This window comes from Pseudochaenichthys georgianus, chromosome 8 (genome assembly GCF_902827115.2).
Source record: "Pseudochaenichthys georgianus chromosome 8, fPseGeo1.2, whole genome shotgun sequence".
NCBI classification, from domain to species: Eukaryota; Metazoa; Chordata; class Actinopteri; order Perciformes; family Channichthyidae; genus Pseudochaenichthys; species Pseudochaenichthys georgianus.
Window position 1 is genome coordinate 19134281 of NC_047510.2, and position 72089 is coordinate 19206369.

At 40.7% G+C, this 72089-nt stretch overlaps 2 protein-coding genes and 1 long non-coding RNA gene across 3 annotated transcripts in view; 1 reads left to right on the plus strand and 2 right to left on the minus strand.

The window, feature by feature from the left end:
* Positions 1-126, minus strand: part of LOC117450578 (uncharacterized) — a 3451-nt gene extending 3325 nt beyond the window's left edge. Inside the window, exon 1 of the long non-coding RNA XR_004552587.2 lies at positions 103-126. This is a non-coding gene — a long non-coding RNA (uncharacterized lncRNA). The remainder of the gene's footprint in view (positions 1-102) is intronic.
* Positions 127-12386: 12260 nt separating this feature from the next.
* On the minus strand, positions 12387-58787 carry col5a3a (collagen, type V, alpha 3a). The gene is made up of 67 exons (XM_034089542.1): positions 58537-58787; positions 50499-50666; positions 49994-50207; positions 49474-49636; positions 44591-44713; positions 42770-43189; positions 41836-41955; positions 41619-41735; positions 41464-41517; positions 41319-41360; positions 40810-40872; positions 39843-39917; positions 39621-39704; positions 39439-39495; positions 39078-39131; positions 38908-38961; positions 38729-38782; positions 38106-38159; positions 37832-37885; positions 37246-37290; positions 36017-36070; positions 35790-35834; positions 35638-35691; positions 33350-33394; positions 32933-32986; positions 31926-31970; positions 31499-31552; positions 30851-30895; positions 30655-30708; positions 30439-30546; positions 29822-29875; positions 29453-29506; positions 29316-29360; positions 29086-29139; positions 28744-28788; positions 28540-28593; positions 28376-28429; positions 28133-28186; positions 27920-28027; positions 27512-27601; positions 26515-26568; positions 26212-26319; positions 25784-25891; positions 25629-25682; positions 25391-25444; positions 24951-25058; positions 24762-24815; positions 22563-22616; positions 20704-20757; positions 20520-20573; positions 20315-20422; positions 20167-20220; positions 20024-20077; positions 19776-19829; positions 19632-19685; positions 19417-19524; positions 18975-19028; positions 18811-18864; positions 18619-18726; positions 18470-18523; positions 17875-17910; positions 17334-17387; positions 16933-17233; positions 16631-16743; positions 16414-16482; positions 15449-15682; positions 12387-14707 (listed from the first exon to the last, which is right to left on the minus strand). Exons 1-67 carry the CDS (start codon positions 58619-58621, stop codon positions 14561-14563), a joined length of 5628 nt encoding a protein of 1875 aa, XP_033945433.1. The 5' UTR covers positions 58622-58787; the 3' UTR covers positions 12387-14560.
* A 9197-nt stretch (positions 58788-67984) lies between these two features.
* rdh8a (retinol dehydrogenase 8a) overlaps positions 67985-72089 on the plus strand; it is a 5534-nt gene continuing 1429 nt past the window's right edge. Inside the window, exons 1-3 of the mRNA XM_034089479.2 lie at positions 67985-68377; positions 70564-70725; positions 71831-72010. Of these exons, the coding sequence (XP_033945370.1) occupies positions 68272-68377; positions 70564-70725; positions 71831-72010 (448 nt within the window). The 5' untranslated portion in view covers positions 67985-68271. The remainder of the gene's footprint in view (positions 68378-70563; positions 70726-71830; positions 72011-72089) is intronic.

The window sequence follows — 72089 nt, forward strand, 5'->3', positions numbered from 1 at the left end:
AGAGGCATGGAAGGGGGCTAACTCTGGAAAAGTGGCCGTGCTGCAGTCTGTAGTGTTTAAATAATTGTGGTCTGGAAGAGACAGAAGTTGAACACAACTTACATTGCCAAATCATACTGGACCCAGCGAGCTGAAAGGCAAGAAAAACAATTGTCAGAAAGTGTAAGCCTCCATCAATAATATTTCATTCAGAATTACTTATACTTACAACTGAATAAAAGTTCAATACCAGTATCCAACCAATATCAGGTTACAAAAACATCACCAACTATGACAATTTTTCATCTATCGTTTTAACAACCTACTTTGGATGAAACTTCCCCAAAATACTTTCAGGGGGGGAGGGGGGAGATGTCACCACCACAGCAAATACTGTTCTAAAATGTAACACTTTAAAATATCTCTGCGAGCGAGCAAACCGCTGCACGCGCTCTCTCTCCCCCTCTCTTAGGTAGTTCTTATTATACATCCATGATTTTAGGTTGCCATCAAGTTTGGCCAGACTATAATACATTTCTAATGTTAAATAAATGAAAAATATTCACAGTTAATACATTTACAGTTTATTATTTATCTAAATTCATAAACTCAAGTACTATACTTACAATTTTGAGATACTTGTACTTTACTTAAGTATGTAAATGTTTTGCTACTTTGTTCTTCTACTCCTCTACAATTCAGAGGTAAAAGGTGTACTTTTCCTCCACGATATGTATTTAATCCCTTTAGTTACTTTACAGATGTGGATGAATGATGTGAAATATAATCAAGTGTTAATTCAGACTTTAGTTCCACCTGGAGTAAATTCACCAGCTACCCTGCAGTCTACAAAGTACTTCAGACTAGCTGCACCTTCACCAGCTTTGAGAACACTTTCATGATCAATCATTATAAACATATCATATATATTATTCTGAAATGGACCAATCTGCACAAGGACTACTTTTACTGTCGCTACTTTCACTATATTTTGATGAGAATACTTTTCTACTTTTACTTGAGGAACATTTTGAATGCAGTACTTTTACTGTAACAGAGTATTCCTACACTCTGGTACTTCTACTTTTACTCAAGCTGCTGAAGTTAGACCCGTGGCGGAGCAGCAGAGTTCACCTTCATCACCAATGTGTATTTTAACTAGTGATAATTAACTTGTATTTCTAAACAACACATCTTACATTCAAGTTGAAATACACAAGGGATACACTTTATGTTTTTAACTATATTTTAACTGTTTTCAACCACTTTTAACAGTTATTCTTAACATGAACATGAACAGATATTGCAGTCAGCATGTAGCAGCACTACAGCTAATGAAACAAATTAAATAACTAAAAGAGAGTGGTTTTAAGTAAAAGAGCAATGCTCTTTTAATATCTATGCGATCAGCTTCTGTTCTATGGAACTAACACGTGGTGTTAGCCATTAGCTTCTGCTAGCGTTTAGCATCAACTCAGTTAGCGCTAGCTAGCATCGCTAGCTCGCGATTAGCATAAGCTAACGATCTTATGGTTGAACAATGATACAATGTGCACCATAGTACATCAAAAACATTAGACATCAGTTTCATAACCCCGATTGGTTTTTAAATGAAATGTATCTCATAATAAACAACAAAAACGGACTGTCATTGTCATATTAGCAGGCTAGCCCTTCAGTGCTAACAAGGAGCTAACAGCCTCAACTCACCGGAGTTTCTACACTTATAAGACGACACAGCCGGCCGTCTAGTTCGGGTTCACACAGGGGTTCTTGCAGGTCAGAGTTTGTCAACTGATATAGTTGAGAGTACAAATAACACTTAAAATACTATTAATATACTAGGAGCTGCTCAACTTGGTGTTCACAGGAGAGAGAGAGAGAGAGAGAGAGAGGCGGAGTGATTCGCGGCACTCATTAGCATGGGTGTACATTCTAGAGTGCTCCGTGCAGAAACAACATGTATTCATACATCTAAATGACATAAAGGGGTCGAGTAGCCCTATATTTCATATGGGTTACATAAGCTACTGCTTAATACATTCTTAAACATCCATTGTATTGGGGAAATGTTAGTATGGTAAATGATGAATTAATGGACAACCAAATGGACAAGCGTTCACTACCGAGCCTGTTTATAACTGACAACGTTATATTCAATTTAACATTACCTGTCTCTGCTCTGCTCCGTCCCGTGTGTGTGGCCTCACGCTCGTTGAAACCGTACAAAGAGGTTGAAACCTGGGTGAAGGAGAGTGTTAACTTTAGCAGCGGGTCTCTTAATTCAGCGGCAGCGAGGAGCACGGAGGGAGCACACACAATCCTCCGCGCCTCGTGGTTTACAGTGTATGAACCATAGACTGGAACGAACACGTTAGCTTGCTAACTGTTAGCAACAAGTTTCGGTTTGAGGAGTGACCGTGTTAAATAGTGACTTTCAGTCCAATGCGTTCGGTGTTGCTCGTAGTAAATCAAGTAAATGGTTGGGTATATTATGACACACATTTGAGTATAAATTGATTAAACTAACATTGAAGGCTTTTATTAGGAAACCTACCCGTTCTGTTAGTGTTTCAACGGCTGCCGTCACGAGCATCCACAACCACAATGCATTTGGCTGAACTTTTTGAATACATAATTAGCTTAGGGGCAATGACATTTTTCATCATGTTTTAATGAACATTTCAACGTACAACAAAAAGTGACAGCCCTACTTTGACACCAACAGTTTCCACAACTACATCTCTTACTACAAGTTAACATTACATTAACTGCAAATAATTAAGGCATTTTTGTGAATCTGCTGACTCAACCTCTGGCTAATGCTAGCTAACATCCATGTATCTGGCTAACATCAACACTCTCTTTCACATGTTTAATCTCAAAATATTTAAAAAAGAGAAGAAATATGAATATTGCACTTACAGTGAGACCAATGATGCTGATTACCACCGGAAAGTGTGGAAATTAAGTGTGAAGATCCACCTTATTGCAGGTATTAGCCGCATGTGCTGCATCCCACTTTCGACGGTTAGTCACATCAGACACACAATAAGCATTAGAAATGAGTACAGTTCAATGTATATGTTTAAGTGATGCTTACTTAATCCGCCAAATAGTTCAAGTTAATCAAAGATTATCAGTTTAGTTAACTCAAAAAGGAAGAACAGTCACAGGAACTGAATCTATTGAAGTTAGTAGAACTTTTTATTTTATTTAAGTTTACACTAATTAATCTATTTAATTATTTTGAACATTCGGGTTTACAGTGTGCTTACGAATTTTCTGTAGGATGGTTCCTTTGAAAATCAATCACCTCTCAGGCTGTGAGTGCACAATGTTCAGACATCAAGACTTTGGAAGATGCATTAGTATTAACATGTATGTTGAGTTGGTTCAGGATGAAAGGCATGGAGGGAGTGGGAAAGTCGGAACGAGGCACAGGTTGACACTTAAAAAAAGGTAAGAGAAAGGGATTTGGCTTGAAACTGGAAGTAGAAGAGAGGGATTTAAGGCTCTGGTTCCACAGAGCATTTCCTGCTCACTACAAGCAGCCTGAAGAACCCTGCACGGACACTTCAAAAATACTCATGATGTATGCCGGTCAGAGCTGTCCATATGTGCCTTGAATATCTGATCAACTCCACTGATGTAGCTCTGCGTCTGCTTGAGGGAAGGATAGAGAGATGGGAGGAAGCACCAAAAGAGACTGATGAAAAATGAGGCATGGAGTGATACAAATAGAAAAGCAAAGGTTGAGATGAAAGAAAGAACAAAGAGACAGAGAGAAAAGAGGGACATTTGGTATATGAACATAGACTGACAATTGAATGGGAATTGCTTTAAAAAAAAAGGCCAACAAATGGGGAGAGAGTGAACGAAGGACAGATAAATGAAGAGTGAGGCTGAGCTGTGTTGGGCCCTGTGGAAGTCACTGACCACTCTAATTATCCTCTATTTTCTTCAAACGAGGCTCAGGCATTGTGAGTCGCTACCCTGGGATACAACCCGCTCCTCATTTTCTCTGAGATTCAATTCCACTCCATCCTCCCCTGTCTTTTACATATAAAACACTTTCTTCAATTATTCCTCTGACGTTCATGTCTGTATTATTTGACGCCTTTGAGTATTCAGAGCGACTGCTCATTTCGCCCCACTCTAGTGTGACTAGAATCAATCCCAGGCTCATTCCAAGATAGGCTGGAAGAGTGTATGTGTGTGTGTGTGTGTGTGTGTGTGTGTGTGTGTGTGTGTGTGTGTGTGTGTGTGTGTGTGTGTGTGTGTGTGTGTGTGTGTGCGCCCTGTGTGGATAGTTGTTTGTTGAGTATGATTGAAGACAAGACACAGAGCGAGATTGGAGAAAAAGACAGACCAGCAGAGGGAGGGCGATATAATTTTAAGGGAGTGTGCAAATGAGTGTGTGTGTGTGTGTGTGTGTGTGTGTGTGTGTGTGTGTGTGTGTGTGTGTGTGTGTGTCAAGCCAAGGAAAGAAGTGTGTAAGTGTGTGTGTTTGGTGTAATGAAGGTGTTTCCAGCTCATGCTTGCCCTGCTCGCTCCCTTGTGTAGGACAGCATGGTTTATTTGAGATCAAATGAGGCTACAATTACACGGTGGATGCTTTTGTCTCTCAATCGATCACAAACAAAAGGAGCATTCCATCAGAGGCTTTTACCTAAAGTTGCTGCTGCATGCATTGCCATCTATTGTGCACTGGCTCATTGTCACTTTGCCTCGAATCCAACAAGAATTGGAAGTTGTCTTAAATAATGGTACAAAAGTGGTTTCCAAATTGATGCCGTCCGCCCAAATAGACGTTTAGCATCAAAGTGAACATTGAGTGATCTGTCTTTATTTGAGACCATTTCTCACCCCAAAAAAAGCATTAACTGGCGGTTGGAAGAGTAGAAGTTTTCAGATTAAATCATGCATTAGCATGCACATGAATATGTTTGCTACATCACCGCTTTCAGAGACAGTACTGTGTATTATTATCACCATCATGAGATGTCTGCGGGTTGAAGCAATTAGAGTTGCTTGGTATTTAATGAACTAGAGCATTTTTGAAAAGTACATCTGTGTTTTGAGGTGTATTTCAGTTGAAGTTAGATAACATAATAATAATAATTCCTTACATTTATTATAGCGCTTTTTCAATTACTCAAAGCGCTTTACATATACACACATTACACATATATCATACATGCAATGGTCAGATACTGTGGACAATACCCACAGGAGCAAGTTCAGGTGAAGTGTCTTGCCCAAGGACACACCGGCTTTACAGACGCAGCAGCGGCGGGTTTCACCCCTTGATCTGATGATCATTGCACAGCGCACTGCGCCACACCGTCCATCTTCACGCCTCGAAGTCATCGAGGCGCTTTTTCAAGTACACATTGGTATCATACATGTACTGTGGACAATACCCACAGGAGCAAATCCGGGTGAAGTGGCTTGCCCAAGGACACAGCGGCCTGACGCAGTGGGGGCGGGAGCGGGTTTCGAACTGGAGTTCCCCAGCACTCCCCCTTGATCTGATGATCGGATGCACAGACCACTGCGCCACCCTGTACATGTACATTATGGAAAATGAACTGTCTGGCCGAGTTAGACTAACTGTAGTTCACAAGTTTTCTTCACGATTATCTGATGTGACACCTGATTGCAGACCCCCAACATGTCTCTGCAGCTTACCTATTATTACATGCTTTCCTGTCTCGTCCCCTCTGGTGTATTTGCTTGAAATGACTCCCTGCTGACTTAAAAAGCCTGTTGATGATTGTTTTAAGTTAACTGCCCAGTAAGCCTTCCTGCCAAGTCCTTTATTAAGGTTTGAGTCCAGTGTGTGTCCAGTTACCAGTCACTGTAAGACATAGGCAACACAACGAAACAGAGCAACATAAGCCTGTGAGATGAAATTCAAGTAGTTAGTGTTATTTGAACCTTTGTTTTTGTTTTTGGATTGAGTTGTTTGTCAGGGGTACTTTACAACGCGGCAATATAATGATTCAATGCATATTCATTTCGACTGTACTTTGGATATGCTTGTTGAGTTACAACTATCTTGGTCAACAAATCCAATAAAGTACGTTTTAATTTAGAGGAAAGCACATTCAAATCAATACATGTCACAACACATTTGTATTCAAAACGGATCCTAATTTAGATGTTGTGCTGCTTTTTGCTATAAGTTATTCAGTAACTAAGTTTGTGTTTAGTCCATTGATGATTGTAATATCAGTGACAGACAACCAACAAGTACAGAACCAGTGCAAATATGCTCCAGCTACATACATACAGTATCTTTTGGACATGCCCCACTCTATGTGCATTTGTTTAGCAATCGTCAACTAATTTAAAAAACATGAGTTTCAAAGAATGATACAGTTGTAGGTGAATGCAGCCCACTGGCTTGCAAACGCTCTGTTACTCTATTTATGCATTTTTAAACTATTCCATTTCGAAGTGACAGAAAAGTTATGAAATCTACACTTCTATTTAAAGTATCTAGGTCACCTTGTGATTTCATTTCGATTTTTACTGTAAAGGTTGTTAAAAGTAAAGCGAGAAAGACAATAGGTGACAGATATTCTTAAAAATAAGTTTGAAACCATTTAAAAAGTGTTCGTGTTTCTTCTTTGGCTTAAGACTTTTTTCCTTTTGCACTTTGGGCCTCATTCAGAATTTACATCTGGCAGGTATTTCCATATTCAGTGAGGGGCTTGGCCCTGTGGGAGTGGTGTGAGCACATAGCTAATAGCCACACACGTCTAATGCTGTCAGGGGGGAAAGCAGGATCGGCCTCAAAGCACAAGGGATCCAGATGAAGGAGATACACTCTGTGTGTGTGTTTGTGTACGTGCGCTGGTCCGTAGCACATCTGCATGGTCTTGTGCATACACTGTGTATGTATTTTCATGCGTGTGTGTGTTTATGTGCAAGTGTGCGTGCACACATAGAGGAAGGGCTGCTGTTCCAGTCTGCTTTGCTGACAGACAGTCTCTTGGTTAATGAGCAGCTGTCGGCCATCACTATTCATGAACCCTGTCACTCACCTCCGCTCGCAAAGCACCAGCACCTGAAACCCCTAGTCTCTCATTAGCACTGCAGCAGCATAGGAGCACACATCAACACAGTATCTGTAACATAAGCATACATTAATTGTACAACATGACTGTAATACTCACTCACATGTCTAAAGATAAGGTAACAAATCGTACAGCTCAGTGAAGCCCACATCTTCAATTCAAATTGTGGTTTAAACAGAATAGATTCTGGTTTGTTCAGGGAGCAAAGCATTTAATCATTACATTGCTGCTCTTTCAACTAATACGAAAAAAAGGCGTGCATATAGGACTTGACAAAAAATGGCTGTTTGATGTGTCCCAGAGGAAATAGATAGAGAACCGGGGTTCAACTAAAGACCCCTGCCTCTGCTGTACTATATGTGACAGTCATAGACAATTACGGTTGCTTTAAGTTAACACTGGCCTGCTTTAAATTCTATACACCCATCTTTATACCCTGAAGAAACCGGTAAGGACCGCATCAAAGTATGGGAATGTTATCATCAAATGGAAGAAGAAACTATTTAATAATCTTCTGTAATTATTTAGAATTTGAATATTAAAATGTTTGAATGTTAAGGCCTTAGAAGATAGCAACCAATCAAATTATTATCTATTAAACTCAAGGTGTTCTGTTGATTGAAAAGCGTTCTTCAAATGCAGTGATGATAACAGTCTTCCCAACTCTCTCTGATTACCTCTGTGCCAGGGAATTCACCCCGGAACTATTCAAAGCCACTATTGTGTGACTTAATGTGAGTTTGTAACGTGTGTGTGTGTGTGTGAGAGTGAGAGATGAAAGAGTTTTTTTGCAAGTACTATATACAGTATGATAAAAGAGAATAACTATTCTGAAGTAGCAAAAAGTTATTGAGAAAGACAGACATAGAAAGTGAGTGACTTCAGGAATAATTCTCGTTTGCAGATTCAAAATATCGCTTCATGTCTCAGGTCTGTTCTGAATTATTGAAGAGCAGCAGAGTCAAGCCCAATTGTAATCATTACGTGAAACATATGAAAGCATAATTCAAACGTTGCCAGTTGCACTGACAAGGGGAAATACAATGCCATTTCCCTTCAGCAGGTGTATTGATTAAGAGGCCTTATCTGTTTTGCTGGCATTAGTACAGAGATAACCCGGCATAGGTGATTTTGAACAAGTGACAGTAAACATATTGCCGCCTCTAACCACGATATGCTTTTCAGCACCCTCGTAGCTCAAACAAGATATTTTCTCCAAATCTCAGTTTACATTAAATAAGGCTTTCCTGCATGGTCTGTCACACAAGGCGTTCTGCTTGCCATGCAGTTCACCTCTGCCTTTGCAATATTTATTGCAAAAGGCCTGGTGTCCATGAAATTCTGCTACATCTGATTCTCCACGATAGAATAAGAACCGCATCGGTGGCACATTGATTATTCACACAGAAAGAGACCAGGAAATGAAGGGACAATAGAGCAAAAGGGTTGGAGGGGTAGATCTTTGTTGCATTCAGGACCTCAGACAACAGAACCAGACTTATTGAGCTGAATGGAAACGATTCGTTTTCTCTGGATTTTCAACTGAGGTCTGAGCAAGTGTGTACTCCCACAGCTGAATAACTCAGTCGCTGTCTCTCTCACACTTTTTCCATCGTTGCCTCGTTTGATTAATGGGATAAAATCATCTCTATTGAGCAATAGGATCATGCTGTCACCTCTCTTTCTCTCTCTCTCTCTCTCTCTCTCTCTCTCTCTCTCTCTCTCTCTCTCTCTCTCTCTCTCTCTCGCTCGCTCGCTCTCTCTCTCTCTCTCTTTCTGTCCGGCTTACTCTCATTCCCTAGCAAATCAGAGAAACACACACACAAAGCCCAACACAGATCCCCTGCGATTATACCTCCTGTTTTCCTGATCAGGGCTAAGTTTCATTAGCACTGTCTTCCTTGGATTTATGAACAGCTGTGCATGTTTAAATTGGCTTAGTGATTCATACAACACAGGCCTGTCAAGCAGACGACTATCGCTCTTTTCCTCTCTCTTCCTGCTCTCTCATTGTCATCATACATCAATTTCCCTCTGTGTCTCTCTCCCACTGTGGTAAATAAGACACCACTGATTACTTTGTCTGTCTTGGGGAGCTTGCAGATAACTCGACCATCCTTTTACTGGGGACTAAGTAAAGTGATGATGGCACAGCTGTAGCGGTTGCTGCTCTGGCAGTGGCCACTGTGAGCTGCGGTAAATTAGGAGAAGAGTGTATGTGTCTTGTGTGTGTTGGAGGCGGCAGGGATGTTCTCAAGCTGTGAGTATGAATATGGGCTCCGTTTCTGCCAATAATCATCTTTCACACTCACAGGGCCCATGGCTTCCGAACCACCACAGAGCTCTTTGTCCACTCACCTAGGGATTTATATCACACCTTCCTCGGCTTCAAGTCATTTTTTCAAACTGATTCACTAATGTTAGCTTTACCGATAAGCGCTTTTGATGGAAGAGGCTTCTGCGGAAAAGATTCCCCCCACCCTTCCAATCCTGAGATAAAGGAGCCGTGGATGGGATCATGGCAGCAGAGGCGCTTGCCTGCACACTAATACGAGTAACCCCTGCTTAGCCGAGTGCTCATGATTTCACATACCCACGCAGTCACATTTACAGATCTACGCATGAAGGAGCATGTTCAGCACACAAGATTAGATGATACAAAGTTATTTCCTGCCACTTGGCTAAACTGAGATAAACTGAGAATACATATACACACACATCAGTGATGTGGAAAATAATGTTTGCATTTATCTACTGTGACACAACATCCGGATTTGGGTGGATGTATTGAAACCAAGGGGTTATCCCTGATCACCCGGAAATCCAGATATTTCCAGTGACTCTCTTCTCTTTTAATGAACTGTCTAATTTGTAGATTTCTCACTGTGACTTTGTGACACATTCAGTTTAGTCATAATCAATGTCACTGGAGGGAAGCCGAGACCATGGGAAACTGCAGGGGAATAAGAAGGGAGACTAGACAGTCCAAAACATCTCTAATATGTTCTACTCCAGAATAATGAGACAGAGATGTGAGAAGAGCAAATGAGAGCGAGGGAGTCAGAGAGAGAGAACAGCAGGGGCATGGAATAAGGGAGGCAATCTTGTTTCCAATATGCAGCAACTGAGGATCCTCCTGAGTGCTGCCTGTGCGTTACACTAATGTACTCCTGGGCCAAAAATAAGCTCCTCAACGCCAACTATAGACCTTAAAGCGCTGCTCAAATGTTACAGAACAGCAATGCAGAGTTGGCCAAGAGCAAGTTCAGTATTCTCAATCAGATAATGTTTGCAGATCAGAGTGCATCTGGTTACTTTGTTAACCTCTAGATTGAGAAGGTGAGACAGAATATATAAAAGTCCTGCATTAAAAGACAGGGGAGTAAGAGCAGTACAGGGGTGGTGTCTTCCAGAAAAAGTGTGCCCAACAAAAGAGTTCAGCAATCCTTTGAATTTCGTTACAATAAATGTTGTTTGAGCTTCACTGACAAAGTAATGAAATGTCAAAGTAACAACTATTATTTTGTTATGTTAGTTGTTGTTAGTTCCTTTGTATGTAGAAACACCTCTTTGGGAAAGATCAGGTTGTGGTATATTAATATGGTACATGTATAAAGAATTACAACTATTCAAAAATACATAGATATATACAGTAAAAGCTTCCTGCTTTCTTCCATATCATCTCCATATATACCATGCATTGTTACATATTGTTGTCATTACGCCTCAGCTCCTGCGACAGATGCTGCAAGCACGTGATGTAACAGGGAGGTTCTCTAAATGTGGCACAACCCTACGGATTGAAGAATAAACTGACTGTATTTTGATGGTCAAGTGTCGGGGTTACTGTGAGTATTTGATACACATGTCTAAGAGGAAAACATTAGAGACCATATTGGACCAGCCACAAAACTGCTGGTAATGATGAGTGTAAACTGCACATTGATTTGTGGTACGAATGATATAACCGAACATAAGACAGTTTAGAAACACCAGAAAGAAATAGTTATTAAAATGATATCATTGTGAGTAAGTGTATGGCGTCATCAGAGATATAACTGAAAGGCTTTTGTACAATTATTTGTTATTGTTGTCTTTCTCAGGCACAGGGATTTAACAGAGATTCTATAACCCTCCACTCACACTTCCCAGCATTGTTGTTTATATGTCGTACGCATTGCAAGCATAAAATAACAATTTTCCTCACAGGATTTCCTGGATTAGCTGAGCTACGGGATCAGCTGGATGAAGAGCTCTTCAGTGCTTTGTACAAGCTGGTTTATATCTGTGCAGTGGAGAGACTCACTGGTTTCCAAATGATTGAGAGTTTATTCTTATAAACACAAGTAGTTACTGCAGCAATGCTATCTAACAAAGGTTCGGCTCTGAGCAGAATACGTGCAAGACTTTGGAGACACTGTCACAGGAAGTGTGGGCACCAGGGGGAGAAATGTGAGGAAGGGAAAAGGGCATAGTGCTGTGGAAGAACCATATTGTCAGTCACACTGCTCATCTGCTTTATCATTATTCTGAGTTAGTGGCAACAGATGACCTTTCCTGGTCAAGAGCTTACTGTGGTTGCAATTCAATTGAGTCGAAGGGAGCAGAAAGGAGAAAGACAATAACCTTTATTCTAACATTGACGCTAACCTTGAACAGTGGGCCCCAAAGGGGATGAGCGACTTTTACTGTAATGTGTGCGATAGAATAGGCTTCTGAGCGTGCATGCATGTATGTATGTGTTTATTGTGTAAGCACAAGAGTCTGTGCAGATGGAGCAAAAAGACATTCTTGCTTGTGTTTGTTGTAGCAGCAGAGATATGAAGTCAGACGTAGAGAGAGAGAGAATGCGTACAAAGAAATTCAGGCACTGCTTAGAAATAAAGCACTCATTGCGACTTTAACCATTTATGCTTGTCTTTTCTTTTATAAATATATACCCATCAAAAACAGCTCCAACTCCACTAAATTGACCAACTCTCGACGACCACATTTCTCATCCTCAGCCATTACTTTACTGACCTCTTCTCTGTTCCTCACCATCCATGTTTACCCCACCTGGGTTTTCTCTCCAGCTTCTCCCTCGAGGACTTAAACAGAACTAATTGAAATAAATTAACTGAGGAGCAAATCATAGTTGATAACATCGGCTGTGTGGATGCTGATTGCAAGCTTGTTGAGGGAATGTTTTAGAACTAGTTGATAATGAAGAGCCTTGTTTGTATATTGCACTCTAACTGGACCGAGCAGACAGCCACATTCTCTCATGGATATTTTTATAACCCAGCTGTAAGGTCTGGAAAGGAAAAAGATAACATCATTATTTCATTTTTGTTTTTATTCGCACATCAATTTTTGACAAATGAATTTGTTTTTCATTTAAGCAGCCGGTTACTGCTCATTAAGAACTCAGAATAACTGTACAGTATACAAAATTAGTACAACAAACACTATTCACAGGAGGAGCAGAGCAGGATCTGACAGAAGGAGAGGAGTTCATTACTGGAATGTTTAAATGCAGTGAAACAAATATAACATTGGGAGTATTTTACTAAATTACACATACTGGGCACACAGTCTACTGTTAAAGACGGAGGAGGTAGACTGAGCATTAACATTTCATTCGCTCAAGGGAAAATCGTTCATAAAATGGGATTCACATTCATATGTTAATGTTGTAAAATTGACAGCTCCATTTGTAAATTTGAAGAAGTCTCTGTTAAGGCTGACATGCTGAGCTAACTGCAGTTAAAGGATAATCTAAAAACAAATCATGGAGTCCGTGAATAAAGGTATAATGGCATGATAATTGCACCCATAGTAATTTAAGAACAAGTTGGTTCTTGACTCTACAATTTTCTGAAAAAAAACAATATATTATTTTGTTTCTTTTGTCATCTTTTTATTTTGTTGTGTACCATACATGAACTAGTCTACAACTGCACTGTGTTGCAGTATGACAATAAATGATTCCTGAACACTTAAAGAAATACAAAATATCTACAATGAATCTCAAGTTCTCGAAATATTCCTTGATGGCACCATTCACTTTAGACTTGATGCTATTAATGCTAGTCTAGGTAGAGAATTGTGGAATGGTGTGATATAAATGTGGTTTAGGATGGATCTTAACTTTTAAAGCTATCAACCACATTGCTCTGAATTGTGCCTAACTGCTTTTCACTGGCCCTGTGAAATTGGCACAATCAGCCAGAAGATGTGCAAAAAACACAGTATACTAGTCCCCGGCCTCTGAGGGTGTTTCCTGCTGAAAGAGCAATAACCCTCTCCCGCTGTAGTTCTATAATCCTGCCCACAAAGACACACAAACACAGTGACACAAAATGAACAGAATCGTCTTTAGCACCAGTGACGAGCAAATCATGTCAAATTAACGGCATCATACTTTGTCAAAATGTCAACATATGAACAAAACTGAGAAACAAAGTGTGGCGTAAAAGCAAAAACAGGTTATGTCAGCAGTTATAAAATGCTTTCAAGAGATGCGTGAAATGTCTTTGTATAAAGAAGTGCAGTTAAGCCGAGAGACAGTTTTAATTAGCATGCTCTTTATTCTTGCATTGAAAAATCCCAAAGCCTAGTTGCTCAGGTATGTAATCACAAGTTTATAGCACAGTAGAAAATATTTGAGTCTGACATACTGTATATAGGACTGTAGTCCTTATAAACACGGATGGCTCAAAAAGCTTATAATTAAGCCTATGGAGGAAACCAGTCAAATAAAGGAAACAACCTTATCCGTTCAAGTAAGTGTTGGGTTCAATAACTAGCTACGCCTATTGAATACTAATCAAGGTAATTCACTGAGCAAACTGCAGTTGAAGGGTAAAAAGGACAATTTATCATTCTTGCACGCAGGTAATTAATTATGCTGCTTGTGTGGAATTAATATGCTAGGCTAGTTCACAACTGCTATGCAATTGTCATTAGAGTGAAATCTAAGCATGCAAATGAGTATGACATCGTCTCTGATTTATGCCGTCGCAGTCTTTGTAAAACATTAGGTAGCAACCAGTTCATCTAAGGTCTGAAAAGTACCACTTAACAGACCCATACACAGAATGACAGACTGTTATTCTCTCGATCGGACACATTTGTTTTGTTAGTTGTCTTGATAAGTGGTCATCGTAAAGTGGTGCGGTCCTCATTATTCTCAAGGATAAATTAAAGCACAACAGTAAGAGAAAAGAAAAGAAAAACACTTAAATATATCAAATTGGAAATATTTCCCTTTGGTAAATGTGCTTTGTTCCCATTGGTACATGTCCTCTTTCTTGCCTTTCTTCTTATTGTTGTTAAGCCATAGAACATATTTCATTGGCCACGGTAGGGTCTTAAATTAATACCACTAACCCAACACATACAGGAGCAGGATATAATAAATATTGCTTGGGGAAGCAGTTCAAGTCCAATTTCTTTGAGTAAAACTTGCTGTGCAGGTCTTTTTGTTGTTGTTTGTGAATGGCAAGATGTTAACCATTGAAGCATACCCGTCCAACTTGGAACCCAAACTTCTGGTTGCCGTTGCCAAAGTCTGCTGGAGCCACATCTATTATAGGGAGGAGCTCTGCCGAGGGGGAGTCAATCTCCAGAACAGTCCTTTCCTGACCTTTACGGAACTGAAAGAGAAAAATTAAAGCCATTATTAGAATTTGCTTGGCTTAATACAACTGACTAGCTCCCCCGCCTCTCTGGCACACATCCCGATTTGATAGCTACAACAGAAACACAATTGATAAACACATTACTTTCATTAAAGGTCCCCTATTATACTGTTTTTCATCTATATACAAATATTTCTCAGATATATACAAAACATGTTTCTGAATTGTTTGGCTCGAAATACCAAACAGATCATGCATTGTAGCATCCCATAAACCCCTCTGTTTCAGCCCTGTTTCAAAAGGGCTGATTCTCTGTCTGTTACTTTAGAGGAAATAAGGAGCCCCTCCCCACGCCCCTCTGAGAGATATTTGGTTAAAAATAACACAATGGTGCTCTAGGATGAGATTCAGGTGATAAGGGGGGGGGGGGGGCGGGGGTTACCTTGGTTGGTTATTGGCTAATGGTTACACAAGCAAAAACATCGTTATGACATCATAAAGTGGCCAAAATCTGATCAGCTCATTTTCAAACAGGTTTTTATATAAATGGATCAGGACAAAAAGTGAGCGAATCTTTTTTCCTGAAACTTCCAGAATCTCTTTACACAGCATGGACACATGCTGTGTCTTTACACAGCTTTACACATGTTTATGTAGAAAAGACATGAAAAAGTGGATTCTGCATAATAGGTGACCTTTAAGGCTAATTGTTATCAGTCGAGCTAGTCCCTTCTTCTGGCATGTCTCTGCACTGACCTGGCATCCATCATGCACTGCATTAATGAAGAGGCTTTTGGCTTGTGTCAGCTCCTCATCATTGCTGCCCCGGAAGCGGAGGGAAAGCTGGTAGGAGCGCGAGGTTCTGTCGAACCAGCCTGCCGAGTTCTGGCAGGTATAGGTGAAGCTCTGCTTGGCCGTGGCACTCAATAGTTTCAGGAAGGTCAGCTGAACTACATGCACAGGGTTCCCATCCCTGTCACTGTAGGAGAACTAGGTGACAAACACACAGAATCCAGAATGAGAAAAATAAATGCATAAACAAGTTTCCTCTATAAGAGATGAATCCACAGAAAAACACATACTTTTCTATAATCTGCTAATATAAATTTCGAATTTCACTATATCACAATTAACAAATGTCCTAGCTTGTGCTGACAGATGACTTTCCTTGAGCAATGGTGAAATAGTGATTCTCAGACAGTATTGTAACAGCTGAGGAAATGAAGAGAAGGAAAAAAACCTATGCCGATCCAAGGACATTGTTCGAGAGCTGCAGTGAATTGTAATTGTGCTGGTAGCTTTGCGATTGTCTGAGTGGGTTTTGAGACCTCTGATCAGGAACTCTTGAAAGGCCAGAGTTCTGAGCGTGCTATCCTGAATGCTAGTCGATCAGAGAGCTAGCATTGCCTCTGTGTGACTATCCAGTTGGCTGAAATCAACTGATGGTAATATGAACATCTAAGTCTAATAAATTGATTTGCAAATATACAAATAAACTAAAAACGTTCTCATGCAATCATGTGCACTTTGAAGTACAGACGCCCACATGCCCAACCTTTCATGTCAATACACTAGTACAAATGCTTGCAACTCAATCATATGCAGGGGTATCATTCGAACACTCTCAATTAGGATAAGTCATTTAGATGAAAAAGACTGGCTGGCATTTGGAGCCAGCTGAGATAAATGGAAGGAGGTTCTTTATTTGTTTGTTTTTTTACCTGCTTTCCTCTCCTGTATTGGCTGAACCAGCTTCCTGGCTTCTCTTTGTTCCACGCTGCTAATTTCACCTGGACAGAGAAAGAGAGAAAGAGAAGGATTTTTACAGGATGTTGAGTGAAGTCTTAGGCTCAAGGGATATATGGGGGGATTTGTGCCTTGATGTAATATGACGAGATTGGCTTTGTAAAGGCTGACAGCAAGAGATTGCAGACTTACATTCTCAATCCTCTTGTCAGGGTAGAGACATGTCTCTCCATCAGCTGTGAAGTTACAGTAGACCTTGATGGAGTCTCTGTTACAGCCCTGGTTAGGATCAATCCAGTAGTCTCCTAGAAAGTGCACAAAAAAGACAAGCTCCGGATGTTGATATAATTACTGCATCAATGATAACAAGATGATAACAAACAACTGGCTAAAAAAGGAGTGTAGAATGGGTTCCAGTTTTTACTGGATTATTTTCCATTAGAACTGTTTTGGTTGTTAAACGGGCATAAAGTAAGAAGCACTGTCTTTTATACCATCTTTGTAGTCAGGTTGGACCATCATTAGCTCTTTGCAGGTCCTGGCAGGGCTCTCAAAGGTTCCAAGGGGTCTTCTCATTATCTCCACCTCTGTTTTCATAGAAGACAGGGTGGCAAAGACTTCTTCCATTCCTTCAGCGTCCTCCAGAGGCTGATCTCCCTGGAGGAACTCCTCCATATCCAGCTCCACATCTTCCTCCGTGGATGAAGCTGCTCCTCTTGCCCGATCCGAGTGCCTTCGCTTCTTCCGCCTGCCCTCCCTCATGGGCAGGGGCTGAATCATTGAACCGGGAGGTCCCTGGAGGTAGAACAGATAGGTGAGCAACATATAATAAGGAATGAAAGAGGATAAAGCTGGCACTGAGAAAGCCATGATCTGAATAACTGGTGTTACTCACTGGGGGTCCTGGGAGGCCAATTCTGCCTGTATCTCCTCTGGCACCAACGAGACCCTGAAGAAAAAGAGAGGACAAAACTTTGTGTCAATCATGTCTCACCTGGTCACACCACTCACACTTGGCTACATCCCGGCTTTATCCAGACAGATATGACTTCTGCTTTATAGGATTATCCAGCTGTGTGCATCAGCACTCTGTGGTCAAAGCCTGGCTCTCAAGACACACTATAGTGGTTTTCATAACATCACACACACACTAGAACCAAATCTTATTAAAAGGGCGCGATGGAAAATCCCACACAAGGCAAGTGTGGCTGGACAGCAGGCTTTTAGTTCCAAAGACATGTGGTAAACACAGTTGAGCATTATTATTATTATTATTATTATTATTATTATTATTATTATTATCAAGCATGGTACATTTAAGCCAACAATCACACTTTTTCTCTCTTACCCAGCAGATGTTCCCAGCAGATGCTAGCCAATCAGCAATGTACAGCATTGGCAATATACAAATAAATAAGACGGATTACTGAACTCACCATTTCTCCCTTCGACCCTTTCCCGCCAGCTGCACCCTAAAAGTGGAGAGGAGTAAAGAGCAGTTAACACATAAATAACATTACACTGTTAGATAACAATCTAATTACTCAAATAAGCACTGATCAATACTCGTCAACTATTCACCAGAAAATAAGGCACCTGCTTGACAGGGCAGGTTATGGTCAATGTTATTACTATCACTGCTGAATAAAAAATGTGCAATTACAGGGCTTTCAAATTATGCTTAACTTATTGAAGATGGAATCAATTGCAAAAGCCCTGAGATCATAACCTTATATGACCTTTTTAAATAAGCACTCATCGAGTTCACTGAATAATTGATCAGCCAATTTGGATCAGAGTTATAGAACAATGGCTGTAATAGGGAGGCTATGTTTAAAAGCCTCATTTAATTCATTGTTGTAATGTTTATATACAGTGTATATATAATAATGTTTTTTTTTAACAAAAGATGGCTGAAAATTAAAAAGATGCCCTGCGGATACAAATGTAATTCAAATATGTATTAACACAATTGAACAGACCATAAGTAATAAGTAGTATAGTATATTGTTGTAACAGCGCTGCACTTACTGACAGTCCAGGTGGTCCCAGTGGGCCGGTGGGACCAGAGGTGCCGCCTGCTCCCTAGAAATAAGGAAAAGCATATCTCGTTGGTGAACTGAACTTCTTCCTTGCAGAAGTGTATCAGATGTATCCAAATATATTGCAATGACATATACCTCATCTCCCTTAGGCCCTCGGCTCCCCTGGTTCCCTGGCAGGCCTCTGTCTCCCTTCTCGCCATGTTCCCCTGGGGGGCCAATTAGACCGAGCAACCCTCCATGACCCTGCAGACAGAGACATGGTCATCAGTTTTGTTTCCCAGGGTTAAGGCTAGTGCAGAGAGTTCTCTTTGTCAAGGACATACTCACTTTTTCTCCCTGGTTTCCAGGGTCTCCTTTTAATCCGAGGAGTCCTAGTGGTCCCTGTTAACAATCACAGATTAGTTAATTGGCCAATGCTGTATATTCTGTACATTTGATGTATTATTATAAATGTCCCAAGCTTCATTAAAAGCCAATTATAAGGATCTTACTATTGGTCCTGGTGGTCCAGTTTGTCCTAGCGGCCCATTTAAACCTTGCTCACCCTAGAAAAGAAACATTAGAATTAGATATTGGCTTAAAAGAAACAGAAACCAAGATTAAACACAAATGGTACCGTATGTTGATTATTGTCAGTTATGTTGCTTCTAGGGCTGTCTGATTTGGAAAAACTAAATTGTGTAGTGATAATTTTGACCTATATTGTGATATGATTCACAGTTTTAAAAGGATATAATAATGGTATCATTATTCCCATTTTCATTGATAAACTGTGAAGGCTGTTGCACATCCTCAATTTCGTAGAAATGCTGTTGCATAGGAGGATGATTCACCTGATGAATGTCTAAGGACTGAAACGTGTCAGTCGTAGCCTATATTTCATTGCAAGTTAACAACATTGAGCAGGAATTCCCTCTTCTCTTGTGTACTGACCGCAGAGCCTGGGATGCCTCGGAGACCTTCTAGGCCAGACCTCCCTGGCTCCCCTTGGGGTCCCACTGGACCTGTCTTCCCCACCGGACCATGGTCTCCAAACGCCCCCTACAAGCCAGAGGCATGGACACACACAGCAAGGCGTTAGGCATAAACTCACCTCAAAGGTTTTGTTGTAATGCATTACCCGGCTCAGTGCAACCCATTGTCTTTACCTTGGCTCCCTTCATGCCCTGCTTCCCTTCTTTCCCTGCGGGACCGATATGACCCTAGGGATAAGAGAGACAATGGTGGTGAGATAATAGCAATAACATAAATATACAATACACATAGCTCACGAACGTGTTTATTTATCGTACCCTCCGTCCAGGAGGTCCTGAAGTGCCTGGCTCCCCAGAGGCTCCTAGAGGTCCCTGCAAAGAACAGAAAAAAAGGATTAGGTAAAAAATAAACACTTTTCCAACCTGTCACTAAACTCTGAGAAGAACTTCTATCCATAATGATGGGCAAAACATCAATATGTCACAGAGAATATAGACTTTAGCTAAGCATACAGCATAAAGCTACTCGTGCTGTCAACATGTAAGAAGTGGGTAGAAATGCTTACTGCTTTGCCGGGATCTCCATTGTCTCCTTTAGCCCCAGGGCCACCATCTACTCCCTGGGTAAAACATTCATATAGATGAAATGAGCAATTAAAGGGTTAATTAAAACATGTATGATAAAACAATCATAACAACAAATACTCACATTGACACCAACTTCTCCAGGAGGCCCTGCATCTCCAGGAAATCCAAGAGGGCCCTGTGGTTAACAACAGTGAGTCAGAAACCATCATGTGCCGGGCATAGCAATAACTGTTTGACACAATCACTGCGTCAGAGAGAAAAAGACTTACGAGGTTGCCTTTGGGTCCGTCCTCTCCCGGTGTTCCTCTGGGTCCAGGAGGCCCAGCGGAACCAGATGGGCCTGAGTCACCCTTTTCCCCCACATCGCCTTTACCCCCCTAAGACACCAGCATGGGAAATGACAATCAATGAAAGGGCTAGGAAATGATGAGGTCGAGCAAGATATGAACGACTGATGGAAGTCATGCTACTTACAACAGTGCCGGTCTCTCCAACTGACCCAGGGTTTCCCGCTTCCCCATCCTCACCCTGGTAGAGCAGGAACACTCAGTAAGGTATAATCACACTCCACTCTCTCACACACACATCCTGCATTCACAAGGCACCATCATTCCATGTGCACAGATGCACTGTGTAGTTGCTAATGGGAAATGCTGACCTTCTCTCCAACAAGTCCAGGCTGACCAACTCCACCAGTTATTCCAGGTGGGCCCTGATGCAAGAGGAGAGAGAAGACAAATATCATAAAACAAGGGCAAGTTTGAAATATTCATTTGATTTGGAAAAAATGTAGTTGTTGGTGCAGTGTGTTGTTGTTGTTGTTGTTGTTTGTCAGCAGATCTGCTCACAGAATGCTGAACCCACATCACATTATCACAACACAGGGAAACAAATTGAGTGTCAGTTTGCTGTGGATAGTGTATGCGTCACACAGTACGGTGGATTCTATATCCCCCTCTCAACAATTTTGTTTGTGTATGCGCATATATGTTAGCGTGCATGCAAGTTTGTCAGTGTATTGTGCTTTTTCTCTTGAGACAAACCCAGTAAAAGCAGGTCTTCGGTAGAGTGCACAAACATGAACGCTGAGTACAGCCATACACTACTACAGAGCTCCTGCTGTCAGCTGCTTTCCTCACATGACATCCCACCACCATTCCGCTCTTTTCCGCTTTTCCTGTACCAATCCATTTATGGATCCCACCATTTATGCACCGCTGTATTTCCATGCTTCCTGTGATGAAGCACTAGCGTGGCACACACAGATTTTTGCAGCTTGCTGCTGAATAATTGACAGTGTGAAAGGCTGCAGCGAGATGGCCATTATGAGAGGTAAATATAACTGCCTCTCAGGGATTATAGTCCAATACTTCTTAATGATTCATAAATCAGTAAATATAACTCTCTCCCAGGAATTGTATTTAATAGTGTTTAATAATTGAAGTTTCAAAAGCAGTAGGGGATCTCGTGGATCTGTAAAAGATGAGTGTCTGGGAAATATGATGTCCATCCATCCATCTTCTCCCGCTTATCCGTGGTCGGGTCGCGGGGGTAGCAGTTCCAGCAGAGAGCCCCAAACTTTCTTTTCCCTGGCGACATCAACCAGCTCTGACTGGGGGATCCCAAGGCGCTCCCAGGCCAGCGAAGAGATATAATCCCTCCACCTGGTCCTAGGTCTACCCCTTGGTCTCTTCCCAGCTGGACGTGCCTGGAACACCTCCCTAGGGAGGCGCCCAGGTGGCATCCTAACTAGGTGCCCGAACCACCTCAACTGGCTCCTTTCGATGCGAAGGAGGAGCGGCTCAACTCCGAGTCCCTCCCTGATGACCGAACTTCTCACCTTATCCCTAAGGGAGACGCCAGCCACCCTGCGGAGAAAACCCATCTCGGCCGCTTGTATCCGCGATCTCGTTCTTTAGATCATGAGAAATATGATGCGAGTAATGATAAATGATTGTGCAGTTTGAAATGTAGTTAATCCTGTGTGTTTGATGGAAGTCTTCTTGATTCCAAAGCTGATACACTGTCATATTTTCTTTATGAGTAAAAAAGGCATGCAACAAACATCACTTTAAAATATTAGCACTCCAATTCTTGCACAGGGTGTGTAATTTCAATATTGCATTACAGTAACAAAAAGGCATTGACGCGCACTAAATCCTAATCACAAAATAAATAGGCCTCAATGATACATGCCTCAGAAAAAGAATTATCTGAAAAAAGCAAGAATTTCAGTTTAAAATCAGAGGAACAGAAATAATGAGTGAACCAATTTTGATATATGTCAATGCTCATTATGAAATGGATTCTTGGTGCATTTCTTTTGTAAACTATTTGGACAATCGTATGTTGTTCTCTAATGTTTCAGAGAATTTGTTTTATGAAGATGGATATGATAGCATGTCGACATAAACTTCCTAAATGTTGCCCCTGCATGTGTTTTGTGTAATAAAACCAGTTATGCTGACATCTGAATCCAAATATATGTAGTTTAAATAAAAACATGCTTCACTCTACCTCTCCACCACTGGACCCCTGAGGACCCCGTGTGCCATGCTGTCCTGGAGGCCCCTGTTGAGAGAGATGTAATGTGTTATTAGGATATCAGTGCATACAGAAATGATGATCAACATCAATAAAACACAAACATAAATACAAGCTGAGTGTGAGCTGGAATTGAGCTAGTGCCTCCTAAATTAAATGTGTGTTAGAAGTCAGGCCATGGAGGATTGCTTATGTAATGGCCCCAGTATCTATGATCATTATGGTACTGACATGATGAAGACATCCAGACAGGTCATTACCCTCAATATGACACAAGCTCTGATTCTCCCCTCCTACCCGTTTCTCTTATTCTCCCTGTTTAATAAGAAACTTCTAGCATGTGATGTGCAAGAGCATAGTTTCTCAGCCACAGTGACGGCATGTGACTTTGCTGTGCAGCACAAGAGAGAGCAGCAAGCAATTCATCCTAACTGTGCTTGGCTTCCGTTTCAGTTGAGTAGATGTTGAGCTGTGCTCTGAATCACTCCGAAGTCTTGGAGGGAGCATTGTGTTGTAGAGTCACAGAGACAGACCGACACACAATCTGCCCAGAGAGACTCTGTGTGGGACTCGAAGAAACACATATCCTTCTGGCGGAGAGATACTTGAGCATTAGAGGGGAGAATCCTGTGATCCGCAACGCTCACACATGAATGAAACTTTTCCACTGAGTCTCCAGCTTCTTTCTCTCCTCTCTCAGTCTTTCTCTCTCTTTCTCTGTTTCTTCCCTTTGTTTTGGTTCCATTCTAATGCATTGCCTCTCTAATCTGGCTGTGGAGAAGAGGAGTTATAAGGAATCTTGTTGAAATGTGTTCATGGTTGACAGCGTTGTGAGATGACTGTCACAAAGGAGGATGCTCATTAGACAGCCAAGGCTGAGGCTAATCTGATTAGCAGCTGTCACACCGTCTTCCTGCTCACAGCCAGAGCCCCGCCTCTTCCTTCCACTCTATTGCTCCACTGCGTCCTCTCGGTAACTCTCTCATTTCTTATTTATCCTTTTCATTTCTTTACATTCCTTTATGTCCTTCTTGCACATTAATTCATGGTATACTATACTGTCATTCACACACTCAGCCTTGAAGATCCATCAAAAATTCAAAAGACAAGTTGAGATTGTTATAGGTTGTAAGGTTTCTTTTTTGCAATCATTATTGTGGATATTGATTTATCAGATCATGTAAAGATATAACTAATGCCAACAGACATGAGATATGAGGAACATAACCTCTGAGAGCAATTGACTGAAGAGTATTTGTTTCTAGCCTGCGGCTGTATTCTCCCACAGCTTCCATAATAACACAGTATGCCATGGTAATAGTTGATTAGTGTGCAGCTACTTAGCACAGCTAATGTGGGATGTTCATTGCTTTGAATAACACTTCAAACCCCACACAAAGTGTAAGCATTGTTCAATAGTTAAAAGTGTCATTGTGTCGGCTTACTAGCTTAGTAGCTTACTAGAGCCATCATTAACCAGTCAAATAGTCTGCTTTGAAAAATGCCTATTCTTAGGATTTAATTTAGCCGTTTTCCTCAGTTTCTCTACATATGAGGCTGATTAGCTTGTTTTGTGTCCAGAGTTGTCGAAGCTATAACATTAGAAACACAGCTTTCAGTATTCTGGAGCAAATTAACCCTTTTCTTTCTTCAGTTTCCACTCAGTCCTTTTTGTTAATATGCTAACACAGATACCGTTTACTAATTTGAAGACATACCAATATCAATGATTTTTTTTATCTCACTCAACTCAACAACTTCATTGTGTTTCTTTAGACTTCTAATATGATGTCATTACATTATTGATGAAGGTATACCTTATAAAAGTAGCATCAACACATCCATATCAGGACCAACCACGATAACAAAATAGTGCTTTGGGTTTCTGGCAGTAACGAGACATTTTTCCACTAATGAATGCAAACCTTTTGATCTTCAAAAATGATCCATTAAACTATTTTATACTCGCTGCTTTATGCTTGATACTGGAGAAAAAAAGGTTTTTGGAAAGTGAAGAAAAGTTATGTCGATATCCAATATCAGTCAGTACCAAGACAATTCAAAGTCATAAAAAGTATGAAGCAAAGTGTAAGAAGACAGTAAAGTGGTGTTGAGAAAGCCTTGAGACTGACACTGGTGTTGTATGTGCTTGGATTACTGATAAGTACTTACCATTGAGCCAACATGCCCACTCTCTCCTTTGTCCCCCGATGGTCCTGGCATTCCCTACAAATAGAGATATGGTGAGGATTGCAGTCTTCCACATGAAATGGAAATCAATACAAACTAAAGTATAAATATAAAATCAGAGATGAGCCAATAGGGAGACAGACTGTTTTTTGATGGGATAGTTATTCTTACCTGCAGTCCAGAAGGACCAGATGCCCCCTTAAATCCTCGGTGTCCTTCATCTCCTTTCGCCCCGTTCATGCCCTGCTGCCCACGAGGACCTGGCTCACCATCTGCACCCTGAAATACACACAGACAGGTCAGCAATGTTAAAGCTGAGGGAGGCAACTTTGGAGGAAGCAGCTCTGTAAGCTACATTTTTAAAGTATTCACCCGAAAAAATGTCCTCTATCCAAAGCCACCCCCTCACTGCCTAAACCGTGACAAACTACCCCAATTGACCGCATCCACCAATCTTCCTTTGCTTTTTTCCAAATATTATAGGTCTTGGAAAAGTTAGCTTCAGGACTTGTTTCTTATCTGCTGAATTGTTTGTCCCTGTGTTCTTACAGTATATTGATGTAATTATACGACTGTTTTTCTATTTTGCATTTTGAGTTTTTATAACATACTGGTAGTCCTGGTTGGCCCAAAGGTCCTTGGATTCCAACAGGTCCAGACGGCCCCTAGAAAAACAGAAGAGCAGTTTAATACACATTTGCTATAGGAAAAATGTTATTAAAATCAATTTCCTCATTCCACCACAATAGTATACATTGCTACAAATTCTAAGACTATTTTTCCTCTACCTCCTAATGATGCAATGTAATGATGTGATGCCAGGACTATTGTCCTAAAATGAATACTCACAGATTCTCCTTTGTCTCCTTTGCCGCCCTTCTGGCCTGATTCTCCTATCTCGCCCTATGGAGACAAATGCAAACACGTGACCACAACACAAATACAACTAATCCACATCCTTTATATCAGTGCTGCAGTCCATGCTGGCTGTTCCATCTCACTACCTTGTCTCCGTCCTCTCCAGGGGGTCCAAGATTTCCAGCAGCCCCTGGCAGCCCCAGAGGTCCTTGTTCCCCATCACTCCCAGCTGGCCCCACAGGCCCCTTCTCTCCCTGGGGAACAGGTGGGAAAACAGCAGAAATCAAGCAAGTGCTAGAATACTTATTATCCTCATATAGCAGCATGACACATTGATTTAAATATCATAACAGGAGGGAAACGAGCACCCAAGCAGGCTTGTTCACATGTTTTGATCATAGCCTTTAGCTCCTTTCTCCTCTTTTACCAGCCTTCTGCTCGAAGTCTCATAATGACACATTCCAAAAAAACAGCACATGTTGTTTATTACCAAATTGTGGGAGGTGATGGTACAGTATGTATTCATGGACATTGTTGCCTAAGAAACAAAAATGTGCAATGTTCCAAATCTTACTGGCTCGCCTTTCTCTCCCATCGGCCCAGCAGAACCCACGCCACCAGACCTTCCTGGCTGGCCAATAGCACCAGCCGTCCCAGCGGGGCCCCTCTCTCCAGTGGCACCCTGGAAATAGGAGGAGATAGAGAGTTGAGGTGAGCATGTCACATGACTCACTCTCCGTTTTAATGTGGTGGTCACGATCAGGGATCACCATGGAAACAACCTCCTGCTTCATATATCCCAGCATTCTATACAACATAGAGCCTGGGCAGAGAGCAGGGGATGGGATGAAAAGCAATTTAATAAAATGAGACTTACAACAGGTCCTGCAACACCAGGTAGACCCTCTCCTCCCTTCAAACCTGCAGGACCCTGGAGAGAAACAAAGACAACGTCACACAGAAACAAAAACAGCAATAATATTAAAGGGCCCATGTCATGCTTTTCCGGTTATTACCCGTCCCCTTGTGTGTTATGAAGGTTTTTATGTAAACGGTCTGCAGAGTCAAAAACCCTCAAAGTACACCCTGTAGTGAGTACAACTCTAACACAGAAAAGACCCGTCTATGCTGCCCCAAAACGCCTCGTTGGAGATTTCTCATTTTCCATTGTTTGCCTCCTGGGTTCTGTGACGTGTGAACACCCAAATCAACAACAAATGACCGGATTGGCCCAAATGGACCAATCCGCGGAGCACCTCACACACCAGGATCCCTTGGCTAATTAACAGGGAGTCCCTGAACGCTGCTCATAGACGAGTTGGGATCGCGGAGAAATGCTCTCCGCAGACCCATTCTCACAGCGTTATAAACCTTTTTCTTACTCAATATCAAGCCACACTTATTGTTTTTACTTCGGCTGTGAGTGTTTGTGTGTGCTCAGGATGAGTTTCGCTTGTTCTCGCTGTATCGCCGACCCGGAAATCTGTCCGCTCCTCGCAGCAACGAGCCTCGCAACGTCCCGACCAATCAGAGCACACTGGGCTCACAGGGAGGGGGGCAGGAGCTCCAACAAGCCGTTTAGGACAGAGAGTGAATACTTGGTGAATACACATATCAGTAGAAGTGGCCATGACATGGGCCCTTTTAAGATATCAGCTTTCATATGCAAAAACCCTTGTGTAATTTGCACATGTTTTACTATCAGGGACAGCAATGTTTGTATTGATTTCACATTGTCTGTGTTTGACATCAATGGCCAGATTTGACATTGAAAAACTTACAATTCTTACTTGCAAGCTAAACATTTCCAGAGAATCATTGAGTGAATCATTGAGTGATGCTGAGGATGAGAGATATATGGAAGTTTGCGTTACCATTGCTCCATGGGTCCCTCTGCTCCCTCTGAAGCCTTGCAGCCCAGTAGGACCACTTTTCCCTGCAGCTCCTGATGGACCTGGGTCTCCCTGGTAACCACACATACACACACATGTGATTAGATATAAGGCAGGAAGCCAGCAGACAGCAGGCCCTTATGCATTCATAAATCACACCAACCAGAAAGTCACACCAAGAAAGTACATTTATCTTTTATGAGCCATAATACCCTCAACACCGTGTGCTTTCCTCTTTTATTTATTAGCAAATTAGAGAAAAGAATGAGACCCAGAAGATAAGATATTCCGGCAGTGCTGAGAGAGTCCTTGAGCTTTATTGAAAATAACAGTAATAAGGTGATGCTGGCAAGCGATTAGGATCCTGTCATTATGATGAAAACTATTCACCTTGGCGCCCTCCTTTCCGGCAGATCCCGGTAAGCCGTGCTCTCCCGGTGGTCCCGGTGAACCTGGATGGCCTCTGTCTCCAGTCAGTCCTGTCTCACCAGATTTGCCCTGAAAATGAGCATGTTACATATCACGTAACAGTAAGCAAGTTACATATCACAAAAACCTGTAATCTAACATGGCAAATAATATACAATAGACTGTTCCCCTTACCTGTGGCCCAACAACACCTGGGGGGCCGGGGGGTCCATTTTTGCCTTGGAAGCCCTGAAGAATGAGACAAGGGATTTTGGTGATTCAGAGTTGAAACAGTCAGTAAGACGCACACAGGGAAGCCACTCAACTTGCACTCTTACTACACCAATTCAGTGCTAAAATCATCGCATTCTACTTTTTAGCTGTGTTTACACATGCTGTGCTGAATATGAAGCTTTATTGAGATCAAAGATGACTCACTGGTTCCCCTCTCTGGCCGGGATGACCTGGTAATCCATCTTTTCCTGGTCCACCCTGGAAGGAAATCATTTTCTTACATCATTGTTATGAACTTAACAGGACCAAACGTGAGCATAAAACATTGGATGAGGTACAAATTACGACAGGCATTTTCGTTAACTCACATTAGGCCCTTTTGTCCCTGCTTCACCATTTCTTCCCTGTGGTCCTTGGGGGCCCTGGAAAACCATTTGAACACAGATCAGTCTTAATCACCTTTGCTTCTCTTGCACTGATGACATTGTATCTTTAATTCCAAGATATTTATTCCAGGACGTACATATATTGTCTTATTTAGGCAATGTATGTACACTCTTATCCAACATTACCTGTTCTCCGGGTGATCCTTGAGGACCGTCTTGTGCAACAGAACCCTAGAAGGCAGAATACAAATAAAATACACAGTAGGAAAACAGGAGACATTCTAACTTGTTAAGGCTCGTGCCTGCAAACACCGTTTTTAGCTTTTCCAAGAAGGTCTTATCGGGTGGGTGTGTAGACTGAAGCATAACCTGCCAGACAATCGCTTCTCACTGTAGCACATGCCTTGTGCATATTCATCCATACTTTATGAGACAGCCAGGTGTGTGATAATGTGTAACTGTATGTGCTTAGGTCTTTGTTTATGTCTGTGTGATCATGTGATTGTGCATGTCTCATTCTATGCGCACCTTTTCTCCAGGCTTTCCAGTGGGCCCCCTTGCTCCTCTTCCCCCCCGGGCCCCCTATAAGGAAACAAACAACAGTCTGATTATCACATGCATCAGGTGGGGAAAGATGAACAAACTTGTGCTGTGAAAGCCCTGCAGTGATGTTACACTTATGCTAATCTGATGGTATCTAATTAAAGCAAATACTGATTTATACATACAGTAGAGGACGTATCTTTAGGTGTACTCACATTAGGACCTCTTTGGCCCCCAGCCCCTGCCTGACCAGCTGGACCCTGCATTATAGAGGTTAACAATTGTTTAACAGCACCCACACACAAAACATCTGAAGCAGTCTGAATGTGCTAAAAGTCACAAAAGTCCTCACCCTTCGTCCTTTTTCTCCTGAGACACCGGCCGCTCCAGGGAAGCCAAGTGATCCCTGGAGACACACATAGAGGTTAATCAGCCTCAGCCCTCCATTCATCACACATCACCCCCAATGCCTCATTAATATATAATGAACTACTGTATCAAATTTAATCCATGGTGCTCAACAAAGCCTTAAATACACCATTCATCAACATGTAATGAATTGATGTCACTAATGAACTATTAATAAAATAGCCTTTTTTTAAAAGCCATTTATCATCCTTTATTTTTAATCAGACAGGAAACAATCGGGGCAAAGACACTCATCTTGCTGGAACAAGAGGAGACATTAACTGATCGTGATAGCTCATCAATGTTAAATCACCTTAGGACCTTGTCTTCCTGGGTATCCTGGCAATCCAGGCACACCAAGTTTACCCTGGAGAGAGCCAGGCACAATAAGAGGAAAACATAAACTAGAGAATGATTAAGATGAAAAGTGCATACAAATACAAGATGTGTATAACATGCTGCTGACTATGCATGCAACAATACAGCTAGATAAATGCATATAGTGATGACAGAATTGTTGAATATATGCGCATTGGTTTTGTTTTGTCGCCTTTAGGAATGGACGGTGACCAGATGTAATAAATGGGCATTAAACATCTATATGTCCAGGACATTAATTTGATTGAAACCTTTGTCACAGCTAAATACTGGGCTAAAGTAATCTAATTCTACAATGAATTTAATTCCTTTATCGTCATTGTACAGGTAACAACATTAGAAGTAAAAAAAGCAATCCTGTCAGTGCATATCGTCATATCAACAAGCAATAAAAGAATACTATTTAACATAATGACTATAGCAACACAATGCACATTAAGATACACATTTTTTTAAGGACTGGCAAACTATTTGATCTTCCTTTCCCTCTCTTTTGTGTCCAAACCTTATTTTGTAATGTAATTAAAATAGTTTTTTAAAAAGAAAAATAACCTTCTCTCCAGCTATTCCGTTAGATCCTGATTCTCCCAAGGGTCCTGACTGGCCCTTATGCCCCTCTGGTCCATCCTCTCCATGGGTACCTAGAACTCCGTTATCACCCTAACACCAAGAATGAAAGTAGAATGAAAATGACCATTATATCTCCACTCCATTGGAGAAAAAATAATAGAAATGGTACTGAGGCTTGTGAATTGTGGGCGCTCTCACCCTGTCTCCCTTCAAGCCCATGTCACCTTTTGACCCAGGGAAGCCATCTTCTCCCTGTGATGCATAGAGCAGACATGATGTTTAAATATAACATATTTGATGATAAATGGCATCATTACATTGTAATTTGTCAAGTGTTCTTCCAGTCACAATACACCAGCTTTACAACAACAGAAACAACATCAGTTTTACTCACCTTCTCTCCTGTGCCCCCCTTTAGACCTCTAAATCCATCCGCTCCCTGTTAAGCAGGAAAACAGTTATGTTACAAAAATGTCACGTCACTTACAAGACCACTCTGGACATCACAAACAACTGCTTGTCTGCATGTTCAGCAATACCCCATCTTACTCACTGAAATGATTTATAAGTGTGTATTGATTTGCTCTTGACCTAACATTGCTATGTTATTGAGTAGTTATTGACCTTACATTCATTTCATACATGATTGCCATCAAGGTCAGGCTTCCCTGAAACTATGTCAAGCCAAACTACCAGATAAAATACCAGATGTGTGATTGTTACAGAACAAACACACAGCAGTTGTTTCATGACAACTTTGCTTTTATTCCCCCAGTTTTAAAAGCGCACTCAGTGAGAATGGACAGCTCCACACAGCTCTGCTCTATCTGACTTTACATCTATCACATCCGTCAGACGTTCCTCACTCTGTTGTTAGCGGCCCCCTTGAGGAACGTGGTGCTTTCCCTCCATCTGTCACCTGTCAGTCATAGACTGAAGCAGCTTGTCCATCACAGGTAAACACACTCACAGAGTAAAATGTTTGGAGAATACACATCACAGTCAACATTACACCTGAGATTGTGATGCATTGATGTCTCACCTTGACTCCACGGGTCCCTGGGTACCCAACAGGTCCCTGAGGACCTAGTGAACCCTACATAAAAAAACAACCAGTTTAGTTTTAGACAGCCGCTGCCAGAAAAAATGCATTTGTCTGACCAGTTATTAGTACACGTTGCACTCAGTCACGGTATCCTTTCTTTGATTGTCAATAAGCATTCTCAAACAGGAAAAAGCTGACGATGCTAATGAGTGCATGCTGCTGACTCTAATGAGCTAATGAGCTCTTCCACTATAAAGTCAATGACATTGTAGGAACAGATTGACTATAATGATTAGAGCAAGCTTTATTGTAACCAGGTGAGTGAGTGCACAGTTACAATAGATTGTAAGAAACACCATGATAATGTACTTTTGATATCTTGCTGTGCCACAAGAGTACAAGCCTCAGATATTCAGTTACCCACTTGGATGCCTTTCTCTCCCGACGGGCCCTCTCTTCCTGGGTGACCCTGAAAGTATATATCAGGAATCAGACTTCACACTTCTGAAAATACATAATTATTGTATTACTCCTTGATGGAAATGTCCATGTGCAACCAACCAATGAAACAGAGGAAACCATTGCCACTGAGAGTAAAGCACCATAAAACATTGTGTGCTACAAAGCGTTGCAGAACAATACAAGGAACATTAAGTGAAACTCATTAAAATGTGTCTAACTGCAATCTAAAGTTATTTCTGAGCATTGCAGCTGCAATATTTTTTATTATTTCCTAAAGCTCATACTGATATGGATCAATTACAGAAATGCTTCCTGTGTCCCCCAACTGGTAGAACACAGAAAGTGTAGGATGGCAAATTGTATTAATTGTGCTTCTTTAGATTCATTAACTTTTAGGGTGTGCATACATAAATGGATATTTAGTAGTGATTATTGTGTGAGCTCTTTAATTTGTAAAACGATGTACCAGTGTCAAAAAGTGTTGACTTTTTATGTAGCTGCCATTGAGTAGCTTGAGCTGACTGAGGAAGAATCAGCAGGGGCCTGTCTGATTATATTGTAAGGGGCTGAGAGGCAGGGTAGTGGGAGGCACCTACATTCCCAACAGGTGGCTCCACCCTCTTCCAATTAGCAGTATTGGGAGCAGGTGTGGAGACCTCACACCTGGAGGGAGCAGGAGGCTCCAAGTGTAAGGAAACGTTTTGGTAAGCTGGTAAGTATGTTAGCGGCCCGGCTACGTTAGCCTTTGTTTAAGGGAAGGTATTTTTGAGTTTGATAGCAATAAAGCCTTTTTTTGGATTTGAACACTGCCTCTGTCGTGATTGCTGCACTACCACTTTTCACAGTCCTGTTACAATATGTGTATATATACATAGACACTGATTGTGCAAAGGTATGCATGGATACATGCATGTGTACTCTAGCATGCCTTTGTGCTAATGCCTGTACTGTATATGTGTGTATACTTACGGTAGGACCATCAATGCCTGATAGTCCCAGCATGCCTGATTTCCCCTGCGGACCCTGTATGGCAGAAAGAGGAATGAATACTGAGATAAGCTTACAATAAAATATAGCAAAAATATAACTTATGTCTTAGAGACCACATTTATAATTTATCTTTGATGCTCCTTTACTAAAACATATTCTATTTATGACTTAGTCCTCTTTCTTCTTTTCTCAGTCTAGCCTCATGATGTGCAGTGGCCAAGGCTGTTTCTTCTGTCTGTTTTGCCTGTGTGTGTTTCTTTTATATTGATTTCCTGTCTAGCTGTATCTTGTCTGAATGTGAGCTAGAAGTGGCTCCACTGGCATGGGTTATGTGAGGACAGGGGTCACAGGGTCACAGCTTTAATTGTGAAATTAAGTGAGAGACATGCAATCTACCTTCTCCCCTGGCAATCCGATGGGACCCTGAGGACCAGACAAACCCTGGAACAGAACAAAGCTTCAATAAGGTTAAGTGGCACAGGGCTAGGAGGAGAGAGAGAGAGAGAGTTTTGTTCTCCTACAAAAAACTACCATATAGGCCGATTGTTCAAGCCCTTATTACGACCCAGAGACACGATTTAAAGTGTATGTTGTTTCTTACACGACCACTAGAGCACCTCTAGTCGTCGTGTAAGAAACAACATACACTTTAAAACGAAGAACAACATGCTCCCGGGCCGTTCATTGCAAACGCTCCGGAGGGACGTTTATTAACAAATAACCCTCTCTGGAAAATCCTAAATTGTGGAATAGTTCTGGCGAGAAGTGTATATTGTACTCTTAGAATCCACGTCCAGTCGGATCGATAGTTTGATATTTGATATTATGAAGATGATTTGAGGACTCGCCAGGATAATGTGTATGCAGCTTCCATGTAAAGTTAGCGTGGGTGAAACATATTTTTGGACGGACACTATAATTTACAGTTTTTTACCATGTTCAATCTGAATTTTCTTTCAAATAAAAAACCTCTACATTGAATCTGACTTTTTTACATCCAACTCACAGGTTTATCATTACTTTGAGAAAAAAGATTATTAATTGAACCCTTTTAGAAGGGAAGATATGGTCATTTGTTCTGGGAATGTCATTTTCGAGCCTGAAACCTGAAAAACAGGCTCGGGGCTTAACAGGTTAAGATAAGATAAGATATACTTTATTGATCCCAAGTTGGGAAATGTTTTTGTTACAGCAGCATACTGCTTTGTTCTACTCCACTACAATTCAGTGGTTAACCTGGTATTTTTACTCCACTACATTTATTTTAGTTACTTTGCAGATTCTGATTAATGATGTGAAATATAAACAACCCTTAAATCAGACTTTAGTTACACCTGAGTCAAATTCAGGGAAGGTGATTGTCAAGTGCCAAAATAAACTATGCAATATATTGGACATTTAATATCGTTGGACGTCCTGCACTAAACTGTTTTATTGTAGAGATCACTACAGTATCTTCTTGATATTTTCTATTCTATATTTCTATCATGCCTTCTACTTTCCCCCAATTTTGTGTGTAAGCTACTCTTAATATTTAAACATTTTCATCAAATAAAACGTATTCAACAACAGCATTCAATAACGTGCTTTAACCACTAGGCGGTGCGGGTTAAAAAAACAGTGGTGTAGTTATTAAAACATAATAATATCAAACATAATATGACTATTAACTTTATTGTGAAATTAAAACAGAACGGTAGGGAAATACAGTTTCAGTCTCTCGATTTGAAGCTTCTGCATTGTACCATGAACCTGTATAGACCTGTAACAGTCAACTGCATGAGGAGTTGGAAAGGTAGTTCAGTAAATAATATCTTTAAAAACTACAACAAAAAATCCTTTTCTATCAGCTGTGCACCGTTATGGTGTAAATATAACCTATCTATCAATTGGATCAAATATAAAAGTGAGCCGAATTAGTGTTAATAATGCAAGGAGACGTATTAAGTGAAAATAAATGGAAGATGTTGTTTAATTGCTAATATATTTATGATCCACGTCACGTATTCAGTTTTGGCGGCATTTCTTACAGAAAAAACACAAAAAGCATTGTACACAATTTAAACCAATAAATGTCGTATAATTAACAAGGATAAACTGATGTTTTTTAGTTGATGAGTAGTGCAGATATCACTGTTAAATCATTTGATCATTGGTTTTATTATGAAAACGTCGAGACCGGAAATACTGTTTTCAACCCGTAACTTTACATGGAGGCTGCCGCATACCTCAAATCATCTTCGTAATATCTATCAAACTATAGATCCTACATATCGACTGGACGTGGATTCTAAAAGTACAATATACACTTCTCGCTCGAAATCTAATCAAAAAGCGTTTTAATGGCCAAACTATCCTACAATTTAGGATTTTACAGAGAGGGTTATTTGTGAATAAACTGTAACGTTTGCATTCAACGGGAGCACTAGAGGGCAAAAACTTTCAAACCTAATTATAGGACGTATTAAGCGCTTGAACAAACAACATATTTGGTCGTAATAAGGGCCTGAACAATCGGCCTATTTGGTCGTATGAGTTGGAGAACTTGTTGAGAGAAACTGTCTGCTTGCAAGTGATTGTGCTTATTTGAAGGATGTGTTTATGAATTAAATACAGTTATATGATGTGTAATTAGTGGATTTCTGAACATAGAAACAGCACCGTTTTTTGTATTGGTATAGTACCTGTACTCCTGGATTTCCTTGTTGACCTGGGGGCCCTATCTCTCCAGCTGGACCCTGCCAACAACAAAGACTGATAGTCACACAATCTGCCTCTACATTATATGTATCATATAACACATATTACAGTATGTTATAAATGTAGCAGGACTGACCAGGTTGCCCTTGGACCCTTGTACTCCATCCATTCCACGAATACCCTGACAAAATAGAAGATGTCAGAAAACAATGGATGAAATGTCCAAGATTAATCGAAAAAACTTTGATAGCTTCTTTGTTTATATTCAGTGGCATATTGATGATTCCAGGCACTAGAGGACATTTGATGGAGTTGAAAATACTAAATAGCTCTGATTTTGCAATGAAGGCGATGTTGACTTACCGGCTGGCCAGGTGGGCCAGATGGCCCCCTTGGTCCGACAAGACCCCGAGAACCCTGGAGACAAAACAGAGCAAATAGTAAGCAGCTAACCTGCATTCATGATGAGATGGAGTGAGTGCGGAATACCTAATCATAAATCAGAACTACTGAGAGAGAGCGATATATCAGAGGGTGACAATGTATTTAACTGCGTGTAGGAGGGGGGGGCATCTGGTTTTGTATGTGCCAGCCATAACGACAGCACAAGTCTGTGTTGGTGTGCTCTGTTTTTGTCAGCCCTCCTCTTTGTAGGCAAGCCAAGCCACCTGTTCCAAAGCCACATCTGTGATCTCCTGGGAAGTGATTGATATGGAAATATAATCATTCAGGCCAGGATTTGTATCTCTCCCCTCTCCTACTCCATCTCTTTCCTCTCTTATCTCTTTCAACACAACCAAATTTCTGCCTCGCATTTGTCTCTTGCTGCCTCACTTTTCCCATCACTTCCTCTCTATCGCTCTCATCAAACCAGCCAACTCCTCTCCTTTCATGTACTGTATCTTTCTAGTTAAACACAGCTTTCCTAACATGTCTTATTGAACTCTAGTTTGTCCTGCATTGGTGATCCATTCGGAAGGACAGAGCCCCGCTGTGCTTCAACCTCACCTCCTGGGAGAAAGATAGAGTGTGAGTCATAAGCAATAAACCAGTGTTCACCGCAGAGGTACACAGGAGAAATGACAGCTTCTTCAACAGTGCTCTTTAAACCTAGTGGTCTCTCTGATCTAAAGCTACCCTACAGGTAGAGTCTCGATGACAGATTTTGAATATATGTTATGCCTTTCTACGTTCTTGTCTTCAAGCTGCATGTCTTTTCCAAGTGACCTTTTCTCTCTTTATGCTACGGTGAGCACTGTGGCAGTACAGTTTTTTATTGTTGTTGTATATCGTAAACTATGATGCAGTGTTTCTATTGCTTTGCTCATGTTCAGTATGAGAAGACGTTTTTTGTAATTTTAGTGTACGATTTGGGCTAAAATTCTGCCTTAGCTTTAATCTAGTGATCTCCAACAATCCTCCCATGTTTTTTTCTGGAAATTGTTTCTGTATGAATTTTTCAGAAAATCCAATGTTAAGACTTGATACATATCTTTTACATTTACCTTTTTTTGTTTACAGAAGCAATAAACATGAACTACTGCATTATGTGCACTAGGAGAGAACATATCATTACAGATGGGGTTACTCACAGGTTCGCCTGGTTGCCCTCTTGGCCCCAAAGGTCCATCGGACCCCTGAAATAATAAGATGGAAAAAGATTCAACACCAAAATGTTATGCAACTCTTTAAATCAACCTCAGGCGTGGATACATTTATATCCCCACGGACATAATCTGTGAAAATAGCTCATTATAGAAATTCCCTGCCTGACAGATAAGGCTCAACTATCTTCCAGCAAAGACTAATAGATCGCTCTCTCAAATTTCCCACGACCGCCTGCATGGATGGATACTATCTTGAGAGACCTTCTATCTTTCATATTTTCAATTCTATGTCAGGGATGCGCAGCATAGCTTTCATTTCTTTAGCAAACCTTGATCGTGAATCAACTCAGTCCAGCGCCTTGCAAAAAAAAAGATTGAAGAGTTGACAGCCAGTATGACTTCAGTAAAGCCTACTTTGATCGGTGGTGCTTTACCATCTAGATGGATTGTAGAATTGATTCACTGATCTGAAAAGGCTATTTAACCTTGTCTAATGAAAAAGAAAAACAAAGCAATGCTGCCGGAAGTATCTTCTAGCCTTTGTTTGATGAAAGTAATACTGTGCACTCACCTTTTCTCCTGAATCTCCGTCAGGCCCATGAGGGCCAGGCTTTCCTCTGTCCCCCTACACGATAAAAGCATTAGCCACAACCCTCAAGATATTTAGGACTGTTCTAATTTTAGCACAGCAGAATCTACCATTTGTTTTTATATACCCTGTCATCATAGGAATCAAAACGATCATGATAATAATGTGCAAATAACAAGGTATTCATGCATGAGGTGTAAATGCCTAAATGACTAAATAAATACAGTGATATGCTAGGTTAACAAATCTAACTCACTCTGTGTCCCTTGTTTCCTGAGAGACCTGGCAGGCCGTCAAAACCCCTGTCACCCTGAAAAGTAATGGAGAAGAAAGTGCATTAAATGCTGAAAGACACAAACATATGGTAATGTGTAAACATTAGCAGAATTGTCCTAAAAGTGTCCCCTGGCAGAGCCTCCCATCTGCTCTGCGTGTGTTGGGGAGAGGGAGCTTTCAGATTAGCTGTAGGTCTGCTAAAATGCTGCTTTGACTGATAAAGACTCTGTTCTTCTGTTAGACACAGCATCGAGGGAGCCTGATTTATTTGCTAACTCTTCCTGCTGCTGTTAGGTATTGAGTTGCCTTGTTGTCATATATATATATATATATATATATATACATGTACATAAAAAGCTGCGAGCCGCTGGATACATAAAGGCTTACACTTGCAAGTGAAGATAGTGTGTGTGACCCTGCTGCTTAAACGTATGTGGTCTTGTTGTGTTCATGGAAACAGAACATCAAACCTCAGCATGAGTTGTAAAAACTGTCAAGGTAACATTCACACAGCAATAACCTCGACTAATATCCTATAAGCATGAAAGACTTCGTTGAAATGATCGCCTGCATTGCAGTGCAGAGAGATCAATAAAATCTTACCTTAGAACCTGTTTCACCTGGAGCTCCACGACCGCCGTCTGCTCCCACACGCCCCTGTAAGACACACAATCCAGTTGAAATTGTTTTTTGCTTTATCTGGAATCTTGCACAATATACTGTAAGCGGTAAATGCAGAGACATGTTGAGTGTTTAACCCTGCAATACTCAAGATGTCTCACCCTCTTTCCAGCCTTTCCATTAATTCCTTGAGGGCCTGGCAACCCTGCTGATCCCTAGATGAGAAAGAAATAGAGTAAGAGTAAATATATTTTAAAAGGAAGTCAAAAGGACAATTGGAAGTCAATAGTGTGACCAAAAATCAAGTAGTAATAATAATGTATTGTCTTACATAGGGGCCATTGTCTCCCCGGTCTCCTTTGAGCCCAGTGGAACCTGGAAGTCCCTGCAAAAATACATTTCATTAAAGCACGACACGATGCACCAAAGCAATTTAACTCCAATTCAGCAACAAACTGACAAAATTCAAATGAGCTGAGAACAAATCATAATACAAATATGTTCATGTTTTGCAACTCTACAGTGGTTTCACAAGCAATTTGAACATACTGAGCATGCATAATGATGTGGGTAGGATAGGAGGGTGAGAGAAGTGCTTGTGCCTGATGAGGCAGAATGTGAAGTTGAGGTTAAAGGTCGCAGGAGGCCTTGAGGCACGAGGCAAATTTGGTTAAGGTCAGGGAGTGTCTTACCAGTGGGCCTGGTCGCCCTGAAAGACCCAGTGGACCTGGAGGTCCCCTGAGTGCCAGCTGGAAGGAAAACACAACAGGGATGTTTATGTACACTGCACAAGATACCTTTTACTTTTAATATGCAACAAATTAGTCTAAAAGCATAGAAGGAAAATATCAACAGTCACTGATGACAGTTGTACCTGGCTCTGTTGCAGGATAGCCTGTGCCTGTGCCTCCTGTGGAGACACCACTGGTCCCTTCTGGGAATCACCTCCATACTGGAACTTGAGACAATGAAAAAGATGAGTCAGTTCACACTGCAGGATTCACCAAATGTAAATGAAGTTCAATCACACAGCTCCCCCTTGTGGTAATGGCATTACACCACATTGTACCACTGTCACCATGCTGTAAGGTCTTACTGGAAGCATCAACAGGGTTCCTGGAGGACCCGGAATCCCATCAACCCCAGCAATCCCAGCATGTCCCGGGGGGCCCTAAAAAGAGAGTCAAGGAAAAGGGATAAACATTGGCTACTGTGTGCACAGAGAAAAGACTTCCCTGCGATCTTATCGCTGCAAAAACAACCTTTGCTCCATGTCCACATGTCATGACACACACAGTCCCTTAACTTCAGTTTACACACTGTAACTAACAATAATTAACAAGTCATTTAATGTTGCATTGAGTTATTAAGATTGTGTTTATTAGATTACTGTTAAAAGTTATCTGATATATATTCCAATCAGTAAGATATTTTTCCTCTACTGATAAAACATTTTCATTTTATTTTAACTGACACTGGTTCCACGAACAAGTGAAGCAGAAGTGGGAATATTGTTTACCGGTACTAACTTACCACATTGGATTTTATATGCATTTGACTATTATAATACCTACAAAACCTTTGTTTGGTTGAATTATAACATACAAAGGCATCATATATTAAAATATTTGATGAAAAAAATCATCTTACGGTGCAACATTTACAGTACTGTTAACATGTTTTCATATAACTAAATGGTTAGTAATTAGGCTTTGAAAGAGAGCTTGAGATACAGTACATATAGATTCAAGTGATGCAAGCTACGTGTCTCTCAATGGTTATAAAATGTAATCAACACTTTTGCAAAGCAAAATGGTAGAAACCCCATCAACAACTGTGAAATCACAGAGCGTGTGTGTTCCATTTTGATGAATCATAGACAAATCACACACACGCACACAGAAGTAAATCAGATCAGATAAGTGAGTCAACTTCCATCCCTTAAGTCCAGTAGGCTCAGTTCACATCACAGTTAAGCCCCAAGCTTTGTCCCAAAGGTGAAGGAGTTAAAATGGTGTCAAACTACTCATAAGGGCCCAGGTCATGACCTAAGCTGCACTCACCAGGTCACCAGGGTCTCCTCTGGATCCTGGAGGGCCTGTTGGTCCAGCTGGGCCGAAGAGCCCCTGTGGAGGAAACATACAGAGCACTGAAACACACATTTATTTAGGAATATGTATTTAACTTATTCTATGTATTATTGAAACCCTTCAAAAGCCTGACAATAATTCCTTTTCATTCCTTTATGTCATTTTGAATCAAAGTATGGTTACTTATTTTTAAGGATACACTCCATTGTGTGTTAATGCTACACGAAATATTAGGAAATTGTTTTCATTGAAGTGTCGTATTGTATTGCATTACTACACAGGGGTGTATTTTTAGGGTTGAAAAACCTATTTCCTATTCGGAAAACAACATATTGCATCCTGATGGTTATAACATTACATTTTGCACCACATCTGGACAGTTCCTGCTTATTTTCCACTGTGCCACATCCTGTACAGTCACAGAGACGAGGCATTGTCAAAAGTTCCATTTCCTTCTGTATTCAGACAGTGAAAAGGCTTACCTGTGGCCCTGGTAGTCCTGGGGGTCCTTCTACTAAAGTGCCCTAGAAACAGGCACAGACAGATACAATCAGAAGAGTATTAACTCATTCCCATGCTTATAACTAAAGCTACTATGCTATTCATTAAATGTCTCTTGCATCTCACCGGCTCAATAATGGCTGGCTCTCCCTTCTGGCCTTTCTCTGCTCTGAGTTCAACCTGAGGAGGAGAAACGGATGGATGTGGATTGTTACAAATCACTTGACACTTGCATTTGAAGTTGTGACTACTGATTTGATGTAGTTCATGTTGAGAATTACCTCTGCATCCCACGTCTCTGCTCCTTCCCGCTCTGCAAAGTCAAAGCCTTCTTCGTATAATTCATACTCTTCATACTCTGGCTCTGTGTCATTCTTGTAATATTCATAATCAAGAACCTATTAAGGAAAAAAAAACTCCATTCAGGTGTAGTAAATACCAAAATAAACTCGTAATTTGTTTGTGCTGGGAAGTTTCTCGCATTTTCAATGAACCTACCTCATAATCTGTTACATTCGGGCCCGCCGTTACCGTGGAAACTGAGAGATCATCGTAGAGGTCTCCGTAAAGGTCATCTCCATGCTCCTCCATTACTGGCTCCTTCACTGGCGTGTCCTCCTGTGGGCCAACACATGGGCTCAATGAGTCATAGCAGATATGAAGCAGGGGACACTGAGCTCTTCTCATTAGCACCCAGTGCTTCCAAGTTTTAGCACATTTTGTAACGCACAATAAGAATTTGAGCAAAACAGTTGTATTTTATGTGTTGATTTTATGTGTTGACTATACCTCAGGATAAGTTGGCAGGTGTGCAGTTAATTACATTGCTGGAGTGTAATTAGCTGATGGACTGCATCAGATTTATGTGGCAGCATGGCAGAGATTGCCACTGCTACAGAAACAGCGTGAGCATGATGCATTTGTTTACTTGGTTAATTAGCAGATAATAGACATGAAGGAAACATACACAAACAGTCCTTGTTTGCTTCAGCGGGAGGTTAAAACAATTATTGGATTTAAAACAAAATGATATAAAGTTATTTTGGCATTTTCATAATTCAGCAAATATTCACATTAAATGACCACTAATACTAATACCCAATAGTTATTCTGCAGGTTAACATATAAGGAAAATACTGTATGTAACCTCCATATCATGCTTCTTGACATGCGTATGCATGTTTCACAAAAAAACTCACAAAAAAACACACAGGAAGAAGGCATATAGTAAGAACATCAAACATGTCAAAGATGCCTTCTCCCTGCTTTCTGGTAGTAAAGGTGATGATTAGGATGGTGCTGGTTAGTGGTGGTGGTAAGAAACTGGAAAGGGAAGAGGTGCTCGCTATGGTTAGGAGGTATTAAGGGAGTGATCAGTTAACACGGCAGGATGGGGTGGGGGTGGAGGGCATCTACAAGTGAACTTGTCTACCTCCTCAGTAACCTTTGATTCAGGCAGTGCGCTGGGCAGCACCGTGCTTGCCTCGGCTGTAGAGTCAGGCTCATGTGTGGGCATCTCCATGAGGGTTTTGTCGAAGACTTCAGTGGGGATGAAAGCTTCTAAGATGCTTTTCATTTCTGGAAATGCTGTGGGCCAAAAAGGTTCTTGGGATAGATACTCCGGCAGTGTTGTGGACACTCTGAGAAAGCCATCTTCAAAACCCTCTCCGTGTTTTTTCTTTCTGGATCCCTTCTTGCCTTTGCCTTTGCCTTTGCCTTTGCCTTTAGAGCCCTTGTCTCTCTTCTTTTTGTTCTTTTTGTTCTTTTTGTCTTTCTTGTCCTTTTTGGAATGCTTCTTTTGTTCATCGGGCTGGTCACTTTGCATCAAGGCATCAGACGTAAGTTGTGACTTCTTTTATGAGAAAGGGAATGCAAAAATGAGGGCACAGGTAGAGAATGGGGGTTAAACCAACACTGCTGTGAATGAAAACACAATAAGAGAAATGGCCGAAGACAGTAAAGTAGTGATGCAAACAAGCACTCTTATAGGGTGAGACACCTACTGTGATTCCCATTAAGCTGGCAAAAACCCAAAGTAAACATAAAATGAGGGACAAACAAATGTAGAGTTGTTTGCTCGTGATGCTTTGTGGGTCAGGGTGTCACTCTTTATGGTCCTAAAGAGATGCTAATTCTGTGTGCTCTAGCAAATATGGTTGTTTCATACTGCAGTGAGATGTCCATTGCATGTAAGTGATTTGAAAATTACTCATAAGGCCAAGTCTGGAAAAGTCATCAGAGAAGTGATTTGATCCACTTGTAAACAAGGTCAGTGTCTAAGGGGAAATGATGAGAAGTAGGTCAGTGGAATGACGGATGTTGACATTCTGGATTCAGAGCTCATTTCTCAGCTGTAGTTCTTTAAAAGCCAGCTGGATGATTATGAAAATGGCCTAACACTACCATTAGAGTGCCATCTCTGGAGAATAATCAGTGACCAAGCACACACATTTGCGTGCAGACTCAAATGTTGTCACGTATGGGAACACACATATTAGTGTAAGCACGTGGTGACTCGTACAAAATGAACACATGAGAAATGTAAGTGTTCAGTTAAAATCATGTAATCCTTGAAGTCCAGCTTCCATTGGCCTCTATTCCTGTGGCTGCCTCCCTTCTTCTTATCTCTATCTTTCACACACAGAAATATACAGTAATTTATATCCATGATTGAAGGAGGAAGGGAAGAGCTATTATATCATGTTTGAATTATAGGCGTGTGTGTGTGTGTGTGTGTGTGTGTGTGTGTGTGTGTGTGTGTGTGTGTGTGTGTGTGTGTGTGTGTGTGATCATAAGAATGCACTTTGCTGCATTTGACTCCTTTGACTGATGGCCTCTTCTATCTATCTTTTTTCAAACAGACTCGGCACGCTTGCACTACTATACTCAGACATTATTTTCTCTTGGCTCTTATCTTCTCTTACTCTTGGCTGCTTATAAATCATACAAGTCTTAGGGAGTCTAAGTCATAGCTCTATTGATAGGCATGCTTGGGCTGCATGTAGTAGTTGGCTGTGAAGCAAGTGCTTCTGCAAGCCCACTTAAGCAACTACATCATAAAACACAGAGCTACTAAACTGCGGAAAACTCTTATTCAATCAAACAATCAAAACAATAGAATGCATTGAAATAAGCAGACTTCAGTCGTTGACCTTATACTCTACTTCACTGTAGCAACTTTCCAAAAACTATACCAAGATTTGCGCACGTTTTTTAATTGAAGGCATTGCCTGCTGTTGGTGGAAGTACTGACCTCGTGAATCGTTGGCAATTTGCTGGTGTAGGGCAAATCAAAGTCACAGTCTGGTATGTAGTTTACACAGTATTCGGCAGCATCATTGGCATCCTCCAGAATCAGTAGTTGCTGAATATCTCCCTGAAATACAGGCAGACAGAAATGATAGAAGTTATAACGTCAGTTATACAGAAGAAGCAGACAGAAACTGACAGAAACATACAGCAGCTGCTCCACCACACAGTGATGAGATGTTCCAAGGACCAGTAGATTGAACATGTATCAAAAGAATAGAGACAGTAGGGGAACAACAGGACTGTGTTCATACCTAGATGTAAAGCAAGATATAATACAGTAGCATCATCAAACTACAGTTACAATTGCTACTGACCACAGCTTCTCTGAGTTCCCATAACTCCAGGAGAAGTTTGATTGTGTGCACGAAACAGTCAAATAGCTTTCTCTCAGCCCCCTGTCAGGACCTTTCACTTTCTATCCAGCCCTGGAGGCAAAGCCAGTGTCTACACACAAACTCACACACAGACAGCACTGCTGCACCCTGCAGCACTAAGCCCGGAGCCTCTGTTACCTTCAACAGCCTTACGTTCCACATCACTCTGTCTTCTGTCTACTTTATACTATAACATAATGCTATTTTGAGCTAAGATACTTAGTATATTAATTGTCGATTGACTTATTAATCATAGTATTATCAAATTAAAATGCCAATGGTTTACAAATGCTTTCTTACTTATATTACAATCAATAAATACTATTATTTAAGAAAGAACACATCTTTATTTAACTAGAAATAAACTTAGATGGCCATAATGGCAAAGTGTTTGAGAACGTTTAGATTACATTATTGATAGGAGTGCATGTAACTGACAGGCCACTGCGAACATGCCGGGCGAAATGTTATCCGGTGACAGCTGGGCAACCATTTATGATAAAAGGCGTCAAATGAACTGCTTGATGTCGTGGTAATTATAGTGCCATTGTAATCTCATTAATTAGGCTTTAGTGGCCAGGGGTGAAATAAATCAAAACATATCGTATTTGTGACACGGCAACGGCTAATATATATTCAATTTCAGCCTCTGCTGTATCAGCAATGCAAGTATATTCAAAGTCTTAATCACCATGCAGAAAACTGTAAACATAGGAATAAGCGTGGACATTATGCTTTCATTTATGACATCAAACGTAAAAAAAAAGTTCTTATCCACTAATCCCTTTACCTCGCTGTTTCAGCCAGAAGCCTGTGTTATACAAAGGAACATATTGCACTCTGAGGTGAGAGACAGAGAGAAAAGCAGTGGGGGGAGTTATTCCAATCTAATCCAATCTCAATTTGAGATCAAAGAAAACACTTTCACAGAGAAGTTTTCCTGTTTTCTTTCCCAGCAGGAGCTCTCCCCTTTCAAACCTTTGAATCAATTTAGAAGGGAGACAGATTGAGTAAAGCGTTGCCCAAAATAATGCATGCGCTGCCATTCTCCATTAAGGACAGGGCAAAGTACTCCTGAAGAGGACACAGAAAGGGAAAACACCTCAGCTGAATCCACACATGAGGTCACACGTGGCTTTGTTGGCAAGGGTTCATTAATGTTTCAGAGTGACCTCTTTGCTTTCCCCAGCTGGCTGCAAAAAGGCGTGTGGTGCCAGAAAGCAAACAGTAACCTCCCTTCACCAATTCACAAATAAGTAGACATTACATGAGGTGCAGATTAATTTGCAGTACCGTAATCAGATTACAATCTCGTCAATGAAGTACTTGTGTGTTTGTGTGACTCATAACCTCATGTGGGTGAAAGAAAAGCCAAAAGTGTAAGCTTAGCTCACTGAAGGAAAACAGCATGTGGATTCTCCTTATTTGTTTAAAATGCAACAAATCAAAAACCTCTGGCCACCTTGAGACACAAGTTATTACCAAGGGCAAAATATTACTTAAATAGACCTTGACCGTTTTACTGTGCTTCTACAATTTCCTTGTAAAGCAATGGGGTGCTAAGTATTTAAATAAAGCAGCCCTTTAATGCTTGACAGGTTTGGGTTTAAACATGCCTGTAAAAGTGTGCCAAAAACATCTTATTTCCAGCCCTAATCAAAACGGAAATGTTCTGAGTTTCCTAACAAATAAACTCTGGCTGGATCTTATCGAAGCAACCAGCGTGTCAGAGGCACAAACAGGGCAGGCAGCGGCCAAAGGAGCACAACCAGGCTGGTGGGCAGTTTAATGTTTGTTACATTTCAACACCAAACTTTTGTAGTCATTTGTAGGACAATCTGGAAGCAATAGAGACATTAGTGGCTGACCACGTTGCCAATGCTCCCACGCTGAGCTCCCACACTGGGCCGGAACCAGGGCCTGGGAACAGAGGGCCGAGGTCAGCCTGTTAATCTCTCCTCCCCTGGTACCAGCCTCACCAGAGGTCTGTAACACTGAGGCCTAGATATGCACAAAGCTGTAACTTCATAATCACTCAAACTTATTTGACCATCACATGTGTCAAAGAACAATTAAACGGATGGCTCATTTGAGCTTCTTTCGAACTTTAATAGAATGACCAGAATAACCGCAGAAAATATGATTGGACTAAAGGATTGATTGCATCCTCTGAAGGGGTTTACTCTCCACTACAAATCGTTTTTAGGATGATGAATAATGACATGAGTGTTTTTGGAGCAAGGCCAAAGATGCAACTGTCTCTTTTGTTTCTAAAAAGGGAAATGTATAGAGCCAACAAGAGATACATTTCCTTAATGAAGTGGGATATAAATTCATTTAAAAACTGGAATGCCTGTTATGTGAGAGGGAAGGGCAGGAAGGGAGCGGAGAGTAACGTATTGCATGGGAGGGGTAACTGAGGTAAGGTTAATAGAGGAGTTAAGGTTGGACAATAAACACAGAGACTTATGCTGGCATGAATGTGGCAAGCGAGGTACACTGTTGCACCTACTTTGGGAATGCCTAGCGGTAAAAAAACTTTGGTCAGAAGTAATATCCTTAATGTCTGAATCTTTAAAAATTAATTTCCCTACATGTCCCATTGTATGTCTACTGGGTCTCAAGCCAGATGGCAATGTTGCAAGGACTGCCGATCGGCTCTGGACATTGGGCTGTTTAGCCACAAAAAGACTCGTCCTACTAAATTGGAAGGAACGCAAACCAGCCTGCTTTACTAGGGACTCATGGCTGAGGGAGTATCTGGACCTACTGAACATGGAGCGTGCAGCTTCTCTGCTGGGGGATTTTGAGGGGAGACAGGAGGATTGCGGTTCACTGTCCGCAGCCCTCCTATCTGACCCTGTCAATATGGCATCTCCTGTGTAATGTATAATGTATTGTGTATGAAATGTCCTATGTATGTCACAATCAGCTGTCTTAGGAAGTCATCCTTGCATCCCCCCCCCGTTACGTTTTGTTTAGTTGTTTGTTGTTACATGTGTTGTTGTATGTTCTGTAAAATTAAAAAATAAAATTAAAAATAAAATTGAGGAGTTAAGGTTAATGAGTGGACAAGGTGAGGAAGGTAGTTATTGACTACACAAAACCCGAAGGCTATACAGTAAGTGTTTGATTGATTGATTGATTGATTGAAAATTGTATTAACAGATTGCAGAATGGGTACAATACAGTACAGCTCAATACACACAATTGTTAAGGGGATGCGGACCAGAAAAAGACTTTCGTCTTGTTTACATCAGGGTCCCCAAGTGTTTACTTGGACATCTGTTTTCTCCTGGAGAAAGTGAAGAAAGCTGTGGTTTCTGTCCATTAGGCCAATCGGGTGTGATAACCTCTGTCCCCTTTCTCTGTACTCTACTTAAGTTAAATAGTGTGTCACTGTTCCCTTTTATAAACTGTTGGTATTTCCGGTGTCTGAGGGGACAAAGATTTGGGGGGATTTAATTTCTCTGAATTTGATATGTTTTATACCTCTCTCTATCTTTTCTACTCTTTAGTGCTCCTTTGCTGAGCAGAGACCCTCGAGGGCATGGCAGGAGAAAGGGCTTGAGCTGATTTCTATTTCATGCTGTGGGCGAGAGATTTGGGATGTGTGGAGCCTCTTTGAGAATGACAATGGAGCAGTGGTTGCATATTGTCATGGAAAGCACAAAGAATGACTTGTGGCAATAAAGGTCACCGCAGAGAAATAAAGGAATTGGAACCTCTCCCAGGGCTTAGTTTGAAGCTTCGTGCTCCTCCACGTGTTCCCATCATATTGATGCACCTTTGACACAATTCAATGTGCTTTACTTTGTTTTGGTAGATGCCGTTTTCTGTGATGCAACTAATAATTAAAAGAAAAAACCAGAAAGCAGGTTTTTTTCCTGAGGGAAGTCAGAACCATCACAGGACAAGGCCAAAGAAAACAACATGTTTCCAATGTCCAACCGCATTGAGAATGTGTCAATACTTGGCTTTGCAATGAAAATGCTTTGTTCTTGCTGCCTTTGAGTGAAGATAAACCCCTGTCACCCCATAGCCCCATGAACTATGATTTTCCCTGTTAAATGTTTTCTTAGCTTAATTTAGTAATTTATTTTATATTATTCTTATCAGACTGTTTCTCAGACAAAACTGTAAATTGTACCATGCCATATAGATACTATGTGATGTAGGCTCCCCATATGTTCAGGAATCGATTGACACCCAGGACCTTTTTCTTGTGCAATTACATGCACATTTTCCCAAAACTAATGTCATATTCCCCCAGTCTCCATTAAACCTATATACTTAATAACTCAAGGTTCACATGATACTAACCCACATACTACCTTTTCTTTGTCTGCCTCAACAAGAGATGCCTAAACACATTTGCTGGAAATCACCTTCATTGTTTGAACACAATACATAATATATTCAAACTTCCCATACTTTGACAATATCCTACCTCAAATACTTCTTCGTCAAGCAGCCGTCTTCCGAATACAGTGACACCCTCTGTGCTGACTACAGCGTCGTCTCCTCGCAGCAGATCCAGTGTCTCTATTCTCTGACAGTCCAAGTACAGGGTCACAGACTTGCCCTGCACACTGTAGGCTATCCTGTGCCATCTGAAAGAACGAAGAGCGAAGGAAAATTAATGGTCTGAAGAGAATTCTGTTGCTCAGCAGAATCAGCAATACGAAAAGGTTTTATACACCTCTTTAAATTCATTCAATGTTAGGCTTTTTTCATTAGGACATTTAAGGTCAAGAACATCAAGTGTGCTGTATGAATCCGACAGCAGAATTGACACCCGCCTCAGAATTGAAACCCTGGGGAAGTTAAACATGCACATTCATTGTTGTATATTACACAGTGCTGGGAAATCTCTCAAACACACAGATGAGATGCTGTGTGTCATCACATGAAAAGAAAGACAGCTATTTTGTTGCTTGAATGGAAACTTTTACGCTCAAAATACCCACTTTCCATCCGCCAGGTTGATTTTCTTGAAGATAGGGTACGTTTCTGGTGTGGGTTGCCCCTGCTGGTCCTCATATAGGAAGACAGGCGAACGGCCCACTTCGAGCCCCAGCTGCTGCACCCCATTGACATCATACACCGAGAGCAGGAAGAACTGGGAGCCCTTTTTAGCTCTTACTGTAGCCATCACGGAAAAATTCTCAGGAAATGTGGAGTCTGAGAGGAAAAGAGAGGAGAGAAGAGAAGGTCATACACGAGAGAGCACAGCAGGGAGTGGATATTTGTATAACATGCAGGCACCACCCGCTGCCAGTGAGACTTGAGTAAAGATAATAATGATGAAAAATATTGCCCACGAAAGCAGTGAACACTCACGAGGAGGAGTAAAGAGAATTAGAAGTCAGATGTTTTAAGGTTTCTACTGAGCGAAGAATCCCTCTCAGAAGTGACACATTTAATAGATTCTGCAATTTTTTTTAAATCCCACTTCGAAAAAAAGTCAATTACCAGGGAAGAGCTGTTTGGTGGGAGCACTGAGCTGGATGTTTCTGTCTATGTTGTAGGCCAGGTCGGGCTCCTCCAAACCCTTCCTGCTGGTACAGAGACCGGCCTCCAAGGAGACTCCCTCCATGTTCTCTGACAGCTCCAGCACTTGCAGAACGTCAATGGGATTAGCTGGAAAAGGAAAGAAAGGAAACAAGTTAACCTTCTGCAAATTGTGATATAGCGGATACAATAAATATGTTGGTTAATCTGATTTGATGCTGCCGGACTATTCCTAATTCCACAGATTTAAAGTAGACAGTTTTTTATTTAAAAAAAGCTTTCCTATTTTATAGCCTTGGACAAAACTATAAAATATTCTGAAAGGCTGGAACTCATGGCCGATTGCAGCAGCATGCTTTGAGTCACATCAGTATGACAGCACTTTGTTGTCTGGCTCAGTTAAGTGCCGGTTGTTACTGAGCTGAAGAGCAGGGTTTAGTGTGGCTGGAAGCTTGTTTTAAAGTGCGGAGGCTTCCTGCTTCCTAGTTGTCGGAAGAGACAGGCTCCTCTGAGATGTGGCGGCAGGTGGCCAGGCTTCTGTGGGGGTTATTATAGGATAGGGGTGGTACACAGACTAACCCATAATCCTACTGCAACACACCTGACAGCTGACACCTGCACACCGCTCACTATGCACCAGCGAGCAGCAATATGTCCGTATCGCAATTATCACAATTTAAACACTTCATGGGCATAAATAGGCGCATCAATGATTCATGTATTCTTACAGCTAGAACATCTGTCTTAACTTGTCATCTAACTTTGTTTTAAATCTTGTTTAAAACAAAGATTTGTTCTCCATTTCCCCTTGTTTCAGGTTTTATCAAATTTAGAAATCTAAAAACCAAACAGAACAAGGCTCAATACTGCTATACTATCTAGAGATAGTTTCCTCATGAAAACTCTTGAAACCAGCTGATTTGAATTACAGGAAAACCAATCTTATGTATTGTTAAGATAGGGATTTATTTGGATGAACAGATGTCTCTGTAGATTTGAAGTTTCTGCCAGTGTTGGCTCTCTCATTACAATAAGCCTCAGCTTTATTCACAGTCCCCTGGTCATGTTGTCGAATGTATGTTGATAAAGGGCTGCCTTGAGCATTAGTCAGGATCAGAGTTTTGTGCCTAGTCAGATTCCCACCAGCTGCTGGAGAGAGCCTGTTCAGCACTTAGCATTCCAGGCATCTGAAATGAGGATCCTAAACCCAAATTGCCTCCTGTAGCTCTTGCCGCTAATACAGAGTATGGCCTTTTTCCCCCCCCTTGTTAATTAAACATGTTGCTAGAGTATACAGTTGCCCAGGCTCTGCATGCAGAAAAACACCAAATTGCATTTTATGGCATTATTTGTTTGCATAGCAGAGGCCATTTATTCCAAGCAGCTTTGTGAGCTCGCCTTCTCAGTCCCCTAGCATGGCAACAGGGTTGTAAATAGGTTAAGCTGTGAATTATAGCCAGGCTCCAACAATAGAAAACATTTGGAAGGCAGCAGATCTAAAGGTATTTCAGACCATAGGGCTTATGTTTTTATTCATATCGAGTAATACACAAGCAGTGTATATTCAATAATTAAAGAGGATGCTGGCTTATAACAGCTGAACCCCCATACAGTTATATTTGTGTGTTCCCCCCCCCTGTGTGTTCACCACACACAGTCTTTTAAGATAATATTTAAATCTACTCTAAACCTCATGACAGTCAACCAAGAGCTTAATGTCAAGGAATAAGGTGTTGACTTAAAAATATCACAGCCAAGTCACCTACATATTCAATGGTTAATGAATATAGTCCCTGATATTGTTTTTGATTTCACATGCACTTCCCGATGTCTTTTTGCCTGATACAGGTGCCCAATAAAAGAAATGCCGATAAATGACAATGCTTAGCAAGAAGAGTGAATATTTTGGTTGCAACCATTTTGACATTTACATTAAGATAGTTAGCTGCATCCTTGAAAGCCCTGATCAGACCTCTGCTTTTGAAGCAAAAAAAAGAAAAGGCATGCCTTGCCAGAGTGCCAGAGTCTTTTATTCTTTTAACTAAAAGCTTAATAATCTTCTGCATATTTGTTGAAACACTAAACTAACTTTGCACTTATCATCATGTCTGGGTCCTAGTTCCTAATGTTTGTATTTCATAAATGTTCTGATCTCAAATGAACTCTTTTTAGCTCTGCTCTGGCCTTGACTGGTGCTGACTTTCAGTCTATCTTTCTTCCTTTCCAGTTCGTTCCCTATCTCGCTTATTCATATACATGCACAGGGAGAACAAGTGGTCAAAAGGCACAACTCTGAATAATCTTCTAAATTGAAACAACATGGGTTTTATTTAGCAGGAATTTTTTGTATTTGATGTCAGCCTGTCCAAGAGAGCACTTGACAAAATAATCTCAAAACAAAATAACACAATTAACTTTCCTGCTATTTTATTTTGTTTTTCTCTAAGAATTTCAAGTTATTCAAAGACACTATCTCCCTAAGAACCACATAAAGTGTATTTCTGCCTCAACAAATATGTGTTGTGAAAATAGCTGTGGCCCCTTTCTAAACATGTTCAGCTATGGGCTGTCAGGACACTGATGACCTCTGAGACTCTCAAGACAACAGAGAACAGTCGAGATGTGCAACAATGCCAAAGGGAGACATCTGAGACGAGCAGCAGAAATTCCTCCAAAAAAAGAAACTGCATTCCCAATGATCTGTCAGATAAACGTGCAGAGAATAATAGGCATCTCACAGCCGATTGTCCAAAATAAGCTGTTATAAATTAGGCAAGCGGATTCAATAACAGGCGAAAACCTGTGCTGAACTTCATTGGTTCCATCCATTAAAGTTGCTGCAAAATATAATCGAATACAAGCATAAAATATGTGGAAGGCGGCTGAAGTCTGTATCTATGGAGCAATACAGGATAGATAGTGATCTATCTGCTTTGAATCCCTTTATGTTACCTTAAGTTTTTCCAATTATTGCAGCCTCTTTATCTATCCTGCAGCACTGACTGTCCGAGCAGGCTCTGCTTGCATCTCATTAGGCTTTGTGGTTTGAATGTCCTTATCTCATCTGTCAAATTGTGTTACTTCTAAAGGAACGTCGCAAGAGTTTGTCTTAAGTATCACTTGTTAGATCTCCCAAACTTGTGGTTATTCTGTTGGCCTGTGCAGCATGCTATCCACGCTACTTATGGCTCAACATATTTGAAATAGCATCACAGGATCTCTGAGGACTGATGACTCAGAGAGCTTTCCAATCACACTAAAAGGTCAGAGCACATGGGAGGGATCTCAAACATTCAGCAATTACACAGACATCTGGCATTTCTGCGTCCTTTTTCTTGTGCCTTTCTTTCTTTCTATAAGATATCCATGTCTGTCCAGTGATAGAGCTGACCACAGTCTAACTGACAGAAAAGAGCTCGACAACACAGATCATACTATAGCCCCTGGAAATGCCACCAGACAGTCCACATCTGTGTTTCTTATCTGGCCGTGTGACACTGCGGTCATACAACTCAACACCACTTCAGTTATACATGGACATAATGTGTTCTGTGTTTCCACATATGTCTGAAGACAGTCTTTATGAGTCACTCCACCTACTCCCAACTCAGCCTGGAAATACAACTTGCACATACACAATACTACTCTGTCAAAAACGGTTGCTCCTGGGAACTTGGGGGATTTTTACAATAAATTAAGCCAAAACGAATCCGGCCAATGGACATTTCCCACCATGGACCACACCCTGAGATGAGTAAAGGAACATCAACTCTTTCTCTGAAATTCCACTCTCCGTAATAACGACTGTTCAATGGGCATTTCTTCAGAAAACCTTTTGTGACCAAGCTGTAACGCATGTGGTGATGAATAGGGAAAACTGATGACAGATCTAGTCTAAGTGGTTGAATAAATCAAGTCACAGCTTCTCATAGGCTCCATGAAGAACAGCCTTAATCGAATTAGCGGTGGGTGTGACCTTTTGTCTGGGTCACTGCTGTGAGTGGACAATAACACAATGAGGTGAGGAGAGCTAATACAAGCTCTGAATAGATGAAAATGTAAACGCATGAAAAGCCAAATAAGATTGATACTCTGAGTCAATATTATAGCCTTACAGCCTGCACACACTGTTTATGTGCAGCTTCATTATAATGCCCTCAGAGAGGGAAAAACAGCACTTTAGACCACTGTATTAATCTGTCACACACGTTGCTCTTTTCTTGTAAACAGCGGTTATTAAAACGAAAAAGAGTGTGCTAGAAAGGTTCATTTACTGGAACATGCAGACATTTGTTGAGCTGGAAGTATGCAAACTGAAAGGCAGAGATAGTTATCGCCCTACTTTGTGGTTGGGTCTGCTTTGAGTTATTGCTTAGAGTTTAGGAACAAGTCAAGTCAGCTGTTGTGTAGCAGACTGCTGGGAACTGCTTTGACTGTACCAAATACTGAAGGGTTATGAGGTTAGGAGACAATATAAGTGCTGATAAATGCAACCAAATCTTTAATTAATTTTAAGTGTGTGATCTTTATAAAACTAAATTGTAATACCACTTTATTAATACCTTTGCATTTGTTTACTTGATCAAATGTGACGAATACATCACAGGGAAAGCAATAGGTGTGAGTGTTAATTGGTCTTCTGTATTCAAGTTGTATTTCTTTATATCAAGAAGAATGTTGTAACAATTTCACTCTCATTAAATCTACAATGTAGAGTCTCTGAGAAATGAGACTGATCCTCTTCTAACTACAATGATAAACTCAACATGAACGACAAAACATGAGTTTTAGTTTGTTTTAGGATGCTGCAGTGGCTGCTTCCTGTTGTTACTTTTGGTGTTGAAGCTGCATGATTCTGGTGGCATCTGCTCACATATTTCCCTTCCAAAACACATCAGCACCACATTCTTCCATTACTACAGTTTGTTCTGCTCATGTTTGTTCACATTATGAAGGGCCAAAAAGCTGCTTGGCCCTCAAAGAAAACACCTGCCCCATTAGGCCCATAACTGCACAGCCGCTCCACACTCACATTTGTACTGATATACTTCTGAGGATGTTCCTTTTACTGTTCTGACTACAGAACATTCATCCCCTTACTATTATTCCCACTGCATGCATAGAGTTGCCCCCCTGGCACTATATCAAGTACATTTAAGAGGTGGGGAGAAGGTTTAAAATGACCTGCTGTTGGAAGATGTTATTCATCTCTTTATACTTCAAAAGCTATTGGGTCCTCATAAATGTGCAACATGATACACCACCACAACAAATGCAGAAGTGCATGCACACAAGTTCTTACGCGCATGTGTGCACGTACATTAAGGCACAGAGGATTACCTGGATATAAACATGCAAGTGTACACACGACCGAGCCCATTCAAGCTTCAGCCCAGAGCTGTCATTTAGTCTCTCAGACATTAGAACTCTGAAGCAGCTATTATTGGATTGTAACACCAGGGCTGGCAAAATCAAAGTAGAACACCATGTGTATGACAGGTATACACATGCTCCTTTAGAAGTGATGTTCCTTTGTGCTTCTGATGGACACTTTAAATACATTCTTAACAAGTTGTGGGCCTCTGTGTTGCGGCTTTGTGTCTACACTTGGGAGGTGCAGAGGAGTTGAAACATGACCCAGGTCACGATGTCAGTGAGGGGAGCAAAATGTTTTCAAAACTCTACAGATGGCTTTGGAAGGGAAGCTCACTACTGTGGTCTCTACTGAAACGTGCCGTGATAGATGAATATGATAACACTTTTCTGAGGCCCATACATGACATTGAGGCAGATTACATGTAAGGGGACACTGCAAAGAAGTCAGCCCCTCTGATTTCTGCTCATTGCAATTCTACTGGAAGCATCTACAACTAGCCCCACATACAGCGTATTGAAGCATCCAGAAACACAGAACCATAGAAGCCTGAGGGGAAGGGTGTTACTGATATTGTTATTGCAATCCGGCGTCATTAAGAGTTAAAGCATAAATCTACATAATAAAAACGTGGGGGGATTCCCAACAGTTGCCTCATCTAAAAGTCTGAGAAGCAGTTTGATATGATACGTAAAGCATCAGCAAGAGACATCAGCATCTCTGACACTTTTGACGTTTAATGTTTCCATTACAGAAACACAAACTTCAATAACAGAAACAAATGCACTACAGCTGTAACAGGCATACAAATAATATTGTGTTATTCTCTATCCTGCTAAATTAAGCTGCCTTTTTCATTTGTTTTCATTTGCCACTCATGTTTGATGGATCAAAGGCGAACAAGGCTGGCAATCCTCCATTGGGAGTCTGGTGCAGGATTGGAAAGGAGGCTTGATCAAACGGGACGCAGTGAGGGGGTGGTACGCACGATTTCCCCTCTCTCATGGAACCAGTCAAGGATGAGGCAGGGAATGAGCAAGTGTTGAACGTTGATGTTAAAAAGATATAAGGCATATCAAATAAAAACAAACACTCTATTCCCAAGAACATAAAAAGAAAGAAAGAAACTGTGTTGAGGCAAAAGAACAGAGGATTTGAACTGAAACTAGCTGTGGACGTGTGCAAGAATGTCTCCCTTCCTTCCTGTCAGCAAACATGACTACAAAGTCTTCTCTCATCTCTCTCAAACACACACAGAAAGCATATGGGAAAACATTCTGGCACTGTAATACACACACAGCTGCACACAAATCGCAGACTCAGAGACGCAGACACATTATCAACCCCATGCACATATCTAAGACAGCCATATCAGCACCACCATATGTCCCATGCACTTTTAAATCTTCTCGTCCTCTCACTTCACAGCCCTCATTAGAGAGCAGTGGGCGCCACAGCCGCTGTGTCAATTGAGTGTGATTATGTTAGTTGGCTTGCTTCCTCCTGCCATCACTTTATGCCAGCCAATGAATTCCAACAAATCATGCCAGTCATGAAGTATGTGCATGCGGATAGCCACTAGTGAAAATTAGACATTTTTAAACTTATGGTGACCATGGGGTTAACTCCTGCTGCTGAGGGAGTCTTTAAAGGCAGCACCTGCATGAAATAGTCTGCTGCCATTTGGAGATGCTCAGGACACAGCCACAGGGCATGCAGACCTGTGTGGGTGACAGATAGCAGTGCGCTAAATTACATATACTGTAGTGTATGGCACAAGCTGGTTGTTACTGGCTATCTTGGGGACAAGGAAGTCTTGAAATGGGTGCAGCACTTGCTGAACAAGCCTGAAAGTGCAACAAATGTGAACACCAGGTCTGTTTGACGGATGGAGAGAGACAGCTGTGTGACAGACCACTTCTTGCAGGTGGATAATTGAAAAATCAATCCGGCTACTTCAACCCTAGAAGAAGACTCAAGTGTGTAAAAAATGAACCAAGGAGCTACCTACAAAATAAACATGTTAAATATTGAAGTGTGCCAGAATGATCATAACTAAGGCAGTAGCCTAAGAGTGTAAAACGCCTTCACTTAAGACCTATGTGAGCAGAGGGCACATTAAACAGATCTATGACAGGAATTTTAATCTACTCTGTTCGGTCAGTGTTCAGCCATTCCCCTCTTTCTCAAGCCAACGTTAAACCCTTTCACAGTAAACCGATGCTGGTCACAAGCAAACTCAAACATGACATCACATCTCCTGAGGTCGCTGCGAGTCTTGCAGCTCACGTTATGCAGCAAGGAGACATTCAAATTGAAAACATTGGAAATGTGTTCAATTAAAATGTAAGCTGGAACAAGGAGTACTGAGTCAATCAAATGCGTGTAAATTGTGAAATCACGCGGCATATTAATACGTATGCGTAGGTTTACATTCAGATCACGTATGTACAAGTTGTGCACGGCCCTGGAGGATCCGACTTTAAAATGCAGTAAATATTATTCGTTTGCGCCAATAACTTTGCTGGCATGGGACCAAGTGATGCATGATGGTGCCGAGAAAAAAGTCACGGAAACTCAGATAAAGGGGACAGTGCATCATATATGGTTAACTAAATACGTTACCTGCATGTGTCGTCGTTAGGTGAAGCAGGATAAAAACATATAGCGGTATTTTCCTGCGCGACCTGTTCCTTATTAAATGGTCCATCTTTCCAAGCGGAGACCCCCCTCTGCCTCCGCCAGCTAAACTTTATACTAAAGTTATGTTTCTAGGAACCCAGCAGGCATGCGGAGAGAGAAGGACAGAAGGCAGTCTGTAGTTCCACTTGCTTGATTGTTGGTCGGAGAAGTTTTGTTGTGGTGGCTCCTCTTAGTATCGCTCTACCCTTCTAATTTAATTTCTCCCTCTCCCCATCACTCCCTCCCTCTTCTCTCCACCTCCCACGCCTCTTCCCTCCCGGACGGTCCCAGGACGCATGGATGAGATGCAGTAAAACCCCTTCAATCATTATTATTACTTGCGATAATTTGTGAGGTCTCACTTCTTAAAGTGCTCATTACCTAAATAAGTGACATAGTAACCTTGGTTTCTATGTCACTTATGTGGGTTAGAGTTTCCTGATTTTTAGCCAGTGCAACTATTACCCAGAGACTTCATATTAGAGGCAACATCTGAATGTATTGTTAAATTAGACTTGAACAGAATGTCTCAGTGATTGAAAACAGTGACCCTTTTCATAATATTAATGATGATGATGAATATTTTATCTCATTATTTCCTTATTTTTAGTTGATTTCCTACTTTCAACGTCCACTGAGTTTTCTATCAATTACTTGAAGCTGGAGGGTGTAGGACATACACATTTTGAACTTCAGATACAATTACAATACCCCTGTGGCAGTTCATGAAGTCAGGTTTTTGCTTTCCAGGGCAGGTTATCCCCACACCATCAGTCTAATCTTTCAGTTTCTCCATACCTGTTCAAACTGGAGCTTGGTCACAGAGAGGCTATAGGCTAAATCATCTCAGGTTAAAGGTCGTCATGGCCTACTAGGTCAGGAGCATGCACATCTGGCTTGAGACCCATAATTGAAAAACTATTTAATCCCACTTTGTGTTGCTCTTTTATGAAGAAATTTCTGACAGAAATGTCCTGTTTTACATGTCATCAACAGATTAAAAACAGATATTTTAGCATTTCTTCATTTTGTATTACATCTTTTTACAGGTATAACATTTTTAACATTTTATTTGCATTAAACAACAACTTCATCATTTTTTTTAGAGAAACTGCTGATAGGAATAAGCTGAACAAATTGGTTGTAATAAGTCACATGAAAACTGATCCTGGCTGGGACATCTGTCCTAAGCATCTGCCAAAACTTAAGCCTATAGTGTTGATTACCTGTGCAGGTTGAATACAGTTCTGCCAGAAGCCTAATTAATTCTAGGAAGACTGTGCTATTCAGTTGAGACATGCTCTAAGATAAGACTTGTGAAGACCTTGTCTAATTGGAAAATTATCAAAGATAACATTTCTCTAGTCCAAGCTACAACAGGCCTTTGTAAAATAACTTGGAGCTGAATCCCAGAGAACATACAGAGAAAAGAAGCCAAGCCATAATTCCTCAAGGGAGAAGAGTCTCAAACCACACAAAGAGGGAGAAACACACCTATTTAAATGTCACAATTATCTCCTTTATCCAGAGGAACTTTTTCACATTATTTCTAGCCAAACCCCATTCTTAGCTGCAACTTATTAAACATTAAACATTAATGACATCAGTTACGATGAAAGTCCAAAACATGTTAATGCTTCTCCATGGTAAATAAATTATGTCAAAAGCAATTAGCTTTAGTGAATTCTTTCAAATAAGGACCCCCCTACCAACATGAAAGATGCAACTTCCTGAACATCAAAGATAGTTAATTGTTGGAGAAACAAATTGTAGAGTGATAAGAAAAGAACATTAAAAGTAGTTAAAGATAGGAGAAGTTTTGACAGAAACACCAAGATAAATTGACAGATTGAGGTTGATCTAGTATAGGTAAACAACAGACTCCCTGACCTCGCACAGTCTAACTTCTCAGTACCAGCTTAGCCAACCTGAGTCAGGGCCACATTCCTAACAGCTTTTAGCAGATAGTTACTAAGAGTCCAGTGGGTAGTCTGAACTCTGGGTGAGAAATATTTCCGGAGCATGTGCTGTGTACCTTTGTCCCACTACCAGACAAATTACAGATTGATTGTTTGTTCTGTGTTTAAAAGAAACACAGAACAAACAATGAAACAAATAAAACATTTTTAAAAGTTACAATGATTTTTTCCTTAAGATATACCTGACGTCAAATACACCATGGCTTTAAATTATGACAAATGACATGACTTAAATACGCAGGACAATTCCAATTAAAATCAAGGTCAATGCATTTGTTTACTTCCAGCAGTCTGTCAGCTGTCATTAACCAAGAGGGTTTTATAAATCCAACTGATAAGAATTTGTGTAAGGTAAATAGATTATCCTTTTCCAGGTTGATGTAAACAATGTTCAACATATCATTTAAAGTAACTTAAAGGTCACTTAATCCTAAAGAAAAAACTGCAGAAACCAACAGAGCCATTTATATTTTGTACACACTGACAAATCATGTGGAAACACCAAGATACTAAATTAAACTCCATATACGTTCTAACATATAGTTATGAATTAACGGATACTTTGGAAATCACAGGAAGTTTGACAAGAGATACATCTTTCACAGATTTTAAGAGGGAACAATAGCTTGAGGGTATATCTCTCTATGTCATTTTAATTTATTAATTCAGAATTTCCTTGGGACTACATAAATGGTGCTTCCAGTATTGAAGTTTGAAGTCTATTCCAGACATGTGGTGTGGTTTCATAAATTAGAAGTTTTGCTTCCTCCCTCTGCAGGTCATTATGTGCTGATAAAATGTGGTGGCCTTCTCTTATCATTGAATCACTAAGAGGGTCATCTTTCACCACCATATTTTGGGCTCTGGGAGTCATGAAACCTTGGGCCTTCAATTTAGTCTGCCTACGGTCTTCTCCTTGTGTTGAAGAACATGCCAGAACAGGACAACAAGCTAACTGCCAGAGGGAATATGCAAGCATATTACAAAGAAAGAGGCAGCTGACTCTTTCAGCTTGCCAATAATTGATTTATGTATGTTTAAAAGATAAATACCTTTTATCCCTGCATTCAGCCAGTATGAAGTAACCACTTTAAATCAGTTAATGACTTACACCACTGCTTCCTAATGGGCTTGTGATGTCATTTAGTTGCATATTGGATGATGAACAGTGTTATGACATCCTCTCCTTCTGCTATAACAAGGATTTTAAAGATAAGTGTGAATTATGATGGTCAATCTAACTTTGTGGACCATGTGTGTGGAGGGAGAGCAATCCATTGTCACTTTATTTTCCCATTTATAGCGGAATTATGAATGAGCCTAAAATAACAGCTTTCTTTCTGCACATGTAGATCCTAAGAAACAGCCAACATCTGTATGCTATTGTAGAACAGCAATATAGTCTCACTGCTAAACAATATTCTTTTAAGTGGGATTGTGTCAAATGTGGGCTTTGGCAGTTTTGTCAAAACAAGACAAATGGCTGACATCGAGAAAGGAAATAAAACTAACACCCACACACACACACACACACACACACACACACACACACACACACACACACACACACACACACACACACACACACACACACACACACACACACACACACACACACACACACACACACACACACACACACACACACACACACACACACACACACACACACACACACACACACACACACACACACACACACACACACACACACACACACACACACACACACACACACACACACACACACACACACACACACACACACACACACACACACACACACACACACACACACACACACACACACACACACACACACACACACACACACACACAGAATCTGTCAGAGTCTGGTAAAACCTCTGATCTATGAAAGCACCTCAAGTGAAATGTGATTGTGCCACCCACTGACTGTGGATGATAGTATCTTGATATATCAGAAAGCATGTGTACTTACACAAGAGCTTATTCCAAACCACACTCTGTGATACAAATTTCAAGGTATACTATAGGACAGTAAACCAGACATATCGTTTTAAACTGGAGAGATAAAAAAATATGCATAAATAAAATAGTAAAATAAGATATGAATGAACAACAAAAATAAAATACGTTACATGTATTTGTTATTGACTATGGTAGGTTATTGGTTATGTTCACATACTTATTTAATTATTAAAATGTAAACCAATCTTTTTCATATGGGTGTTTAGAGTTGTACCCCCTAGATCTACTGTAGTCTCTAGTAATTTTGCATAAAGTTCACCAGATTGAAGCATTTTACTTTAAAATGTTCAAACATTTCTTCCCGGTATGCCTGAGAAGGCAGATATGCTTGTTTTTCTCAACAAGAACTGTTCTTTAAATGGGGGGGGGGGGGGGGGTTCCTTTAAAAGTTGGACTGTTGTAGCTTCAGTGGTTCTCAGGTTACAGTTACATAGCAGTAAATATAACAGAATATTACTGTAAACTAACCTGTGTAAAAGTTTTTCGAATAAATGTAATATTTTTAGTTGGAAGAAGCATGTATAATTTTTTTACCCTGCCCCTCAAAGAATCGGAATTGAGAACCGTTAAGAACCGGAATCGAAAAGTAGAATCGGAATCAGAATCGTGGAAATTCAAACGATACCCAACCCTACTCAGGACCCATTAGAGCGGTGCACTCAGGACCCATTAGAGCGGTGCACTCATTTTCACTGTCCGGCTGAAGCACGCGAAAAACACTTTTCATCTCGGATCATCAGAGGCTGTTGCATCCATGAAAGACTGATTGAAACCTACCTTTCGAGAGACTACCACGATAATTGAAGGTGAGTTAAATTATTGTATCCGTGTAATTGTAGATGTAAAGTAGAGATGTAACTGTTCATTGCCTTTATTTTTATATAAATATGATATGGTGTTAGTGCAAACATTTTACTATAACTTAAGCTGAAGCTAACAGTAATAACTATAAGATATATCTGAAATAAATAAGTGTACTGAAACAAATACCAATAACTGTATTGCATTGTTTTCTTATGCGCAATTACTTCATACTGTCTAGTTCTCTTTTTCGTCCTGCATTTATTGTGCCCCCCTCAGAAAATAACTGACCCCCCAGTGGCCCCCCCAGTCAAATTGGTCTAGAACCGCCACTGGATTGGATGCAGGGCTGTGCTTTCAGACATATTTCTTCAGAGTTGTTTAACCCTGCTGTTAAGTTGCCAAACCAGGGATGTGACTACGCAAAAGTGTGTGGAAATGTTTTCTTTTGCATTGGGCCAGCGAGGGGAACTGCCAGTCTGGTGATAATTATAGTATTGAGAGATGACGGGAGACTAAACTAATTAACATCTAAGGACCATGTCTGTTAAATGAACTGCTCAAACAAATAGACTTAATAAACTCAACCAGCGAGCGCACTCAAGCTCACCCTAGTCTCCTCTTCACTGTTACTGCACAAAACACAGTGATTGTGTTTTGATCTAAATAGCAAAGCAGTTAGGTTGAAAACTGGTACTTAAGGTAAATCCAAACACTGACGCTAATTATGATTCAAATCAGCATTTATTTCCACCTTTCTTCTGTGTGGAAGACATTTGAATTTCAGTTTGTGGTCGCCATAACACATGTTTTTAGACTTTTGAGACAAAATCATTTAATTCTCATTACAAAATGTAAAATAGAAATAGTGGAAAAATGAAGTGATGTGTTCAGAATATTGTGCCATAGTGGTTAAGTGGACCTAGGAATCCCTCTGTTTACTTTCTCAGATGTAACTGGCACCATGCTGTTGTTTCTATTTGCTTTCTGCTTTTACAGCCCTGTAATGTAAAACCTGTAAACAACCTGTTTTATTCAGCTTTATAAATGAATAAAAAGTGTTGCTTCAAATGATGAACATGTGCTTTCCAACAGGAATGGGCTTGAGACTCTTTGAATGACGTATAAGGGAGAGCTGTTCTAAGAATGTCATTATTCAGAAATGACATTCTTAGTATGATCTTCAGACTGTCATTGCAGAGTGTTCATTGTGTCTGATGTGCAGCTGCAGCAACAGCTTTAACTCTCCTCTTTTGGTACAGCTTGTGGGCTTCTCTTTATTACTCTCTCAAATAAGTGTATTCTCTGTCCACCCTAAAACGTTTCCCTGCTCTCTCCTTTCTAATTCTCTGTAACTATTCTTTCTCTGTTTTTAAGGCTCTCTCCCGCCCAGCGACCCCCAGCTACTCTTTCCCTTTTCGTCCCTTTTATTCTCATGAAGTTTGCATTCCACACCTCCTCTGTAGACAGCACACAAAAGAGCAGAAAGCGCCACTCCTGACCTGTGGCAAACATTCCAGTCCCCTCAGCCCTTTCACACAGCCAGAGTCCCTTATCCTTCCAGCAGCATCAGCCAGAATATGTCTCTTGTCCAATGCCACTGCAATTAGATGCCACCCACAGCATAGTTAGTGTGAGGTACAAGTGTGATCAGGAATATTACTAAATAAAATTGTTTTAAATATCATGCACAAAAACAGCATATTTTAAGGTATACAAAAATGGTATATTCATTTTGTTAATAAATAGGTTAATATGCATTGTACATAAAAAAAAGCCCAGATAATCATTCAATCCATATTTAATTACAATAATTAAAAACAGACATCGGCTGCAAAAAGCCCGGAAACCAGTGAATGTTCCAGGAGCATCTGCTCGTGTATCCTTAAAGTCTGTACTCAGGAAATTAACTATTAAGCTCTGGAAGTGTGGTTAGAGGAGATGGGGGTGTCCTTTTCTATGACTTTGACTTCTACAAAGAGATTACAGATATACAGATGGATGATGTGGGTTCAGGGAACATCTGGAGTGTGCTCAGAGGTGTCAGAGGGAACAGGTGAAAGCTCTGATGAAGGATGTTGAAAAACCTGCCAGAAGGAGGGTAATGTGGATTCAGATGTTCAGAAGAGAAAGTACAGAAGTTTGAGGTGAAACACGGAGGATGGTTTAGATATTAGTCATCAACAGCAAAAACAAACATATTTTGCATGAAAAAGCATGTATGGAGTTATCTCCCCCATTCTACTCTTTCCTCTGTCCTTCTGTGTCTTAGTGCCTCAATCTTCTGAAATTCCACTGTAATAGCTTGGAGGCGGGTCAAATTCAATGGCTGTCCAGCCACCTCTTCATCATCATTCACACCTATCCCCTTTCTCAAAGCCTGCCAGGTAAACCCTGACCTTACTCCAGTGACTTACTGGTGGACAGCATTGAGACTTGTCTCTATCTTTACATATTTTCAACTGTAAATTGAATGGATTTAGTATAGCAAAATAGCCCTAGCGTGATTTGGTTATTTTTTGGGTCATAGTTCGATGACAGGTTTTTCTTGCTAAGCATCCATAAAAATGAAAAAGGTTAACCAGCATTGGTGGATATTTGCACTCATATTTTTTGGAGCATATGACAATGTTTTGGCTGCTATTCTATTGCTATTCTGAGATCTAGTCTGCCATTATACTCAATTTTAGGTTATTCTGAAATTGTCAGAATTGTGCCTAAGCTTTCCCTGTGATGCATGTTTCGCACATTGTCAGCTTGGATTTAGAGCAGCTTTATATGACAATGCAAATTATTCTTTTATTATCTCATTGTATACTTTAGCTTTCTAGTGAGAGAAATGGGTCACAGCTTGGGGATGTTCTCAATAAGCAGACTTTAGCTTTGTGAGACAGCAAGAGGAAATTGGGCCTGAACTCTTAAGCTGACAGTGTTGTCAGCATAGCATATGGGTTACCACAAGCAGTGATGATTGGATAAAGATGTTTCATTATCTATTCTAATGTGTTGTGCTTATATATGCATTACATGTTTGAGGTTCATTCTTTTCACAGCAAGACTAAACCCTGTCTTTGCATAGTCTGCCTGCTGGTTATTGGCTAACCCTTTAAGGATCTAACCAGGACTCAAATCATTGATAAAATATGTCTTCCCTTCGGGAGTATTCCTTCAAAGTTTTGATTGAAAATAATAGCTACTCTTGACTCTCGATGAAAGTAACCTCAGTTTGCCCTCAGAGGAGACTAACAGGCTGAAACACTCTGGAACCTGTCCCTGTCCACTCCCTCTGTTCCTTCTCTCTCTGTGTGTGTGTGTGTGTGTGTGTGTGTGTGTGTGTGTGTGTGTGTGTGTGTGTGTGTGTGTGTGTGTGTGTGTGTGTGTGTGTGTGTGTGTGTGTGTGTGTCCATATAGTGAACTTAAAACATCACAGCATGTTCACATGTTGAAATGGGGGTGAGGTTAAAAGGGTTAATCAAGGGGGAGGATTCAAACAGGGTGAACCTGTCCTCATTGCCATATGTTTAAAAGGACAGAAAGGTTGTCTTTCAGAAAGCTATCATGAATTACATGCACATTCTAGTTGCATCGTTACAATGTAAAATCAGGTTTCAAAAGCTGAGAGGGATCAACAGAGAATTCATCCGACCTTAGTCCACCTGTGTGGAGCTACGTTTCAGTCACGTTTATCCGACTAATTATCTTAATTTGTAATCCTTAATCTGAGCAGAGAACATTCATCATAATAATTCCAGCTCAATCTAATTCCTTAAACAGACCTAATTTGTTGATTGTTTCATTATCTTGTAAATGCATTAGGCATTAAGATGTGTTTTTTTCTTTGGGGGAACCTGCTACTTACAGTACAGCTACGACATGTTGATAACCAAATTCAGACCATTCTTCTTACCAATACCAACCTATGTTGATTGAATATGTGGATTACAGTTATGCAATTAGCAATATTTTTGATGAGGCATTATGCATCCGTTAAGGACTAGGGATCATCCATGCTAGGGATTCTCAAGTGTGTTGCACCGTTCATTACCACCAGGTGGCAGTACAATGCAGTGCATTATGAAACTTTAAACCTTACCTTTAACAATTATGGTAAGCATGGGATGACAAGTTATACAAATAAATCAAGAAGATCCAAACCACAAGCAAGTGCTAGGGTTAATAGGTGTAGCAACAGCTAATAGCATAATAATAATAATAATAATAATTCTATAATCATTAGCATTATTGTTATTATTATTATTATTATTATTATTATTATTATTATTATTATAATTGGTATGATTTGTTATGTGCATCTGTGTAGCCTATATGTATTAAAGCTTTGTGTTAAATTCACTATTTGTATTTTATTATAATATATATGTTTTTTATTTAAAAACCCTGGGCTGGATAACTTAAAGACTGCTAAAACTTCTAAATAAGTCCTATCAAGAATACACTTTAATATAGTAGTAGGCCTACGCTACATCAGAAATAACGAGCTATATGAACAACACATCATGTGACTACTGTATGACCGTTAGTTATTTGTTGTTGGGGTCACCAGCTCAGAAATCAAGTAAGCACTGCCCCCTCTACAACACGCACGTGCGCGCATGCACGACCGCATACATTTTAAAAATAATTAACTTCATTCAGGGCAAGCGGCACCTATCAAGTTTAAAATCGTGTCTTCAAGGGGTGTTAGCAATGTTACGTCTTTTTTGGTTACCGATTTTATTGAACATGTGACTGAATTAGAGGCTCACATCGCTGCGGTGGCTGCATGATCCGCTTTAGTTTTTAAAAGTCCAGTGATCGGTAGCTCCCTCGGCAGCAACCATCCAGAGCAGAGGACCGCTGAAAAACACAGCGCCTACCCGGACAAACCATGGCGAACAGCGGGCAGAAAGTTGTGCTAATCACCGGCTGCTCCTCCGGCATCGGGTTACGAATCGCCGTCACGCTGGCCAAAGATGAGAAGAAGCGTTACCATGGTAAATGCGCTTTCTTCTACATTGTTTCTTTGATTGGACATATAAGTAGCAAGGCTATAACAGTGTGGTTCGCTTGTAACCCTATTCCTTGTTTACTTTCCCTGCAAAGCTCTGCTACTGCACCAACCCTCCTTTACGCACAGAGTTCGGTTGAGTGTAAAGTGCAACTCTTCGTCTAAAAGGCAAATAAGTTATGTGGTGCCTTGATATAACTACTCAACTAAGTGATATCGGATCCATATCCTTTTGTAAGGAATGGGTTTCAGTCGCCCCTTTAGTTCAACAATTATCATCTGAAAGCACAGTTTCCAGGGAAGGGCTCTGCAAGGATGCCTCTTTCCAGGCGGAATCATAAAAGGAGTCTTGTCAGTTTTCTTTCAAGTGACTTCTCCAGCACAAAGCCCTCTTTTATCGCAGTGAATTGTAGACCGCCTGCTCCGATTTAGTACCGTGTCTAATGTGACTATAGTCCCCTCACTGGAGCGAGTGTTGAAAGGGGGACAAAGTTTGAGACCTGTACAAGCGAGGGTTCACTCTAGAGCAAGGGGCTGTTTGAAGTCTTCATTGGCGCACGGTGGATTTAGAGTGTCCCACTTTGACATTGTTGGTCCATGCGTCTCCTCTCCTTCTTCCCAGCCATCGTTAATGTCACTCTAGGAATTGGAGATCCAAAACGTTACTATCTCATGGAGCCTCAGATATTATTACATCAGACCACCTTCCCACCCCTGTTGGTAGGAGTTGGCCCTCAAGACCCCTGTTGTTGCCAGATGTGACTTGATACTGCATACCATAATTAGCTGTTGGCCTGCAGTCAATGTGTAAAGATTGAAACACATGATATCAACAGTGATCTTATACATTATCTTATTAAATACATGTTAGTTTTACTGCTTTCTGTTTTGCCACTCAAAGAACCACAGTGCAAGGGTTAGTAAACGTTTTTTTTTTCTTTGGATGGCCATGCGGTATCTGATTGGATTTATTACCGTGAAATAGATTAGCAAAACAAAAGCGATTAACTTCTTCCATAACACTGGTTTGAGCACTTTTTTCACAACGTGACCTGCTTTCAATAAGGCCACCTCTGAGCAATGAAGCTGATCTGCCCTTTTCCAAGGATCTTTATGAAATCCGACAGAGATTAAATATTGCATTGTGCATAAAGTGTTAAATAGTTTCAGTAACATGCACCAAACTCCGAATATCCCCAAAAATGCGCAATGCAATGTGTTTTTTTCAAGAATGTTTAAGCAGCCCAAGAGTAGGCTAATTCCTGCAGGAGCCAGAAGAACAATGGATCTCTTGTTCACTTCTCTACCAATAAAATAATCTCTTTCTTGCTTCATAGACACACAGCTCTCCAATCATAAGATTAGACTTAATTAGACGTCATTAATCCATACAACAAGTTGCGACAACAAGTTGCATGACACTTAACTTCACAAATTCTGCAACATTCTCAAAACTATTGGTTCGACTCATTTCTATACATTATGAAATGAAACGTCAGTGACAGTGAATTGCAAATCAAAACCTCTACATCACTGCTTCCCTCTTTTATTTATGTAGCCAACCATGTGTCTGTTCGATGAGAATAAGATGATGGTCTGCCTTTGTCTGTGAAGGACAACAGGTAGATTAAAATGATTGTGTGCAAAGAGGTTGTTTACTCCCCCTGATTGCCATTGTGCAACACCACTGTCTCCCTTTTTTGCTGCTGGATCGTGACAGACAGCAAAGGTGTGTGTGTGTGTGTGTGTGTGTGTGTGTGTGTGTGTGTGTGTGTGTGTGTGTGTGTGTGTGTGTGTGTGTGTGTGTGTGTGTGTGTGTGTGTGTGTGTGTGTGTGTGTGTGTGTGTGTGTGTGTGTGTGTGTGTGTGTGTGTGTGTGTGTTAGGAAAGTCATTAGTAATCCCACAGATTAGAGGTTTCTCAGTACTGTGAGTCACTTTTTCAGTGTGACAATGGGTCAAGAGTGTCTTTTTAAAGATAGAGTAAATATTGATGGACTTTATTTGGAAAAATTGACTAAAACGTCATATTATTACTGTGCATTTATTTATGGTTCCAAAATAAATTACTGCAATTTATTAAAAAAAAAAAAAAAAACTGTTCTGGTTTCGAGTTTGAAGCCACATCTTACGAATAACATAATATTTTGCTCTTCTCTGTCTCTCCCCATCAGTCATTGCCACCATGCGGGACCTGAGGAAGAAGGACAAGCTAGTGGAGGCAGCAGGAGATGCCTATGGCAAGACCTTGATGTTGCTTCCACTAGACGTGTGCAGTGACGATTCAGTAAAGCAGTGTATCAACAATGTCAAGGACCGCCATATTGATATCTTCAGTGAGTGGGATAAACCTGAAACTAGGCCTTCTATACCTCCTATATGACCCCTCCCCCAGCTTTGAATTACATGTTAAATTAAGTTCAACAATGGTTTTAGTATATGACCTTCAGTCAATAAGTAAAGTACTATAAAACTTTGTATTTTTATTTGTGTCTAAAAATGATATTGAAATGCATCGGCTAAGTTAAAACCTATCCATGTTAGTAGCCTTTTTCTTTCAGACATAATGTGATGTCATACTTTCCTGAGAGACAGAAAGAGAGACAGAGAGAAACAGTAAACATATAACAGACTTGTCAAGTGGGAAAGCAAAATATCACAGTACAGTGTTACGACTGTACTAATATCACAACTTTCGGACAACATTTTTGAAGCAACTGAAATGTTTTCAGTCTCTTGTAGCGTAGGTTTTGCAGTTGACATAATGAGTTGGTGGGGGGAGGACATTTGGAGAGTCTTGAAATTCTAGTGGGCAGAAAGATTGTGCATCAAAACAGAAAGGACCACCATGCTAATATCATGAGTGTGTGAAAATGATCTGAAATTTAGTGTTTAGCTCTCTATGCCCATGACACCTTCTTTTGCTTGTTTACCTGTTTGATTTGATTTGATATACTTTATTAATCCCTGTGGGGAAATTGTTTCTCTGCATTGTTTTCTCTGACCTTTCTGAATCGGGGTGATTGCAGCTCAAACAAAGGAGACAATGTATTTTTATATATATATATATATATATTAATCCGAAAATGTCTCAGATTGTCAATGGTATTGATCAATCAAAATGTACTCTCTCCGCCCTACTCTAAATCTTAAACAACATCCCACTTCAACTCTTTACTCAAGAACCAGTAGCCCTGCAACATTGACCGGTGTTACATCACACTTCACTGTTGTCACACACTGACATCTGGTGGCAATATTTAGAAATACCATGTGGAATCTATGAAAGAGGGATCTGTTTGGTAGAAAGGCCAAAGTGAGCGGTGTGGACAAAACAGATATCACTTCATATTAAGTCACAGCAGAACATTATCTCATTAGCATTTTTGAATATCGCAATGTTGTGGTATGTCATCCCTGCGTCCGTTTGTTTCCTGTCAGTCAACAATGCAGGTGTGGGCTTGCTGGGACCTGTGGAAAGCATCAGCATTGAGGAGATGAAGAGAGTGTTTGAGACCAACTTCTTTGGGGCTGTTCGCATGATCAAAGAAGTGATGCCTGACATGAAGAAGAGGCGTTCAGGGCACATCGTGGTCATGAGCAGTGTCATGGGTCTTCAGGGTATGTTTTTGTGTATTTAACAATGCAGGATAACATCTGCAATCCAGTTAAGTGATCAGAGAACACATGAAAATATACT

Excerpts from the sequence above, each read along its gene's own strand:
- col5a3a (XM_034089542.1), bottom strand. The coding sequence starts at position 58,621 with ATGGACCATTTAATAAGGAACAGGTCGCGCAGGAAAATACCGCTATAT. Across the intron at positions 31,971-32,932 it reads CAGGCATTGATGGTCCTACC|GGTCACCCAGGAAGAGAGGG; the intron begins GTAAGTATACAC and ends ATATACTTTCAG. Across the intron at positions 28,594-28,743 it reads AAGGATCACCCGGAGAACAG|GGCCCCCAAGGACCACAGGG; the intron begins GTAATGTTGGAT and ends ATGGTTTTCCAG.